The sequence below is a fragment of the Primulina eburnea genome, chromosome 1 (assembly GCF_022965805.1).
Source record: "Primulina eburnea isolate SZY01 chromosome 1, ASM2296580v1, whole genome shotgun sequence".
Taxonomy (NCBI): domain Eukaryota; kingdom Viridiplantae; phylum Streptophyta; class Magnoliopsida; order Lamiales; family Gesneriaceae; genus Primulina; species Primulina eburnea.
In genome coordinates, this window is record NC_133101.1 from 10,063,691 (window position 1) to 10,135,779 (window position 72,089).

General features: G+C 34.6%; 4 protein-coding genes and 1 pseudogene across 6 annotated transcripts in view; 1 reads left to right on the forward strand and 4 right to left on the reverse strand.

Moving 5' to 3' along the window:
* Window positions 1–4,465: 4,465 nt before the first annotated feature.
* LOC140827261 (uncharacterized) lies at window positions 4,466–40,369 on the reverse strand. The gene is given in 5 exon segments (XM_073189902.1): window positions 4,466–5,539; window positions 5,654–6,674; window positions 6,677–6,859; window positions 21,537–21,643; window positions 40,226–40,369. Coding segments are annotated over 4 exon segments (2,304 nt in total). The 5' UTR covers window positions 21,621–21,643; window positions 40,226–40,369; the 3' UTR covers window positions 4,466–4,523.
* Window positions 34,808–37,755, reverse strand: LOC140803743 (receptor-like protein 47; annotated as a pseudogene).
* On the reverse strand, window positions 38,442–40,254 carry LOC140827291 (heavy metal-associated isoprenylated plant protein 26-like). Its single transcript, XM_073189945.1, has 2 exons — window positions 40,113–40,254; window positions 38,442–39,133 (listed from the first exon to the last, which is right to left on the reverse strand). Exons 1-2 carry the CDS (start codon window positions 40,194–40,196, stop codon window positions 38,750–38,752), a joined length of 468 nt encoding a protein of 155 aa, XP_073046046.1. The 5' UTR covers window positions 40,197–40,254; the 3' UTR covers window positions 38,442–38,749.
* Window positions 40,370–48,213: 7,844 nt separating the features above from the next.
* Window positions 48,214–66,660, reverse strand: LOC140827305 (uncharacterized). Of its 3 annotated transcripts, none has more exons than XM_073189956.1 (5): window positions 66,381–66,660; window positions 59,756–59,914; window positions 49,821–50,034; window positions 49,523–49,648; window positions 48,214–48,472 (listed from the first exon to the last, which is right to left on the reverse strand). In XM_073189956.1, exons 3-5 carry the CDS (start codon window positions 49,984–49,986, stop codon window positions 48,378–48,380), a joined length of 387 nt encoding a protein of 128 aa, XP_073046057.1. In that variant the 5' UTR covers window positions 49,987–50,034; window positions 59,756–59,914; window positions 66,381–66,660; the 3' UTR covers window positions 48,214–48,377. The 3 variants fall into 3 exon arrangements, 1 of the variants encoding a protein (XP_073046057.1); XR_012116946.1 differs by lacking the exon at window positions 48,214–48,472 and adding an exon at window positions 48,594–48,726; XR_012116949.1 differs by lacking the exons at window positions 48,214–48,472; window positions 49,523–49,648; window positions 49,821–50,034 and adding an exon at window positions 50,988–51,300 and having other exon boundaries at window positions 66,381–66,657.
* Window positions 66,661–70,191: 3,531 nt separating this feature from the next.
* LOC140803751 (uncharacterized) overlaps window positions 70,192–72,089 on the forward strand; it is a 4,537-nt gene continuing 2,639 nt past the window's right edge. The window contains exons 1-2 of the mRNA XM_073159636.1: window positions 70,192–70,913; window positions 71,023–71,521. Coding sequence (XP_073015737.1) covers window positions 70,192–70,913; window positions 71,023–71,521 — 1,221 coding nt within the window. The remainder of the gene's footprint in view (window positions 70,914–71,022; window positions 71,522–72,089) is intronic.

Sequence of the window (72,089 nt, forward strand, 5' to 3'; positions counted from 1 at the left end):
TTCTTCACCCCTTAAAACAGATTTCGTCATCGAAATTTCTGTTTACACACGTACTTCTTACACACTATACGGATACAACAAGCCAATACTAAAAATCAAACAAATATGGATAAGATGCTCTCATATTCTCCTATGTCTCATATGTTGATTCTTCTACCCCATTCCTTGACCACTATACTCAAACAAGTGGTATAACTTTATTATGAAGAACCTTATCTCTGCGGTCTAAAATGCAAATCGGATACCTAGTATACGATAGAGAGGGATAAAGTTCAACCTCGTTAGGCTGAATTACATGAGACAGATCGGACTCATACTTACGCAACATAGACACATGAAACACATCGTGCATGCTAGACAATGACTGTGGCAACTCTAACCGATAAGCGCAAGTCCCAATAAGCTCAACAATCTCATAAGGGCCAACATATCTAGGTGACAATTTATCTCTCATACCAAAACGAATAATACCCCTAAACGGTGAGATTTTTAGAAACATAAAATCTCCAACTTGAAATTCTAGAGGTCAGCGACGTTTATTTCATAACTTGCCTGACGATCTTGAGTAGCTTTTATTCCCCGACGAATTAATTAAACTTTGTCATGTGTTTCTCGAACAATCTCAGGTCCAGTCAAATACTTTTCACCAAACTCATTCCAACAAAGAGGCGATCGACATCGTCTGCCATACAAAGTTTCAAAAGGAGTCAAACCAATAATCACTTGAAAACTGTTATTATAAAAAAAATTCACTAATGACATCGAAGTGACGAGATGTACAAGACAAGTGAGTGACAAAATCCATAGCCATGTGTTCCTAGTTCCACCGAGGAAGTTCAAGAGTGTGTAACAATCCTCCTGGTCTCATAGGTTCTGCCTAGACTTGTTGACAGACTATATAACGAGATACAAACTCAGTGATAAGTGCATTTCATGCACTTAAATTATTCCTATATTTCATATAGATTGTTAGTCTTTTTTTGGCCGGAATTATGCGCTTTTGTTGTTTTTGGTGTAATTGCAGGAATCTAGGTGCGGATACAACACGTGCTGAAAATGAGCTAAAATGGCGCCTAGGAGAAGAAGTGTGAGCAATACCCCGAAGGGTGGAATGCACTAAGCCTCGCGCACATGCGCGACGTATTCCCGCGCACATGCGCGCAGCTGGCAGTAAGAATGGCGCATATGCGCCCCCAAAGCCGCGCACATGCGCGGGCCATACAGTGAGACTCGCGCATATGCGCGAGTAAGAGCGCGCATATGCGCGAGAAATGCCGCAAGAAAGAAACACCGAGAGCAGCGCATATGCGCCGCTCATAGCGCGCATATGCGCGCGACGCGAGTTCCAGATTTAAAATAGGTCGCGGCGTGATTTTAAAGGGGGTCGGAAATATTCTTACGACGGCGTCATACCACTAGAGAGAAAGGAGAAAAGGTGAGAGCGCACGGAGCACGGGACGCGAAGAACAGAGATAGAAGACGCTGAATCCGGACACGGAGACGCACTTCCATCTCTCACAAACACGTTCTTAATTCGGTTTCTTACTTTTACGTTTTTAATGATTACAAACAGGTTTTGTATTGATTTAATTACGAGTATGAACTAATTCTATTTTCTAGAGATTGATGTAGTCTTGGTTGAACCTATGTTATTGACTTTTTAACTTTTCATCTGATTAATTCGTCGTGTTTATTTGTGATTTCTTGTGATTAATGCTTTTGGATTACTGGCCATAATTCGATTGATTGAATAATTAAAATCTAACACTCGAAAGAGGGGATTGAAATTAGGACAGGAGAAATCACATCGTTAGATATTTATAACGTGAAAAAGACGTATAACTCTGACGAATCCATAAGAGAACCTTGTTTACATTTATTACGTGTTACGTGATTTTGAATAGACATATTAAAATCAGTAATAGGTAGTACATTTCTATTTATCACTCGACAAAGGGAATAGAAATTATTGTGAGTTCTTGGTTAATACACATGGTGCAATTTAATTAAATGTTAGTCAATGCTAATTTAGCATAGGGGAAACTCGACGAAATCATATCTCTAGACTTATTTTCTCAGTGAATTTTCTGTTGTGTGCTAGAATTACAGGAATTATTATTTTATTTGAATTGAATTTTAAACCAACTATTCGAATTGTTTAAATAAAGTTGAGCTATGTCAATTATGGTAATTAATATACAACTTTGAATAATTACTTCTCGTGGGATCGATATCTGTACTCATACAGTACTAAAACTTGACACCGTATACTTGCGGTAGTGAAAACACGCAACACTCAGCCACATCATTTTTCATGTTTTTCCACCAAAACGAGGTCTTAGAATATGATACATTTTCCTACCTCCAGAGTGGATAGTATAACGAGTGCAATGAGCTTCTATAAGGATAGTTGTACGCAATTTAGAACTATCATAAACAACCAATCTTCCATTTATATGAAGAAAATCATCTGAATGAATTGTGAATGCAGATTGATGTCCTTGAGACATTAACTCATAACATTTCTAAACCCGATCACCCGATTTCTGAGCTGACTTAACAATCTAAATCAACTCTGGTTCAATAAAAATCTAAGACACACAAATGACATTTACTTGAATCTGAAAATTCAAACCAGAAGTGAAAACTATCCTCACGCAACTGAGAAACGTGAATAGAGGATAAATTAACATAAAAAATTTACGACTCAAAGCATCAACAATGACGTTCACTTTTCTTGGCTGCTATTGGATATCACAATCATAATATTTCAAAAGATACATCCAAAGCCTCTGTCTCCTATTCAGATTTGATTGAGAGAAAATGTACTTCAAATTTTTATGATCTGGATAAATTATAAATTACTCGCCAAAAAGATAATGCCACCAAATCTTGAATGCAAAGACAATAGCATCCAATTCCAAGTCATGTACATTATATCTAGATTCATGCGGTTTCGATTGACGAGAACCATAGGCTACAACTCGGTCATGTTGCATTAGAACACAACCTAGACCTCGACTTGATGCATCGATGAAAACAACAAATCCTCGAACTACTTGGAATAATGAGAACTGGGGCAGAAGCCAATATTTCATTCAATTAAACAAAACTTGACTCACATTAATCAGACTAAGTGAATATATGATTTTTATAAGTCAACTGAGTGATGTTTAGTAATTTTTGAAAAAAAAATCGGTAATAACCAGTTAAACTCATGAAACTTCGAATCTTTGGCACACTGGTCGGTCTTTCCTAGTTCAAAAATGCTTCCACTTTACTTGGGTAAATATAAATACCATGTTGAGAAGACAAAAACAGTGTTTCATGACTCAAATCGAAGCTATGGATGTGGGGAACAAAACCTTCAAGAAATTTTGAGTTTTGACATCGAACGAAAAAGTTATGACGATTATTCTATTGTTACCACAATAGTGACGAGAAAAGGGGTTGGGGATGAGTTTTCTTCTTTATTCTTTTATTGGAACTGGAGATGGGTGTATGTATATGTGTGTATTATGTTTATTTACTAATAAAAGTAATGTGTGTCAATTTATCCCATTTTGCATTTATTTTGTTCTTGTGTGTTATTTGAACTCTTGATGTATTTGATATCGCATTAAATCGAATATTCTAAAATACATATTTTTAACAAATTTTAAATTTATTTGACGTAATTAATTATTTTAATTAATCAAGTAAATAAATATTCTAATTATACCAAATTACCGAATAATTAATTACAAAGTCTTACATTTCAAAAGTACTCCAGTCACTTCACAAACACTGCAATTTATTTGTACAATCAATTGCCGCCTTATTTGTTCCATTTTATGCATATAATATTCCTGATCACGTAATTATTTAAAAATCTAAATGTAGTAGTTCATGCTCTTGCTAGAGTTGCTCCTTTTTATGCTAGTGCTTCGGTTTATTTTGAGACTTTGCCTTGTTTGATTGAACGTCCTTTTGATGCTTATTGTAATTCTTTGCATGATTAATGAAATTTCTTTTTTTTAAAAAATACCTTTTACTTACTCCTTTAATAGAAAATGTATGTGACGATAAAATCTTTTAAGTAACTTTACGTGACTTGAGGTTAAATGCATTGAATAATCACGAGCCTAAATGATCTTATAATTGTTTATTTTGTCAAAAAAATATATCGTTTTTAAAAGAGAGAAAACAATGTCAACAAATTAGGCATATAATAGTAAAGCATTGTTTTGTTAGAGAGAAAACAATGTCAATAAATTAGGCATATAGTAGTAAAGCATTGTTTTGTTTATATATGAATTCCCAGCCTTACTCGTTTCAAGTGCCTAAAAGTAATAAAAAGAAGTTGGCATTTATAGACATAAGCATCAATATTTTTTCTTCAAATATGTATATTGTGAGATGGTCTCACGGATCTTTAAATGCCAACTTCTTTTTTTCGAACTATGGAATAACACTGTATAGAACATATCCACAACCTCAATTTATTTAGTGCTGAATTTAGAACTCAAATCTATTAATACAGATCAAAAAACGAAACGACTTGAAATGATCCCAAAAACTACTCCAAATCCATATCCCACAAGAATAACTTGCCACGTAAATCCATCCAAAATGCTACCATCATCATCACCTTGTTGTGGCAACATCTCTTCGTCATCTGTGCATTTCTTAGTCAAAGTTAATCCACATAATCCCGAGTTTCCTATGTATGTGCTGCTGTCAAATGTAAGAAACTGACCGCCAGATTGGGGTATCGGCCCAACAAGATGATTATATGACAGATTCAACAGTTCTAGAAATGTTAACCTCGTCAACTGCTGGGGAATTTCCCCTTCCAATTGATTTGAAGATAAGTCCAAGGACTCTAGTACGCTTATATATGCTACACATTCAGGAATATGACCCGTGAGGAAGTTATGGGACAAATTCAAATACCTTAATGATCTGAGCATTCCTATTGTATCTGAAATATTTCCATGAAACATGTTGCTTGACAAATCAATGGTCGTAAGTGTTTCCAGAATTCTCTGATATTGAAGCTCCCGTCCTTTTACAGTTAATGTTACAGACTCCATGTAAGGGTAACGTAACGTTGAGTTCTTTGTTTCAGTTTTGTTTTCCTTGACATCAATCATGGCTTTGAAATTCTTGAAATATTGGTCTGGCAAAGCTCCAGTGAATTGATTGTCGGAGACGTCGAAGATTTGCAACATAGGATAGGAAATATTACTCTTTAAAGCAGGCATCGTACCATGGAACCTATTAGATCTCAGCACAAGAACTCGAAGCTCCGCGAGATTTTCCATCCAAGAGGGAAAATAATCTTGGATTTTATTGTTCCCGATGTTAAGAACCTGAAGCTGTCGGCACTTGGCCAAGGACTGAGGGACTGTTCCTTCCAAATCGTTGCTATTCAAGTCAAGAGATAACAAAGCACTTCCGTTTCCTATGCACTGTGGAACTTTTCCTTCCAATCTGTTATTCGATAGATGGAGAATCTGAAGGAAACTCATATCGCAAATGGATGATGGAATCTCTCCTGTTAAACTGCAAATTACTTAGAAACTAATGGGTAGAAAATCGAAAAATTAAATGAAAAACAACCTTTGAATGGGCGTCCGAATGTAACTTCTTGTGATAAAAGGAACTTCACCTGTTAATTTATTTGAGTCCAAGAGTAGATAATCCATCCTTCTCAAATTGGCCGTCGTACGTAGACTCGAACAATTTTTGAAACACTCCAACAATGGCCCATGTAAATCGTTTTCTCTCGCTACAAAATATTTGACTGATAATCCACAGCATAATCCTCGTGGGAGATTCCCCGAAAAGTGGTTCATAGAAAAATCAGCAACGGTCAATCCAGGAATATTTTTCCCAAAAATCTCAGGCAACTGCCCAGTCAATTGGTTATTATTCACTTCAAAATATTGGAGTGAAGTTAAATTCCCAATTGTAGGTGGAAGAGTTCCATTGAGATTGTTCGCATAAAAGCTTAGCCCTTTGAGTTCTGTGAGATTTGTGATTGTTGATGGTATTGCACTCGAGAATAGATTATTTGAAAGAATTACATAATGCAAATTTCGGAGGTTTCCAATCTCCAGCGGGATGGAGCCTGAAAATTTGTTATTTCCAAGATCCAAGAATGTTAGTTGGGTCCAATTGCTTAAAAAATGAGAGATATCACCAGAAAGATTATTATCATCTAGATCCAAGAATGTTAGTTGGGTCAGGTTTGACATGGATAGAGGCAAAGGTCCTGTAAGTGAATTGAAGGCTAAGGCCAAAAAGGTAAGGTTGCTGCATTGGCCGAGCTCAGGAGGAATTGTTGAATCGAGGTGATTAAGTTCGAGTAATAGTTGTTTAAGGTTCAAGAGTTGGCCTACAGAAGACGGAATATTTCCTTCAAATGAGTTTTCGTTCAGACCAAGATATTCGAGCTGTAACAAGTTTTTGAATACTGATTCGGGAATGGGGCCTGTGAGATTGTTAAATGACAAATCAAGAAGAGTAATACTCTTGCACCTGATTATAAAACTTGGAAACTGCAAAGTGAGTTTATTGTCATGAAGGCTGAGGTGTGTCAGAAAAGAGAGGCTCGGGATTCTAGACCAATCAGTCGTCTCCAAGTGCGCGACCACGTCGTACGGGACATATGGCCAGACCTCCACTTTAATTTCTTGCCCGTGCGATGAGCTACACGGGCGAGGACTTTTTGGGGATCGACGTAGCCGATGACGGTGAGCTTGCTCTGCTTCGGCGAAACCTCTATGGATGTCACTCCTTTCATCCCCTCCACAGATCTTCGAACCTTCCTCTCGCATCCTTCGCAATCCATTTTTATCTTTATTTCGACGGTCTGTTGAAACGAGAGAAATCGATGTTTGACAAATATGTTCAAATTATTAAATAAATGATTAAGCTGCAAAAATATGCGCCTCAGTAAATAATAATTATACATTATTCCTATAATCCTATTGCATATGTATTTATTGAATGGGAGATAAATTTTGTCGATGATCAATTATGATGTAACCTCATTTGTCAAGAACGATGATTGTCACAATTTATTAAAAATTATGAAAAAAAATATGAAAAGATAAAGACTACCTCACTCATCATCAACACATGCAGAATTTATATAGACACATAAACCCCTATCATTTTTGACACGTGTATTCTGAATTGTTATTTAAGTCTCATGGTATTCAATTTTATAAAAATATTCAAAAAATTAATATTCAAATATATATATATACAATATATATATATATATATATATATATATATATATATATATATATTAAATTAATAAAACTACATATCTTCTCATCTTATCAGATTTCATACAAGAACATAATAGTAAAAGATGCAGTTTAGATGAGTAATTTTGTCCAAGAGTTGGGCGTCATTCTTAATGGAGTTGATCCAGTCCTGATGTACTGCGACAACACTGGTGTCGTTGCGCAAGAAAAGGAACCAAGGTCTCATCAAAAATCCAAACATATACTGAAGAAGTTCCACATCATCCGGGAGATTGTGGTAAGATGAGATATATCAGTTGAAAGAGTACACTCTGCAGATAATGTTGTTGGTCCACTTACATAGCGCTTGCCAGGTCCATTGTTTGAGTAGCATCACGAAGCAATGGGATTAAAGTTTATGGGTAGTTGGCTCTAGGGCAAGTGGGAGATTGTTAGAGTAGATGTCCTGTAAGCCAACTGTTGGCTAGGGAATTTATTTACTCAAGTGAAATAAACAATCTTTATTTTAATATAATTTAACTTTTCATGGTTTCGTTATACTTTATCTGTATACTCATGCAAGTAGCAGAGATAAAATCCTTGATTATGCTTTAATACAAATGAATCGTAATTCGATGTTGAAACTCATTTGTAAATACTGCATATTCTAAATTCGTTCCTAGTCGATTCATCCGCCTAAAACATGGATAAATGTCGCTTGAGCTCGAGACTAGCATCTGTGATGTTGTGTACTGCGTTTCTTCGTAAGGGCATAGAGATGTCCAAACACGCAGATGGGTAGGGCTTTGACTCGTTTACCGGCTCCAGGAGAGTCATCAGGTGGCGAGGTTGGGTACAGTTGCGACACATATAGGAGCCAGTGCATTGTAGTCGGGGATTCACCGCTCACCTACGGGTGTGGATATCCTATGTGATCTGATGTAATAATAGTGCATGGAATCTCTGGCCAGAGTATAAGATGTACATTGGAGAAGGAGTTCTCCAATAGTACAAGCGATGCCACTATTATATGTAACACATAGTTATCGAATTAATATGCAACCCTCGATGAACCAATGGTTGCAGATTCGATCGGGATATTTGAGATGAAGGGACCGTACTGTACGTTAATCATAATCGACTGGTTCTTGCAGGCACTATCAGTGATACCTAGGGAATCATGGGGCGATGCTACTAGACGCTCTTACCATGATCCGATGAGTGCAATCAGAAATGAGTTCTGACATTCTTGATCAAGGTGTTGATGAAAAGAATGAGGCTAACTAGGGTAAGCCCGAATAAAGGATTATGTCCTGAATCACAAAGAGTTGTGAACTGATAGGACTCGTTTTTACGTGTTTTTAGTGTTGTTTTTGAGTCGCATTCATGCATCACATTAGTTTGTTTTAGTTTAATTTAGCATTTTTCTATCATTATTTAGCATATGGCTGATCTCGTGTATTTTGTGGTTGTTTTGTAGGAATTGGACCGAAAAGTGGGATTTTATTTGGCAAAGCAGCGAAGAGATCTCGCTAGGGCGGTCAAAAGTGACCGCCCCAGCGAGCATTTTAATTTGGTCGAGCAGTTGTTGCGCGAGTGTCTCGCTAGGGCGGTCAAAAGTGACCGCCCCAGCGAGAATGTTGGTCTAGCCGAGGAGTTTCTGCGTGAACCTCTCGCTAGGGCGGTCCAAAGTGACCGCCCCAGCGAGACCATGGACATAGCCGATGATTTTAATTCGAGAACCACTCGCCCCAGCGGTCAAAAGTAATCGTCCTAGCGAGCTGCGAGATTTGAAAAGATATGTTTCCTTTTTTTTTGGACTCTATTCTACACCATAGACCTAATACACGAGAGAGGCGGCGTTTTGGGCGATTTTTCATCACTTTCATCAGATTTTCTTGGAGAAAAGGCGAGGAGCAAAGGAGATTTCGAAGACCTCGAGATTTCCACGCGTGGTGGCCGTCATCCGTCGTCATCTTTAGTATTTTCATTATTCAGTTTTTATTTCTCAGATTGTTGTTGGTTTTTATTATGAATTTTAGTTGCTAAACTCTAGATTTGTTGGGATTTGAGGGGATCCTACCCCGTACTCGTTGTTCAACATTATTGCTCGACGTTTCTATGAGTGATTTGTTTATGCTTTTGTGCTTTCTTATTTCAATTGAAGTCTAGCTAACTTCCTTTGATTATTTCATGTTGTTGATGATTTCGATAGAATAATTGACAATAGGATCGAATAGTATAGACCACGGATTTACAATTTTAGTAGATATACGGAATTGGATACGTGTCGATAGTGATAATTCACCCGGATGAAAGCTAGTGGATTCCATAGAACGTAATGCAATCATGAACTGTTAAATAATTGAGGATACTTGATTACTGCATGTTTATGATTAGTATTAATATAGCTCGACAGAGTATATTAATTAGTCTATGGAATTCCGTCGAATGCACGAGTAAAAGTCGAGTATAATTATTTGAACACGAGCGGTAGGTGAACTGATTATTCCCAACAAATTCGTTTCTCATTTGATTTTAATCCAATTTAATCATTGATTTCTTGATTGCTTTTTCTTGCACTTTAATTATTTTAGTTATTAAATTCACTTTAGTTTAATCACCAACTCAATCTATCGTTGCTAAAGAAATTTACTTGGAAATAAAGATATTGTAACGCAGTCCTTGTGGAACGATACTCGTATTCACTTACGTTTATTATAACTTGACTATCGTGCACTTGCGATATTTAAATCGAGCTTTTAATTATACAACAAATTTTGGGACTATTCACTGTGCAAGTTTTGCTCGATCAAGTTTTTGGCGCCGTTGCCGGGGACTGTTGATTCACAATTTTTTATTTTTCATTTAAATTCTTTAGTATTATTTATTTCATTATTATTTGATACTCTCATTGTGTTGCAGATTTTTCTTGTGGTGCATGCCAAGATCACTTGACGTGGAGCTTGAATTTGACCTGAAATCGAAAGAACTTTCCGCAGGCGAAGACAGCAACAAAGACTCAAAGAACAGATGGAAAGACGCGAGCAAGAACGTGGAGAGGAACAGCGTGACAATAGACAAGTTGAGATACCACGTCGCATTCCAATGTTGGATTATGCACAACCGTCTCTTGATGGAGCACGTCCAAGCATCGTGAGACCTGTCATCCGAGCTAACCAGTTTGAGATCAAGCCAGCTATCATTCAGATGATTCAAAACACTGTTCAATTTGGGGGAAGTGCACTTGACGACCCTAATTCTCATATAGCTGATTTTCTTGAAATTTGCGATACTTTTAAGTTTAATGCTGTGTCTGATGATGCTGTTCGTTTGCGTTTATTTCCATTTTCACTAAGAGATAAAGCTAAGGCGTGGTTAAACTGTTTGCCTGTAGGGTCTATCACTACATGGGAGGATATGGCGAAGGCATTCCTGATCAAGTACTTTCCTCCGTCGAAGACTATGAAGCTGAGAGCCGACATTACTACTTTTGCTCAATATGAGCTAGAGTCACTTTACGAGGCATGGGAGCGCTATAAGGACTTGTTGAGGAGATGTCCCCACCACGAGCTACCTCTTGGGTTAGTTGTTCAAACTTTCTACTACGGTCTGCTTACTTCTAACCGTACTATGATAGATGCTGCTGCCTGTGGTAACTTACTGAGAAAGACGGCTGAGGAAGGATATGAGTTATTAGAGGAGATGGCTGCTAGTAGCTATCAGCCTCAGTCTGATAGGCAGAGACGAGGTGCTGGAGTTAATCAAGTTACTGATTTGTCTGCAGTGTCAGCACAGTTAGAGGCTTTGAACAGAAAGATTGATGGGATGAGTGCGAGTGGATCGGCTATGCGTCTGCAAGAGATTTTCTGTGATAAGTGTGGAGGTGAGCATGACGTGCAGGATTGCCAAGACGGAAATCCATTCTATGTGCCTGAAGGAGCAACGGTAAAACAAGTGGTATTCCAGAACCGTCCAAGAAATGACCCGTATTCAAACACATATAATCCGGGATGGAGGAATCACCCAAACTTTTCATGGGGAGGTCAAAACAACCAGAATCGCCAGCAAAGAGGTCCACCATATGGGATGCACCAAGGGTTCAAGCAAGAACCGCCTCGAGAGGAGAAATCTAATTTAGAGCAAATGATGACTAAATTCATTTCTGCGACGGAGACGAGATTTCAGAACCAGGATGCATCCATAAAGGGGTTAGAGACTCAAATTGGGCAATTGGCTAAGTTGATTGCTAACAGGGAGCAAGGAGCTTTGCCAAGCAACACGGAAACTAACCCGAAGGAACATGTGAAGGCGGTGGAATTGCGCAGTGGAAAAGCACTTGAGTCTAATGAGAAAAAAAAACAAGCAAGGTGAGGATGAGGTGGAACATCAAGGAGGTAAGTCTTCTAACTCTACATTTACACCTATTGCACCAAATAAAATTGTTATCCCCCCACCTTTTCCTGCAGCAATGAAAAAAGCTAAGATAGATGCACAATTTGGTAAATTTCTTGAGATATTCAAAAAACTGCATATTAACATTCCGTTTGCTGATGCTTTATTGAATATGCCAAGTTATGCAAAATTCTTGAAAGATATCTTGGCGAATAAGCGGAAGCTAGAAGATCATATGACTGTGAACTTGACTGAAAATTGCTCCGCTTTAGTTCAAAACAAGATGCCTCCAAAGCAAAAAGATCCAGGGAGTTTCTCTATACCTTGCATTATTGGTGATATTAATTTTCATAAAGCTCTATGTAATCTTGGTGCGAGTATTAATTTGATGCCCTATTCTGTGTTTAGGAGACTGGGATTGGGTGAACCCAAGCCAACTAGGATGTCATTGCAGCTGGCTGACAGATCTGTCAAGTATCCACGTGGGATTATCGAAGATGTCTTGGTGAAAGTGGATAAGTTTATTTTTCCTGCAGATTTTGTAGTACTTGACATGGAGGAAGATTTAGAGATGCCTTTAATCCTAGGGAGACCATTTCTGGCTACAGGGAAAGCACTGATTGATGTTGACGAGGGAAAATTGAGACTGAGAGTTGGAGAAGAAGAAATTATTTTTGATGTCTTTAATACTCTCAAGCACACAATGCACAATGATAGTTGTTTTCGTGTTGATGTCTTAGATTCTCTCGTTTGTGATTTTGTGCAGGATGGATTGCAAGAGCCATTGGAGGCCACTCTCACTACGGAAAAGCAGGAGGACGAGTTAGACGAGGAAAAGATGGAGATGGTAGCTCACTTGAATGCCATTCCACCTTGGAGAAAGCAAGTGAGGCTTCGACTAGAGGAATTGGGAGACAGAAAAGATTTAATGCCTCAAAAGTCGAGCCTAGAGGAGCCACCTACTTTGGAGCTCAAACCACTACCTCCACATCTCAAGTACGTATATCTAGGAGAAAATAATAAACTGCCTGTTATTATTTCCTCTTCTTTGACAGATGATATGGAGAGTAAGCTCTTAGGAGTCCTTAAGGAGCATAGAGGAGCATTCGCTTGGAAAGTTGCGGACATCAAGGGGATAAGTCCTTCGATCTGCATGCACAAAATTCTGATGGAGGATAAATACTCACCCCTAGCACAACCTCAAAGGAGACTCAATCCAAAAATGCAAGAGGTAGTAAAAGCTGAAACAATCAAACTTCTGGATGCAGGTATTATCTATTCTATCTCTGATAGTGCGTGGGTAAGTCCTGTACAATGTGTGCCGAAAAAGGGTGGGATTACTGTTATTACCAATGAAAAAAATGAGTTGATTCCCACTAGAACTGTTACGGGTTGGCGTGTGTGCATGGATTATAGGAAATTAAATGATGCAACCCGTAAAGATCACTTTCCCTTGCCATTTATTGATCAAATGATTGAACGATTAGCCGGTCATGAATTTTACTGTTTTTTGGATGGATATTCGGGATACAATCAAATCACAATTGCACCTGAGGACCAAGAGAAAACTACTTTCACTTGCCCTTATGGTACTTTTGTGTTTAGACGTATGCCCTTTGGTCTATGCAATGCACCTGCTACATTTCAAAGATGCATGACCGCTATCTTTCATGACATGATTGAGAATTTTCTTGAAGTTTTTATGGATGATTTCTCCATTTTTGGCTCTTCATTTAATGAATGTTTAGAGAATTTAAACTTGGTGCTTATTAGATGTGAAGAAAGCAATTTGGTGTTAAATTGGGAGAAGTGTCATTTCATGGTGCAAGAGGGGATTGTGTTAGGACACAAGGTGTCGGAGAATGGAATCGAGGTAGACAAGGCCAAGGTGGAAGTAATCAAAAATCTACCACCACCTGCATCGATAAAGGGAGTCAGAAGTTTCCTAGGCCATGCGGGTTTTTATAGGCGTTTTATTAAGGATTTTTCTAAAATTGCTAAGCCTTTATCCTCTTTGTTGATGAAAGATGTTGAGTTTAAGTTTGATTCTACTTGTCTGCAGGCATTCGAAATACTCAAGGAGAGCTTGGTGACAGCACCTGTTCTGACTGCCCCTGATTGGGAGTTACCGTTTGAGGTGATGTGCGATGCTAGTGATACAGCTGTTGGTGCGGTGCTAGGTCAAAGGAAGAACAAGGTATTTCATACCATCTACTATGCAAGTAAGACCTTAAATGATGCTCAATTGAATTACGCTACTACTGAAAAGGAATTACTTGCTATAGTATTTGCTTTTGAGAAATTTCATTCATACCTTGTTCTGTCTAAAGTGATTGTGTATACAGATTGCCCTAAAATACTTGCTTGCTAAGAAAGATGCGAAACCTAGGTTAATTAGGTGGATTTTACTATTGCAAGAATTTGATCTCGAGATTCGAGATAAAAAGGGTGTAGAAAATGTGGTTGTTGATCATCTGTCTAGGCTTGAGGATGTTAGAATTAATGGTGTTGATACTGATATAGATGACTGGTTCCCTGATGAGCAATTGTTTGAGGTGAATGCGTGCCCTTGGTATGCCAATGTTGCAAATTTTCTTGTCACTGGCACACCTCCCCCAAATTTATCGTTTCACCAAAGAAAGAAATTCTTTTCTGACGTGAAATATTATTTTTGGGAGGAACCATTTTTGTTTAAGATCTGTGCAGATGCCATGATAAGGAGATGTGTAGCGGAGGAGGAAACCAGTCAAATTCTGAACCACTGCCATGACCGTGAGGTAGGTGGTCACTTTGGACCCATACGGACGGCATCTAAGGTACTTGAATGTGGCTTCTATTGGCCAACTCTTTTTAAGGATGCTCGTTTGTATGTTCTCAATTGTGATAGATGCCAACGCACAGGTAATATTTCTAACCGTCATGAGATGCCTTTAAATAATATTATTGAGTGTGAAATATTTGATGTGTGGGGGATTGATTTTATGGGTCCTTTTCCTGCTTCTTTTGCAAAGAAATTTATTTTGGTGGCAGTGGAGTATGTGTCGAAATGGGTGGAGGCAGAGGCTTGTGCCACGAATGATGCACAAGTGGTGTTAAAATTTTTGAAGAAACACATTTTTAATCGATTTGGTACACCACGTGCAATCATAAGTGATGGTGGCACCCACTTTTGCAATAAAATTTTTGATAAACTATTGGGCAAATATGGTGTCACCCACAAAGTTTCCACTCCATACCATCCCCAAACTAGTGGACAAGTTGAAGTGTCCAATCGAGAGATTAAGAGGATTCTAGAGAAGAAAGTGAATGTGAATAGAAAAGACTGGTCCATTCGGTTAGATGATGCTTTGTGGGCTTATCGTACTGCTTTTAAAACACCTATAGGCACTACACCATATAGGTTACTTTTTGGTAAAGCATGTCATCTACCCGTAGAATTAGAGCATAGAGCATACTGGGCGACCAAGGCACTAAACTTTGATTTTGCTCTTGCAGGTGAAAAACGGTTGCTGCAGTTGAATCAGTTAGACGAGTTTCGAGGAAAAGCGTATGATCTTGCACTATCTTACAAGGAACGCACCAAACGAGCCCATGATAAACACATTGTAAGAAGGGAGTTCAAAGTGGGTGAGGCGGTGCTGTTATACAATTCTCGCTTGCGACTTTTTCCGGGCAAGCTGAAGTCCAGATGGTCAGGACCATTCATCATAGCCGAGGTGTTCCCATCAGGTGCAGTGGTGTTGCATGATGGCAAGGAAGGGACGTTTACTGTGAACGCCCAAAGATTAAAGCACTATATTGGTGGCACAATTGAGCCACAAATTGGAGTCACTCGGCTCCATGACAGTCGTTGAGGACACGGGTGAAAAGTCGAGCTCTAGACTATAAATTGAGAACTGCTTCTTCTCCTTTTTAGTCTTTTTCCTTTATTCCTTCATCGTATCATTTGCATTTAGGTAGTTGCATGGCATGGCATTCATTGTTTTTATTTATTTTTCGAGAGTATCTCGCTAGGGCGGTCAAAACCGACCGCCCCAGCGAGACGTCGTTTTTTTTTCAAAAACATAGCCACCGAGAAAGCCTCGCTCGGGCGGTCACTTTTGACCGCCCCAGCGAGTGAATTTTTTTAAAAATTGGTTTTCCTGGCGAACACTTCTCGCTAGGGCGGTCACTTTTGACCGCCCCAGCGAGTGAATTTTTTAAAAATTGGTTTTCCTGGCGAACACTCCTCGCTAGGGCGGTCACTTTTGACCGCCCCAGCGAGTGAATTTTTTAAAAATTGGTTTTCCTGGCGAACACTCCTCGCTAGGGCGGTCACTTTTGACCGCCCCAGCGCGCCCTCATATTTTTCAAACAGTCTGTCACCGAAAACCACTCGCTAGGGCGGACACTTTTGACCGCCCTAGCGAGTCTCGCATATTTAAAAAGCTGCGTCGCGTTTTTTTTTCTTTCCCACTCGCAAACCCTCGCCTCCCTTCTCGATTTTCGGCGCCTCCTCCATCTTTGAAGCTCAAATCTTCTTGTTTTGTGATATTTTCAGGAAAAGACTCGATCTTGGTTGCTACACTCCACTGGGACGCGTTTACACTACAATTTCTTCTACTCCGGTCATCTTCCAAGGATTCCGGCGAGCTTCTCCGGCGAACTTCAAAAATTTTCCGGCAACTTCAGACTCTTTGCACTCCCATCTCGACATGGCACCTAAACGGTCTAAGGTAACTCACGGTGCCTCTAGTTCTCGTTCGACTCCGTCTAATTTTGTTAATGAGAAAGCTCGAGAGCGGTTTGAGCATGCTAAACTACATAGAAAACCAATCCCTGAGCGAGGGTTTACTACATCTGCTCTTCGTTATTTTCCGGACGTCTTAGTAGAGGGACGAGGGTGGAGTAATTTTTTAGCACAACCGAATGCCGCGGTGATTCCGGTTGTGCGTGAATTCTATGCGAATGCTCCGGAGGGGAGTGAGCATAAGGCATCTGTGCGGGGGCGTCGAGTCCCATACGATTCGAGAACTATCAATGCCTTGCTGGGTTTACCGTCGGTGGATGACTCTGAGTTTCAGGCGTGGGTACTTAACCCGGATTATGATTCGATTATACACACACTCTGTTATCCGGGCACCACGTGGAAACAACCGGGGACGTATACGGTTTTTCTTGAAAAATTTTTGAGAGTGGAGGCGGCAATGTGGTATGCGTTTCTATCTAAGAGATTGATGCCGGTCGGGCATACGAGTGATGTCCAGCGTGAGCGGGCGGTTGTTCTGTATGCCATCTGAACTGGGATGGCGATTGATGTGGGCAGACTCATCTTTGGACAGCTCAACATGTGCATAAACAGCAGCAATTTGGCGTTTTATTTTCCGACGATCGTGACTGAGCTATGTGCCCGAGCGGGGGTGATATTTGCTGATGATGATGAGTGGCTACCACCGATGAGAGCCATTGATGACGCTCTCTATCGATCCAAGAGGGAGAAGAGACAGGCAGAGCTGCCCGAGGATGTATTTTTCGAGTATGGGGGAGCAGCTCAACCACCTCTGGCTTTAGGACATGCACTGCCACCTCCGCAGCCACGCCGCCGTGCCATGCGAGATCGCATCAACGAATTGGGCGCTTGGGCCACTTATCAGACTGAGTATCAGGCCGTGAATCAAGCTCATATTCAGAACGTCGAGTACTTGGTACAGGGGATCTCCACGCATCTGGGCATCGACACATCCGGCCGGCCACCTGTACCCGCATACCCGCCACCCTTCCAGTTTCAGTATCATTATCCTATACCCCCAGCTGCTGACGAGGGAGTTGCACCGCCTGAGCATGAAGAGGAGGAGGATTTCTGATGAGGGGAGTTTATTGTTTCCCCTTTCTTTTTATTTATTCTGTCGTTGCATTTGCATTCATGAGTTTTTTTTTTTTTTTTTTTTTTAGTTTTTAGTGTGTGTTTCGTTTTGTGCATTGAGGACATTGCACAACTCTAGTATGAGGGGGTGGGTAGATTGTTTTGGTTGTTTAGTCAATTGGTTATTGTTTTGATTGTTTAGTTAATTGGTTTAGTTTCGTTGCATTTCTTTTGTTGGGTGTCGTTTATGGTGAGAAGACATCGTTTATGAGCCAATGATGATTTGAATTGATAGTTTACAAAAGTGTTGATTGGATCACGTCGTGAATGATACTCTTGATTGTTAAAGCATGAATTTTGGTACAACATTTGAACCTTTTGAGCACACATGTGTGGGGACTAGAACGTTGTAGGAATAATGGTGAAATTTGAAAGTTTTGTGTGGCTAACTTGAAAGGCACCATTTATGAGTTGATTTGGCATGTAAACCCGTGAAAATAAGTCGCTAGTTGGGACCTTGAATGAAAAAATTTGATTTGCCTTGAACTTTACATTTACCTCTTTTCCATTGCACTGAATTACAATGTCATACTCCTAACCAGCTGTGATCCAAAGTATTATATTCTTAGCTTAGGGAGTACATGTGTGAAAATTGTGCAATTAAAAAAAAACAGAAAAAGAAAGAAAAAAAGAAGGAGATGTAAAGTGAGGGGGAGCCGAAATAAAAGGAATGAAATTCTATTCCTAGGCTAAAAGTTGGAGATGTAAGGAGACGAGGAAAGTCAGACGAAAAGTCTTGACGATTGCACAATGAAAATGATCGGTGTACTCCCAACTTTTAGCCACTTGAGCTTATTTTCCTTCTTTTTGACACCCTTATCTATGCTTAAAAGCTGAATAAAGTTCAATTTGTGGCTAGTGATGAATAGACACGGGGATGCATGCTAGTGAGACTTGTATTGAAGTGTTAATTGAGTGACTCGCATGATTTGATAATTGATCTATTTGAAGTACGAATGACTAGACCCATCATGACACACACACACGTTCAAATTAGTGTCGAAATTTATGTATAGATGAGAATGAGTATTCGGTTGCGATTTGACTTGATTGGTAGTGGGAAAGTAAACTGAGGCATGAACATAAACATTGTTAACTCACCATTGACATTTACTCGTGTTAGTTATTTCTTGTTTGAGTAATGTTGTGGTTGTTGAGTTTGTTTAGTATCTCGTGCTTTAACCTATTTTACTCGAGGGCGAGCAAAAGGTTAGTATGAGGGGGTTGATAGGACTCGTTTTTACGTGTTTTTAGTGTTGTTTTCGAGTCGCATTCATGCATCACATTAGTTTGTTTTAGTTTAATTTAGCATTTTTCTATCATTATTTAGCATATGGCTGATCTCGTGTATTTTGTGGTTGTTTTGTAGGAATTGGACCGAAAAGTGGGATTTTATTTGGCAAAGCAGCGAAAAGATCTCGCTAGGGCGGTCAAAAGTGACCGCCCCAGCGAGCATTTTAATTTGGTCGAGCAGTTGTTGCGCGAGTGTCTCGCTAGGGCGGTCAAAAGTGACCGCCCCAGCGAGAATGTTGGTCTAGCCGAGGAGTTTCTGCGTGAACCTCTCGCTAGGGCGGTCCAAAGTGACCGCCCCAGCGAGACCATGGACATAGCCGATGATTTTAATTCGAGAACCACTCGCCCCAGCGGTCAAAAGTAATCGCCCTAGCGAGCTGCGAGATTTGAAAAGATATGTTTCCTTTTTTTTGGACTCTATTCTACACCATAGACCTAATACACGAGAGAGGCGGCGTTTTGGGCGATTTTTCATCACTTTCATCAGATTTTCTTGGAGAAAAGGCGAGGAGCAAAGGAGATTTCGAAGACCTCGAGATTTCCACGCGTGGTGGCCGTCATCCGTCGTCATCTTTAGTATTTTCATTATTCAGTTTTTATTTCTCAGATTGTTGTTGGTTTTTATTATGAATTTTAGTGGCTAAACTCTAGATTTGTTGGGATTTGAGGGGATCCTACCCCGTACTCGTTGTTCAACATTATTGCTCGACGTTTCTATGAGTGATTTGTTTATGCTTTTGTGCTTTCTTATTTCAATTGAAGTCTAGCTAACTTCCTTTGATTATTTCATGTTGTTGATGATTTCGATAGAATAATTGACAATAGGATCGAATAGTATAGACCACGGATTTACAATTTTAGTAGATATACGGAATTGGATACGTGTCGATAGTGATAATTCACCCGGATGAAAGCTAGTGGATTCCATAGAACGTAATGCAATCGTGAACTGTTAAATAATTGAGGATACTTGATTACTGCATGTTTATGATTAGTATTAATATAGCTCGACAGAGTATATTAATTAGTCTATGGAATTCCGTCGAATGCACGAGTAAAAGTCGAGTATAATTATTTGAACACGAGCGGTAGGTGAACTGATTATTCCCAACAAATTCGTTTCTCATTTGATTTTAATCCAATTTAATCATTGATTTCTTGATTGCTTTTTCTTGCACTTTAATTATTTTAGTTATTAAATTCACTTTAGTTTAATCACCAACTCAATCTATCGTTGCTAAAGAAATTTACTTGGAAATAAAGATATTGTAACGCAGTCCTTGTGGAACGATACTCGTATTCACTTACGTTTATTATAACTTGACTATCGTGCACTTGCGATATTTAAATCGAGCTTTTAATTATACAACAAATTTTGGGACTATTCACTGTGCAAGTTTTGCTCGATCATGAACCCACGTCTAGCTGTATCCCTGAACCATTGAGGGTCACACAAGCACTGGATCGTTTGTTCCCGTTGAGAAAATAAAATTCAAGGTGTTTAATTTATATTATTATAGTAAATTCAAGGAGTTGAATTTATGATAATTAAATTTTGAGAGAATAAATTCAAGGAGTTGAATTTATAAAATCTTGAGAATTTAATTTATTAAACTCAAAAGTTGAGTTTATTAAATATTAAATTTTGGAGGTGATAAAATTCAAGGAGTTGAATGTATAATAAATTCAAACGTTGAATTTATAATAGATTTAATTTATTAAGCTCAAAAGTTGAGTTTATTAAATATTAAATTAAAATTGGTGGGAAGTATGTTTAAGGCTTGTAGGAGTACAAGTCTAATATACTAAATAAATGGTCTTTGATTAATTAATTAAACTAGTTGGACTAGGCCAATTAATTAATCAAGTCCATTAATGTTAATTATGATTATTAGGTTATGACTTAATTATAAAAAGAAATAATCAAGCCATAACCTTATCCACCACAAGACACCAATTTTTGAGAGTTGAGAATAGGAATTCAAAAGACTTTCGGCTATGAGATAGCATGCAATTTTAGAATCTTTTATTGACTTAATTAATTAGATTAATTAAGTTAAGAAATGCTTAGAAAATAATAATGATGATTTTGATTTTTAATTTGGAGATAATCATCCGAAAGTTTTTTTTCTTCCAACAAACATAATCCTCCAAATATATTTAGTTTACTTAATTAATTAGATTAATTAAGTAAAGGATAATTAAAGAAATATCTAGATTTCTTTATTCTCAATTTTTGCATAAGATTCATTGGAGAGTTTCAAGTTTTTGCAAGACTTCTTTTCGGCTCTTCCAATTTGAAAAAAATAATTTTGTGCTCTCAAAAAGTTTTGAACAAAAAGTGTGTTCTATCTCTTCGCAAAAATCTTCTATACTTTCTAGTGTAAGGTAGAAGAGGAACAAGCAATCCGGTCGTGGACCTGATTCGAAGTAGATCGAAGAACGTTCGTATAGATTTACAACAAGAGCTACGTCCGCTAATACCGGAGTAGTTGTTGCCAAGTGAAATTATTCACCAAAGGTATTTTCTAAACGTCCTATGAATGTTTGATTATGAAAACCATACGAGCGTCCAAACAAATATATTTTGATTGTCAAAATAAAATAAAAATTTTAAAACTTCCGTTGTCTTTGGGCGCGTAAAAAACCGGGATCCAACAAATATATATAGTTAAAAAATACATAAAAAATGTGAGCCAAACCTGAAGTTGTTTGTGTTTCTTGTTTTGCCTGGAATGACCGCCGGTGCAATCGAACATGTCCGAAAGATGATCTAAGGCACCCATTTCTTCTTCTCTCCTTTCTTTCACTAACAAACCACCCAGTGTTTATAGGTATAAAGCACCAAGTTACTTAGGCCATCTCCAACCCAAAACTCTATTTTAAAGCAACTCTACTCTGAAATAGTGTAGTTTCTGCACCAAATACAATATTCATCTCCAACCCATCTACTTCAAATCTTACTCTAAAAAAGAATATTCTCGGAATATTCTTTTTTATTTTATTTATTTCATTTTTTATAAGTTATTAAATATATATTTTTAAAATTTAGTGATATAATTATAATTACGTGAGCAGAACGTCATCAACATGATAGCAGCACATTTGGAAAATATTTTGGTGATTTTGGAAGATCTGGATCTGGACCCGGATCCGATTTTCCAAATTATTGATGATTTAGTTTGTTTATCCTTTATTGTATTTGCATTTAAATTATCTGAATTCGAACTCGTATTTTTATTTTAACTATGTACTTGAATGTTTAAATATTATTCAATAAATTTGTGTGTTAGATGTTTAATTATAAAATTATTGTTATATATATTTGTAAATTTACAAAATTAAATATTTTAATTTTTTAATTTTATATTTAATAGATATTATCTAGTTATTAAATTAATATAATAATATCATATTATAATATAAAAATATTTATAATTTTTAATATAAATATTTATCATTAAAAAAACAAAAAAAATAAGAAAACACTCTGCGCCATATTTGGCGCAGAGCTTCCCTCTGCGCCATTTGGCACAGAGAAGAAAGGAGCTGCACTATTTCCATTGGAGAAGCCCAAGCAGCAAAATAGCGTGAAAGATATATGCCCTTAGATTAGATTATATATATATATATATATATATATATATATATATATATATATATATATATATAGACACACACACAGGCCATCTCCAACTCAAAACTCTATTTTAAAGCAATTTTATTTTAAAATAATTCAGTTTCTGCACCAAATATAATATTAATCTCCAACCCATCTACTTCAAATCTTACTCTAAAACAGAATATTCTCGGAATATTCTTTTTTATTTTATTTAATTATTTTTTTATATTAGTTATTAAATGTATATTTTTAAATTTAGTGATATAATTATAATATTTTAATATTTATATAATTAAATATTTTAATTTTTATGATTAAATGTCTGATTATTAAATAATATAATAAATAATATCTAATTATTTAAATATATATAATTATTAAATTAATATAATAATATAATATTATTATATTAATAATATTTATAATTCATTAATATAATAATATCATATTATTATATTAATAATATTTATAATTCTTAATATAAATATTTATAATTAGAAAAAAACAAAAAAAATTAAAAAAAGAAAACTTCTCTGCGCCAAATTGGCGCATAGCTGTGACGCAAAGGAAAATGGAAGCGAAATGTTATTTTGATGCTTAAGTTGGAGATGCCCTTGCTTTGTTTTGGGACACTGGGGGTTCTCTGTTCGTATAAGCGAGAGCTTAACGTTGAAGCAAGATTGACGCGTGGAGGCAAGATATTGGGCAATGATTAGGATACGTCTGCACCGACCCGGAGACAAAAGATAAGGGAAGGTTCACGGTTCTTGGAAGTCGGATCCGGGTTGGGACCCACTCGTTTGAGTCGGTCTATCTAGTTTTCTTTGATTATCTGTCAATGTGTGAGCCATTTGAGTGTGAACGGCGCCAAAGACATTTGACTAAAATTTTTATTATATCTTCCCAAATTTAATAGCCTTTATTTAATTCATGTTTCCGGTAAGTAAATAGGCAAAAATTTGTGTGAAACGGTCTCATGGGTCGTATTTGTGAGACGGATCTCTTATTTGGGTCACCCATGAAAAAATATTACTTTTTATGCTAAGAGTATTACTTTTTATTGTGAATATGGATAGGGTTGACCCGTCTCACGGATTATAACCCGTGAGACGGTCTCACATGAGACTCATTCCAGTAAATAAATGGTGGGTCAACAGTTGGGACCTGAATTATGACCCGTTTAAACACGTACAGCTTCCATGAATAATCCATTCTCTCTTTGGATCTCAATAATTTAAATTAATTTGGACCATAAGAACTCAACTCATTTAATTAATTAATTGATGATGATTTCAATCTTAGAACCCTTATACCTATATTTCCAAGACATTGTAACGATGAAAACTTTGACACATTTGTGGTTAATGTGAAATTTGTTATCATTTTCATTCGTCTCAAATATATAGTTCAGTTTTTATCTTGAGATGCATTTTTCTTTATTTTCCAGCTAATATAAATCTTGGAAAACATGCAAAAAAATTTGGATGAATTAAATAAAAACAAAATAGAAAATTTGTTTGTAAACTCAGTGAATATTCATAGAAGCTTGTGACAAAGAATAAGCTCTATGTTTTGTGTGAAATAATTATTTAAGCATAAACGAATAGGCAAGGAAAGAAAAGAGAACGATCGAATAAAGAATGTGTTCGGATTGCACATCATTTGACTTATGAGTATGGAGTATATGGTAGCATTTGATTTGATAAAGTATAATAATAAATTTGATAGTTTGAAAATATTATTTATTTAATTTAAGAGATATAATATATACATATACGCCCTTTGTTTTTTTTAATGTTATATGTCCTTATTGAATCAATTGTTTACTCGTAGTCGCTATCTTTTGATGAGAACTGAGTAAATCTTCTGACTAATTTAGTATATTATAAATCGCGCTAGCGAGTTAAACTGTACTCGACAAATTATGTACGATAGGACCGCCATAAAAAGTTTTGGGAAGGAGAATCGAATGTATGTGAACTTTCCGGGGAAAAAGGGAAGAAAGAAAAGTTTGTGAACCGAAGCCCAAACCTTAAAATCTTAAAAAACAATCAAACATGGGCTCCAATAAGAACGACAAACTTCGATACATGAGGCCCAAAAAGCTACAGCCCAGATTGTCAAGGCAAAATTAAATTTATTTAGATAATACAAAATTTAAGAACTATGAAGTCCCCCTAGCTTCATTCTGGAAAAAAGAAGAAGATATCTTACAAGTTATGATATAAATTGTTCAAGGGGCTGGAAAATTAATGGTTTTGCAATGATATAGTTTAATGAGAAAACATCAGAGACAAACTAAAAATATATTGGATAAACAATAATTTAAATTATCGAATTTGTTTTATTACCAAATACACATACATTCGATGAAATCGAATACAAATTCAAATTCATCAATTCAACTAGGCTCATATAAACCGAATTAGAAATTATTATCATCATTCATGCCTTTTTTTGTGAAAATAAAATATTGCCATAAACTAAGATAATAAGTCTTCATGTGCTAAGATGTTAGAAAACCAAATAGGACAACTATTAGGCCATCTCCAACCCATATCCTCTATTTTTCATCCTCTATCCTCTAAAATAGAGATCCGTGATCTCTATTTTTAAAAACCTTCTCCAACCCATATCCTCTAAATATATTACAAAATACTCTAACTTTTTTTCATTTTCAAAAACACACCCATATAATTATATAATTACATAATGTATTATATAACCGAACTTAATTAATTCGATAAACATAATACAATAAAACATGATTATTATTTTAAAAAAACACACATATAATTATATAATTACATAATGTATTATATAACCGAACTTAATTAATTCGATAAACATAATACAATAAAACATGATTATAATCTAATAAATTATGTTATTAATTTTTGTAATCATTATCTTGTTTATTATTTCCATTTCATGATTATTATAAACAATAAACTTATAATTAATTCATGAAAATAATAAAACAAGTAAAATAAATTAACTAAGTATAAAAATTATTTAACATTAAAATTAATAAATTAAATAATTTGAAATATAATAATATAAAATAGAGCAAAACAAATACATAAAAATACAAAAAGACTATTTTGCAATTGTTACGATGTCATTTCAGTAATTATTTCACACTCCTTTTCAATCCTCTATATGAACAGTGATACTCCATAAATAGAGGATCACTATTGCATACTCTAAAATGGAGGAAACAAATAGAGTACGGTTGGAGAAGATTTCGTCCTCCATAATGGAGGAATCCTCCATTATGGAGGACGGTTGGAGATGCCCTTACAATTCCATTCAATAATCGAATATATATATATATATATATATATATATATATATATATATATATATATATATATATATATATATATGACATTCATTGAATTTCGTTACTTCAAAGTTTTCATCAATATACATAATACCAATATAGGTGCATCAACCCAACTCGAGGACATACTTGTGTAACAGAGTAGTTCCAGAAAAATAGGCATAACTATCTCGATTCTTAATGGAATTAAACGATTTTGGTTTCATTTTGAAGATACTCATAGATCTACAACTTTTATTTGAACCAAAATTCTAAAATCCTAGTGCACACAGCTCATATTCCCGAAATAAAATAGGTTTGCATCCCAACTCAAATACAAACTAACTGATTGAAATTTGATTATTTCAGTGATCAAAGAAAACCGACACAGAGCACTGCAAGTATACTTAGATCATAACTACAAATTCTCAATGAATAAATCGCAGCAACCTGAAAACAAATACATTATACCACAAATCTCAACCTTGAACCAAAATGAATCGAAGTGCTTAAAATTTGAATCCTAAAAATTGGTATACCTTCAAAAAACTCCTGGGCTACAAAATAAAGTTGGAAATGAGATCTTCAAGCCCTAAAGTACACCAGAAAATGAGGAGAAAAGCTGGAATCCACGAGTATCTCGGTCCCTTCCACACGCAGAAAAACAACAAACTGATAAAGTTTCGTGCAGATAGAAACAAACATACAAAACAACGATTCAAGGCTTAGATCGAAGCTACAGGTGTGAGGAAAAAAACCCTTCAAGAATTTTTGAGTTTCGAAATTGGACGAAGAAATTATGACAATTCTTCTATTGCTGATACAATAGCGACAAGAAAAGGGGTTGGGGATGTGTTTTCTTCTTTAATTGGAATGAATAATGCGTGTACGTATATGTATTATTTTTATTTACAAATAATAGTAATGTGTGCCAATTTATCCCCATTTTGCATTTATTATGTTCTCGTGTGAACTCAGGTTTTCTAAAATACATATTTTTAACACACTTTCTAAATTTATTTGACATAATTAATTATTTTAATTAATCAAATCAATAATTATATTAATTATACCAAATTATCAGATAATTATTTATAAGATCTTACATTTCTCCATCCCTTGAAACAAATATTATCCTTGAAATTTCTATTTATACACATACATCTTACACACTATACGAATAGAACAAGCCAATACTAAAAATCAAACAAATATGGGTAAGATGCTCTCATCTTCTCCTCTATCTCCTAAGTTGATTCTTCTACTCCATGACTTGACCATTGTACTCGAATAAGTGGTATAACTTTATTACGAAGAACATTATCTTTGCAGTCTAAGATGCAAACCGGATACTCAGTATACGATGGAGAGGGATCAAGTTCAATCTCATCAAGTTGAATCACATGAGACGAATCGGGCTCATACTTATATAACATAGACACATGAAACACATCGTGTATGCCAAACGACTGTGGCAACTTTAACCGATAAGCGCAAGTCTCGATACGCTCAACAATCTCATAAAGGCCAACATATCTTGTTGACAACTTATTTCTCATACCAAAACGAACAATACCCCTAAACGGTGAGATATTTAGAAACAAAAAATCTCCAACTTGAAATTATAGATGTCGACGACGTTTACTTTCATAACTTTCCTGACGATCTTGGGAAGACTTTGTCATGTATTTCTTGAACAATCTAATGTATTTCTTGAACAATCTCAGGTCCAGTCAAATGCTTTTCATCAAACTCATCCCAAAAAAAATACGATCGATATCGTCTGCCATACAAGGTATCAAAAGGATTCGTACCAATAATCACTTGAAAACTGTTATCATAAGAATATTTCACTAATGAAATCGAAATGACGAGATGTACGAGACAATTGAGTGACAAAATCCATAGCCATGTGTTCCTAGTTCCACCGAGGAACTTCAAGACTGTGTAACAATCCTCCTAGTCTCATATGTTCTGTCTTGACTTGCTGACAGACTATACAACGAGATACAAACTCAGCCACATCATTTTTTATTTTTTTCACCAAAATCTAGGTCTTGGAATATGTTAGATTTTCCTACCTCCAGAGTGGATACTATAACGAGTGCAATGAGCTTCTATAAAGATAGTTATACGCAATTCAGAACTATCATGAACAACCAATCTTCCATTCAAACGAAGAAAATCATCTGGATAAATTGTGAATGCAGATTGATGTCCTTGAGACATTAATCATAACATTTCTGAACTCGGTCATTAGATTTTTAAACTGACTTAACAATCTGAATCAACTTTAGTTCAATAGAGATCTGAGACACACAAATGACATTTCCTTGAATCTGAAAATCCAAACCAGAAGTGCAAATATCCTCACGCTACTGAGAAACATGAATAAAAGATAAATTAACATAAAAAAGATTTACGAATCAAAGCATCATCAATGAGGTTCACTTTTCCTAGTTGGTATTGGATATCAAAATCATAATCTTTCAAAAGATCCATCCAACACATCGGTCTCATATTCAAATTTGATTGAGAGAAAATGTAATTCAAAATTTTATGATATGAATAAATTACAAATTACTCGCAAAAGAGATAATGCCTCCAAATCTTGAGTGCAAAGACAATATTAGCCAATTCCAAGTCATAGACATGATATCTAGATTCATGCGGTTTCAACTGAAGAGAACCATAGGATACAACTCGGCATTGTTGCATTAGAACACAACCTAGACCTCGACTTGATGCATCAATGCAGACAACAAATCCTCATGAACTATTTGGAATGATGAGAACTGATGCAGAAGTCAATTTCTCATTCAATTCAACAAAACTTGACTAACATTCACTAGAGTGAATATCTGATTTTAATGAGTCAACTGAGTGAAAAGTTTAGCAATTTTTGAAAAAATTCAATGAATCTATTCTAATAATCAGCTAAATCCATGAAACTGTGAATCTCTGGCACACTGATCAGTATTGCCTTCAAAATTGCTTCCACTTTACTTGGGTAAATAGAAATACCATGTTGAAAGAAAAAAAAAGTGTTTCATAGCTCCAATCAAAGTTACGGATGTGGGGAACAAAACCCTTCAAGAAAATTTGAGTTTCGACATCTGATGAAAAAGTTATAATTATTCTTGACAAGAAAATATGTTGGGGATGAGTTTTCTTCTTTCTTCTTTTATTGGAACTCGAGATAGGTGTATGTATATGTGTGTATTATGTTTATTTACTAATAATAGTAATGTGTGTCAATTTATCTCGTTTTGTATTTATTTTGTTATCATGTGTTATTTGAATTCCGGATGTATTTTTTATCGCATTAACTTCAATATTCTAAAATGCATATTTTTAACATGCTTTTTAAATTTATTTGTGTAACGCCCCAGATTCGATGACTATCCCTACTGTACCAAGACGACTCTTTCCAGCATGCTTATGTCCTCACTCACATGCACCCTATGAAACTCCCAGGCGGTCACCCATCCCAAAATTGTCCCAAGTCAAGCACGCTTAATTTTGGAGTTTTTATGTGATGAGCTACCGAAAAGAAGATGCACATTCTTGATATGAGTAGTACATATCAAATCTTTTAAGCCCTCTTCAATTGTACACTCCCATCCCTGAACAGTTTCGTAATCCCCTCTTTCCGGTGTAAGATCGCTTCATTCATGTTCCCTCCGCCTAGAAGCCTGCGAGGAGCCGCTCATTGTCCGTGCAACCTCATGGCACCAGCGATCAACCCTCGCCCTCTTCGGCCCCGGGCCTCACATGCCCACCAGCTTCCGCTTGGTTCGTCCCCGAACCACACCGTACTAGGATAGGTCGGCTCTGATACCAACTGTAACGCCCAAGATTCGACGACTATCCCCACTGTACCAAGACGACTCTTTCCAGCATGCCTATGTCCTCACTCACACGCACCCTAGGAAACTCCCAGGGGGTCACCCATCCCAGAATTGCCCCAAGTCAAGCACGCTTAACTTTGGAGTTTTTATGTGTGATGAGCTACCGAAAAGAAGATGCACCTTCTTGATATGAGTAGTAAATATCAAATCTTTTAAGCCCTCTTTAACTGTACAGTCTCATCCCTGAACAGTTTTGTAATCCCCCTCTTTCCGGTGTAAGATCGCTTCATTCATGTTCCCTCCGCCTAGAAGCCTGCCAGGAGCCGCTCATTGTCCGTGCAACCTCATGGCACCGGCGATCACCCCCCGCCCTCTTCGGCCCCGGGCCTCACAATTTGACATAATTAATTATTTTAATTAATCAAGTCAATAATTATCCTAATTATAACATATTATCAGATAATTAATTACAGGGTCTTACATTTCAAAAGCAGTTCGGTCATTTCATAAACACTACAATTTATTTGTACAATCCCATTTTCAGCTTATTTGTTTAATCTTATGCATATAATATTCCCGATCACGTAATTATTTAAAAATCTAAATGTAGTAGTTCATGCTCTTGCTAGAGTTGATATTTTTCATGCTAGTCCTTCGGTTTATTTTGAGACTCAGTCTTGTTTCATTGAACTTTCTTTGGATGATTATTGTAATTCTTTGCATGATTAATGAAATTTCATTTTTTTAAAAAAAAAAACCTTTTACTTACTCCTTTAATAGAAAATTTATATGGCGATAACTTTACGTGATTTGAGGTTAAATGCATTGAATCACTACAACAAAAACGCCAAACGACAACGGATAAAATCCGTTGTCATAGGCCATTTAAAACTGTTGTAACTGAGGGTGTTGTTGAAAGTGTCCTCAACGACAACGGTTTTAAACCGTTGTCTTTTCTATCAACGACAACGGTTTTGCAACAAACCGTTGTCTTTTCTATCAACGACAACGGTTTTGCAACAGTGTTAAACCGTTGTAATTTCTAGCAACGACAACAGTTTTGCAAAGGTTTTAAACCGTTGTTTTTAACCGTTGTCGTAGTTTTAAAACTGTTGTTAAAGTCAGTGTTGTTAAATGGTCCGCTCAAAGACAACGGTTTTTGACTGTTGTCGTAGCTACAATTTGCGACGGTTTTTAAAATCGTCGCAAAATAAAAGTGTCGTCGAAACTACAATTTGCGACGGTTTTGACAACCGTCGCAAAAGATATTTGCACGGTCTGTATATAAAAACCGTCGCTGATTAGCGACGGGTAACAATCCCGTCGCTAAATTTAGCAACGGTTTACTTTTTACCGTCGCAACATGTAGCGACGGTATTTATGTGCAAAACCGTCTTTATTTAGCGACGGTTTATATATGTCGTCGCTAATATTTTAGGTAAAATAAAAAAAAAATTATGAATTTAATAAATCTGTGTTTTCAATTGATACAATCGTGTAAGAGATAAAAAATTTAAAAGTCGTGAAGTGATAAAATCGTGTAAGAGATAAAAATTTTAATCGTTTTGAAGTGGTAAAAAAATCGTGTAAGAGATAAAAAATTTAAGTGTTGTGAATTTGTAAAATCGTGAAGAGTCAAAAATTTAAGTGTTGTGAAGTTGTAAAATCGTGTAAGTGAGAAAAAATTTAATTGTTGTGAAGTGAAGTGGAAGAAATTGAAGCAAATTTGCATGTATTTATAGAGAGTGGTGAAAGAAAATGGGGGGAAGTTTAGGGGGGAAGGAATTTTTTTGAAAATGACAACAGTTTTAGTTAAACCGTCGCGAAATTATAAATCGGCGACGGTTAAATCTAAACTGTCGCTAAATGTTGCGACGGTTTTTATTTAACGGTCGCCAACTTTAGCGACGGGTGTTGCAAATTCGTCGCTATGTTTAAACATGCGACAGGTTTTTTTAACTGTCGCTAAATTTAGCGACGGTGTAGATTAAACCGTCGCAAAATGTAAATCGGCGACAGTTTAAGTAAAACCGTCGCTACTTTTAGTGACGGTTAAAAAAAACTGTCGCTAAATAGTTGTCGAATGTCTCAAAAACACGCTGATACAAATGTCGTTTACCATTTTTTTTGTAGTGAGAATCCAAAACTGTTGTCTTTAATAATTTTTTTCATTAAGTAAAATTTTTGTATTAAATTTCTTTTAATTTATAATATATAATAATAATTAAACCAAAAATAACAATCGAAAACAAAATATTTACCACGTTAAATCCGTGACTATGTTATGTTCAAAATCCATTTTCCAAAATATGCCAACGATAAACAAAAATTTTACAAATTTGAATTTAGTATTGCAATTGACCTTGATACATGTTCGTCATCAATGTGGCAGTGTGGCAGTAGAGTCCCACAATATCAACATTTTCCAAACAAAAAATACGTATATACTGCAATCTTTTGTCATCATCGGCCTCGATCTCCTCAAACTCATCAACATTTATGCATCAAAACCTTCCCCTGCCATTTCATCCCTGGCATATAATCCACACATAGAAAGCCTATTAAAAACCCATTTTCGTACTTACAGAGTTGGATTCCAAAATGACGATTTCTTATCCAGCAACATTCATGGTTACTCGTACCTTGTGTTTACTATTTTCCGGTTCAACTTTTTACCTTATGTTTTAACCAAGAACCCTTATATTACATTAAATTCCCAAATTCAAATAAATTTATTATTATCTCATTTGTTCTCCAAGCTACAAATAAATATAGATCATGTCATAGTAAGGTTATGATTTAACACGAGTAGTTTAGCCCGTCATTCAGGCTATTCTCTTGAAATATAAAAATAAAACAGTAAATAAAAACAAAATAAATAAAAAAAAAAATTACAAAGTTGTATTCAAAACTTGAAGCTTTTATTTAATTCGTAAGAAGGGTTGTTTACAGAGAGGAAATAGAGGGGAGCAAATTTGACCATATTCTTCTAATAACACAATACAGCCTATAAATAGATGGAAGAGCCGGACATCAAACCCAGGATTCCAACTAAAAATATAAACAATACAATGCTTTATAAAAGAAAATAGTAACATGGTTACAAAAGTCAAAAAGTCTATAGTGATATTCCACCAACTTTATTAAAGATTAATATCCTAATCATCTTTAATATTTTCTTTTAATGAATTTATATAATTTTCAAAAATATCACTAATATGAGAAGGAATATCTTCCTTTGGGTCTTGAGCATTTTGCATCTGCATTAGATGGATAAATTGGTTTTCACTTGATTCGGATACCATAGATTTATCTGATTTGGAGTCAGAACATGCAATGTTCTTATAAAGATCTTTCTTCAGTTTTTCAATGTAGACTTCAATCATCTTTTCTTTAGAATAAATATCAGAATATTTCGGAGTAAGAAGCTTGAAAGGACTCATCGAATCCTGCTCCTTTTCTTGTTGTTTATTAAAATCTTTCTGTTATAAAGAAATTTTTTCTTCCATATGTTGAAGAATTTCGGAGCCATAGAGCTTTCCTGTATCAGGGTCTTCTCTTAATAATTTGTCCCAAAAATTTGTGAACTAACCCTCCATAAGCAAGGAAATTCTGGTTGTAACCTCCATATCCATGGAATTCCGAATTCCATAAAGAACAGACATAAAATCTTACCATCGATTCAATGTTCTGAAAATAATTTTTTAATACTTGAGGAAATTTTTAACCAAGTATTCATTGGTTTTATGAAAAATCCACTACAAGAAAAATGCTAAACGAAAACGGATAAAATCCGTTGTCGTAGACACTCAACAACTATTAAAAAAAGTTAAAAACAGAACAATGACCAAATTTTAATTTAGCGACGAATTATAAAACCGTCGCTACGTTTAAATCGGCGACGGTTTACAAAACCGTCGCTAGTTTTGAATCGGCGAGGGTTTTCAAAAAGCTGTCGCTATTTTAAATCGACGACGGAATTTTCTAAAACCGTCGTCGATTTAAAATGAGCGACAATTTATAATTCGTCGCTACATTAAACTTTGTGACGGTTTTAGTAAACCCGTCGCTAATAGCGACAGTTTTTTGTTTAAACTGTCGCTATTTTTAACAACGGCTCTCTAAAAGCGTTGTAATTTCTCCGAAAAAAACGCTAATCCACAATAGTTCACGAAAACCGTTGTCTTTTCCCTAAAAAAAACGCTAATAGACAACGGTTCACGAAAACCGTTGTCGTTTCCCAAAAAAAACGCTAATCCACAACTGTTCACGAAAACCGTTGTCGTTTCCCAAAAAAAAGACGCTAATCCACAACGGTTCACGAAAACCGTTGTCATTTCCCAAAAAAAAAACGCTAATCCACAACAGTTCACGAAAAGCGTTGTCTTTTGTCCTCAAAAACACGCTTATAGACAACAGTTTTATAAACCCTTTGTCGTTTTTTTGAGGGTCAACGACAACGGTTTTACAAACCCTTTGTCGTTTGCTGCTTTTTAACAACGGTTTTCACTAAAACCGTTGTTAAAAAAAAACCGTTGTTAAAAAGCAAAAGACAACGGTTTTTTAAAAACCGTTGTCTTTTGAGTGTGGTTGAATGCATATTTTGTTGCAGTGAATAATCACGAGCCTAAATGTTCTTATAATTGTTTATTTTTGTCAAAAAATATTTTGTTTTTAAAAGAGAGAAAACAATGTCAATAAATTAGGCATATAGTAGTGGGTTTGTGGGGGTGGTAAAGCATTGTTCTGTTTATATATGCATTCCCAACTTCCCCGTTTCAAATGACGTTGATGTTTATAGACATAAGCATCAATATTTTTTCTTGGAATATGTATATTGTGAGATGGTCTCACATATCTTTATTCGTGAAACGAATTGATTATGCTCATATTTAGAATAAAAATTAATACTTTTGACAAAAAATTAATATTTTTCATAGGTTACTCAAATAGAATATATGTCTCACAAATTGACCTGTGAAATTGTTTCGGATGAGATATTTGTGTGTTTTTGTTCAATGTAGTCAAAACTATGGAATACATATCCGCAACCTCAATTTATTTAGTGCTGAATTTAGAACAAGGGTGGTTCAATTTTTTTAAAAAAAATTATATGTAAATTTAATATAATTTTAGAATAATATGATATTAGCCCATGTAGATCAATTTAAAATATTAAAAGATTCTAAAGTTTAATATTCTAGTCCGGGCGAAGCCATATTTCTGGCTCCGCCACTGTTTAGAACTCAAATCTATTAATACAGATAAAAAAACGAAACGACTTGAAATGATCCCAAAAACTGCTCCAAATCCATATCCCATAAGAATAACTTGCCACGTAAATCCATCCAAAATGCTACCTTCATCATCACCTTGTTGTGGCAACATCTCTTCGTCATTTGTGCATTTCTTAGTCAAAGGAAATCCACATAATCCCGAGTTTCCTATGTATGAGCTGCTGTCAAATGTAAGAAAATGACCGCTAGATTGGGGTATCGACCCAACAAGATGATTATATGACAGATTCAACCGTTCTAGAAATGTTAACCTCGTCAACTGCTAGGGAATTTCCCCTACCAATTGATTTGAAGATAAGTCCAAGGACTCTAGTACGCTTATATATGCTACACATTCAGGAATATGACCCGTGAGGATGTTATGGGACAAATTCAAATACCTTAATGATTTGAGCATTCCTATTGTATCTGAAATATTTCCATGAAACATGTTGCTTGACAAATCAATGGTCGTAAGTGTTTCCAAAATTATCTGATATCGAAGCTCCAGTGCTTTTACATTTAATGTTACAGACTCCATGTAAGGGAAACTTAACGTTGAATTATTTGTTTCATTTTTGTTTTCCTTGACATCAATCATGGCTTTGAAATTCTCGAAATATTGGTCTGGCAAAGCTCCAGTGAATTGATTGTCGGAGACGTCGAAGATTTGCAACATAGGGTAGGAAATATTACTCTTTAAAGCAGGCATCGTACCATGGAACCTATTAGATCTCAGCACAAGAACTCGAAGCTCCACGAGATTTTCCATCCAATAAGGAAAATAATCATGGATTTTATTGTTCCCGGCGTTAAGAACCTGAAGCTGTCGGCACTTGGCCAATGACTGAGGGACCGTTCCTTCCAAATCGTTGCTATTCAAGTCAAGAGATATCAGTGCACTTTCGTTTCCTGTGCACTGTGGAACTTTTCCTTCCAATCTGTTAGTCGATAGATGGAGAATCTGAAGGGCACTCATATCGCAAATGGATGATGGAATCTCTCCTGTTAAACTGCAAATTACTTAGAAACTAATGGATAGAAAATCGAAAAATTAAATGAAAAACAACCTTTGAATGGGCGTCCGAATATAACTTCCTTGTGATAAAAAGGAACTTCACCTGTTAATTTATTTGAGTCCAAGATTAGATCATTCAGCCCTCTCAAATTGCCTGTCGTACGTAGACTCGAACAATTTTCGAAACACTCCAGCAATGGCCCTTGTAAATCGTTTTCTTTCGCTGCAAAATAGCTGACAGATAATCCACAGCATAATCCTCGTGGGAGATTCCCCGAGAAGTGGTTTTTAGAAAAATTAGCATAAATCAATTCAGAAATATTTTTCCCGAAATTCTCAGGCAACTGCCCAGTCAATTGGTTATTATTCACTTCAAAAAATAAGAGTGAAGTTAAATTCCCAATTGTAGGTGGAAGAGTTCCACTGAGATTGTTCGCATAAAGGTTCGGTATAAAGAGTTTTGTCAGATTTGTTATTGTTGGTGGTATTGCACTCGAGAATAGATTATTTGAAAGTTCTACAGAACGCAAATTTCGGAGGTTCCCAATCTCCAGCGGGATGGAGCCTGAAAATTGTTATTTTGCAGGTCGAGTAAAGATAAATTGGTCAGTAAGCCTATTTCAGATGAAACCACCCCCGTGAAGAGATTGTTTCCAAGATCCAAGAATCTTAGTTGGGTCCAATTGCTTAAAAAATGAGAGATATCACCAGAAAGATTATTATAAGCTAGCACCGAGTATGTTAGTTGGGTCAGGTTTGACAAGGATAGAGGCAAAGGTCCTGTAAGTGAATTGAAGGCTAAGGCCAAAAAGGTAAGGTTGCTGCATTGGCCGAGCTCAGGAGGAATTGTTGAATCGAGGTGATTAAGTTCGAGTAACAGTTGTTTAAGGTTCAAGAGTTGGCCTACAGAAGACGGAATATTTCCTTCAAATGAGTTTTCGTTCAGACCAAGATATTCGAGCTGTAACAAGTTTTTGAATACTGATTCGGGAATGGGGCCTGTGAGATTGTTAAATGACAAATCAAGAAGAGTAATACTCTTGCACCTGGTTATAAAACTTGGAAACTGCAAAGTGAGTTTATTGTCACGAAGGCTGAGGTGTGTCAGAAAAGGGAGGCTCGGGATTCTAGACCAATCAGTCGTCTCCAAGTGATTTAATCCAAAATTCAAGCGTGTCACCTTTTGAAGGTTGCCAATTTGACGTGGAACTTCACCACTGAGATTGTTGTCACGGAAACTAATGTACCGAATCTCGGTTAAATTCCACTCAGTGAATGATGCTTAAGATATTGTCGCTGAGGTCTAAGAAAATGATTGTAGATAGATTTCCAATACTAGACTGGTATCAATCCACTGAAGTTGTTTCCGCTGATATTGAAACTGGTGAGATAATGAGATTGGGAACGAACCGAAATCGAGCCTGTCAATTCTGCCGTAAAGATTTGCATGGGATAAGTTTATATCAGAAACGGAGCCCCCTTCATTGCAAGGCAATCCCCGTCCAATTACAAAGGTTACTGAGATTATCAAGGGACCATGGAATGGTAAAAGGAGACGGTGACATGGTTCTCTTCCACTGAACGAGAGCTTCAGCTTCTGTTTTTGCTGAAAAGCTAGTGTTCAACAAAAGCAAAGAGAGAAGAAGAAGCAATAAGATGGAGGATATTTGGGATGTTCTCATGGCTCATTTCCTGCAGTTATACTCCAATATTTGCTCTATTTTATAGTACTCAAGAACAAGAACGGATGCTACAGATTGATTCATCAAGTCAAGAAAGACTTGGAAGTCCACTAGCTCGTCAATCAATAAAATCCAAACAGCTTCCATCTCTATTATTACCAATCTTGATGATTGGTAATATACGATCAATACATAGACTATAAGCTTAAGTAACACATACGGACTTCACGTGATTTTTCTTCATGAATATTATATTGTTTAATTTTTTTGTACTTATCAAATACCCTTATTTACTTTAATTAATTTTAAAATTCAAATTTTATTTGTTTTACACATTTAGTGTATTTAAAATTTTATAAATTGGATTAGTTGTTTAAATAAACTTATTAAAATTCATAGAAATTACAATTTGTTTTTTTAATTTAATTCTATTTTTTAAAAAAGTAGTTGTACAAAAAAACGACTATACACCATGTTCTTTGTTTTGAAGTAGATATCTATCTAACCATCCAGAGACGTAAATGAATATATTAATCAACAGGATTGATCAATTAAAGAATTTAAATAAAAATATCTTTGGGATGTCCTATTTTACGATGTATTTAAGAAATAATGTTTTGGCCAAAACTTGGCGAGTAAAAACATTTTATTGTTGATTTCATGTCTGGTTCGAATTTGATTGGATTATTAAATTTTTTTATGGTTGATTTTTCAAAATTTAGAAATACCATTCCTTCGGTTTGATTATAGCTTAATAGTTGATGCATACATGCAAACTAAAAAAATTATTGATATCATGCATGCCACATTCTCCACGTATTGGCTCGATTACAAACGTAATAAAATCTTTTACTTGAGATGAGAATTATTAGTTTCCACAAGTTATTTTTACCACTTTCCCAACAAAAACTTGTTCCACCTTCCACTCATTTTGCTCTTGTAAAGAAATGATGACTAATACATAAGCACCAAACCAAAATGGACGCATCCCAACGACCCTTTAACAAGATAATCAAAACAAGCTTGACTTTATGGAAACACCGCACACCACACTCGGGCCACATGCAAAGCAACCCTACATTTAATTCTTAACAAAAGATTCCAAACTTCCATCATATCATACACGACGATGCTCCCAATCTCACATGACAACACATGCAGCCGGGTTTTCGTCGCTAAAAGCCGTGGTGTACCGCACCTCGGTCGAGCTCGCACGTGCGAGATTCGACATTTGAGGGTCGTCAACGTTGCGAACATACCCGGCGGGGGCCTTCTTGTCGTAGACACCGGGTGCATAAGGGTGCGCGACCACATCGTACGGGACGTATGGCCAGATCTCCACTTTCTTGCCCGTGCGATGAGCTACACGGGCGAGGACTTTTTGGGGATCGACGTAGCCGATGACGGTGAGCTTGCTCTGCTTCGGCGAAACCTCTATGGATGTCACTCCTTTCATCCCCTCCACAGATCTTCGAACCTTCCTCTCGCATCCTTCGCAATCCATTTTTATCTTTATTTCGACGGTCTGTTGAAACCAAGAGAAATCGATGTTTAACAAATATGTTCAAATTAAATAAATGATTAAGCTGCAAAAATATGCGTCTTAGTACAATAATAATTATACATTATTCCTATAATCCTATGGCACATGTACATAATTAATGGGAGATAAATATTGTCGATGATCAATTAATGACGTAACCTCATTTGTCAAGAACGATGATTGTCACAGTTTATTAAAAATAATGAAAACAAAATATGAAGAGATAAAGACTACCTCACTCATCAACAACACAGAATTTATATCGACACATAAACCCCCTATAATTTTTGACACGTGTATTCTGAATTGTTATTCAAGTCTCATGGTATTCAATTTTATAAGAATATTCAAACAATAAATAATAATAGTAAATACTAACGAATATCCCAATATTTAACAAGTATTAATATGATATTTGATTCACAAACTACAAAATTTATTTAATTTTATTACCAAAGTAGCATTGATTATCCTCTAAATAGTACGGAGTAGCATGGTGTGAGATAAGATAATAATAATAAGAATAATAATAATAATAATAACATGACAGCGTAGCATGGTGTGAGATATGATGAGGTTCCCAACCAAGCATTAAATAACGTTAGAATTTAGAGTAAAACAAGTGTCAGAAATTAATGCAAAACAAATGATTTTCTTTCCTACAGATCTGAACCCCCCACATCTCTTCTCTACGAAGAGTCAAGAAGAAAGAAATGAGAAAATTAGAGAACTCTCCAGCGATGAGCGATCTGCATATCATGACGAAGAGGGAGCAGAGTCGGCCATGTTTACGGAAAATACAGTTAAAACCCACGAAATCTATACGCAATGCAGTAGACGAGTCTGACTATGTAATATCATATTTTAGAAACGATCTGAACTAACAGTTTTCGTACTCAGAGGCCAAGTACTATTGCAAATATATATATAGTTAAAAAATACATAAAAAATGTGAGCCAACCTGAAGCTGTTTGCGTTTCTTGTGGTGCCTGGAATGGCCGCCGGTGCAATCGAACATGTCTGAAAGATGATCTAAGGCACCCATTTCTTCTTCTTCTTCTTCCTTTCTCTCACAAACAAACCACCCAGTATTTATATGTATAAAGCACCGAGTTACTTAGTATAGATTTTATATGTATATATGTGTGTGTGTGAGTGTGTGTACAGCTGGTGGACACAGAGCTATACTTTGCAGTGATTACTTCTTGGACACTCGGGGTTCTCTGTTTATATAAGCGAGAGCTGGGAGCTTAACGTTGAAGGAAGATTAACGCGTGGAGGCATGTTATTGGGTAATAATTTGGATACGTCTGCACCGACCCGGAGAGAGAAGATAAGGGAAGGTTCAAGGTTCTTGGAATTCGGATCCGGGTCGGGACCCACTCGTTTGAGTCGGCGATTATCTGTGAGCAATTTGAGTGTGAACGGCGCCCAGAGACATTTGACTAAAATTTGTTATTTTTATTATATCTTCCCAAATTTAACAGCCTTTATTTAATTCGTGCTTCCTGTCACTCTGTAAATGGCGGGTCAACAGTTGGGACCGAAATTATGAGCCGTTTAATACCTCAATTCCCCGGACACGTACAACTTCCATTAATAATGCTCCTTTTTTTTCTTTGGATCGCAATCATTTTTCATTCATCTCAAATATATAATTCCGTTTCTAACTTTAATTACATTTTCCCTTGTTTTCCGTTTAATATAAATCTTGGAAAACATGCAAAAAAATTTGGATGAAAAGGACAAAATAGAATTTGTTTTGTAAAATCAGTGAATATTCTATTGGGTGAATTTAGAAGCTTGTGACAGAGAACAAGCTCTATGTTTTGTGTAAAAGAATTATTTAAGCATAAACGAATAGGCAAGGAACGTACACAACTTCTCCCAAGATCCAATTTGTACATTCATAGGCATATATATAAAAGATTTAAATATATTAAACATTCATAATATTATTACACTAAAACATTTTGAGCTTGAATCATGAATGGTAATGGATTCCAAAGTTTAAATAAATCTGTCAAACTCAATTTGTTACCTTACATGATAAATGTTTTGATGATAAAATATAATATTCTTTTGCATCCGTAATATCATCTCATAGGAAATAATAATAAATTTAGATGTAAAAGAAAGAAACAAATAGTCAAAAGAATGTCTAAAAAATATCAGAATACCATCAAATGTGCCATAACAGTAAAGATGCAAACGTGCAAGAAAAAAGTTAAGATTTTGAGATCGGAACTCTGCTAGATCTTGAAACGTGTGAGTTTAAAATCTTCCAACCAAAATGTAAACTTGTCTGTAAAGATTATAATAAAACAATGTCTAAAAAGCTCTAATATAAGGATTTAGTGACTCAATTGAGAATATGTGAGAGATTATATCGTAAGACCTTGAAGCTCGTAATAAATACATTATAACCTGCAAGATCAAAACGAACAAACGAATTAGATATTATCACTAGAATAAAGCAACATAATGAATCATGGACCATAAACTTATTCATGGTTAAAAACAAAACCAAATGAAGATGGGGGCGAGTATATCTGATCTATTGAATTGAGTATATAATTTATACAAATAATTTGTTTGCAACCAATGTCCTTCAGCTTTTAAGAAAAAAAACAAAAGAAATTTATAACCAGCAAAAAAATTCAACTTAAACCAACAAACGAAAAATCATAAATAATATGTTTATTCATTAGAATCTAATCAAGTACTGTTTAAAGTTGATTCAATAAATATAGAAAGTGTAATACCCATGCCAAAATTATTATTCGGGAAACGTTATTAGATGAAGGATGAGAAATAGAGAAACATGAGCAGAGATAAAAACATGGACAGAATATAGGGTGCCACATATAGCTGACTGTGGTTGAACACAGATAATTGAATTTATTAGCATCCCCCAAATTCTAACGTTGAAACATGTAGCATGTATTTAACGATTATTGTAACTATTTGTACAAAACGTATTTTCTAAAATTTACAATAAATGGAGTTGACTCACTTACACTTTTATCAGTCTCTTTAGGTAGCAATACATCTTTGAAAACTACGTTTCTTGTGAATACACCAAATTGACGCTCTAAATTTTCGTCTTTTACCAAAATTTTGTAGAATTTTATGAGACTCCTCTTGAAAGTGCCACATATAGCTGACCATGGCTGAACACATGGTTACACAAAATATGTCAATATTTGGGATTGTTTGACCTTTTGTTTTGTTTATTGTCAAAACAAAACTAAGCCTTATGGGAAACTGTCGACGTGTCAACCCAAAATGGTAATCCAGAATTATCTTAACTTTTCAATGGCATTCTATGTAGAAAGAATCTGGTACCCTTTTGAGAACCTATTATGATCTCAGTATTGCTACTACTTAAATTATAATTCACTCAAGTGTAGGTTTGTCGTAAGTACGAGATCGATCCACAGTGAGGTTTTTTAAGTTTAAAATTATTAATTTATAAATTACCAAATGCAAAAATGAAGTTTACAAATTATAAATTTTGTCAAGGCTCAAGGATTTATTCTTGGTTTATGTAATATTGTTTAAATAAAAGTAAAACAAAAGAAATCACCATAATTAATGGTTCCAACAAAAAAAATTAAATATTTAAACACATACATATATAATATAGTTCCCATAATAAAATACTGAATTAACCGATATTTTATATATAGTACCTATGATTATATATATAACTGTATAAGTATTAAAATTGCGTAAAATAAATGTTAAATTGAATAATTATATTTCATTTAGAACAACCGGCAGAGCCACGCTATTGCCTAAATGAAATATATGATTTAATAAGTTAGTTGCGGTAAAGTAAAAGTTAGATGCGGGAAAGTAAATTAGTTGCTGGAAATTAAATGTTAGTTGCAATAAAGTAAATGTTAGATTGTTAGATGTTAATAAATCATAATATTTCATTTAGAACTACCGACAGAGCCACGTTATCGTCTAAATGAAATATATGATATAATTATATATAATATATATATATATATATATATATAATAACAATAATATAATTGATGAAATATTTATTATCAAAATTAAACAACAAATCAAGATTATCATTTCAATAGTATCAAGCATTTGATGTAAATTGATAACAACAAATAATTCATTTTTATACCTACAATAAAAAGAAGTTGGCTAAATGAAAAGAAATATAAAAAGAATATACAAAATATAAACAATCTTACTTCACCAAGAATTCATCATCTTCGCCTTGACATATTATATTTAACTTGCCATGAGCTTACTTTTGATCCACACTAAATTCCTCACTCATAGTTGGGAAAGAAAATATATTAAACTTAGAACTTTTATACACACAAACTATATTTTACAATGAGATATGATACTCCTCAAGCTATCACAATGCCTCTATTTATAGGCCAAATGAGAGGAAATGTCAAAAATTTCATTATTGACATGTTGTTGGAATAGTAGTTTTGTCTCCTCCAACTTCAACTACATAGCATTATTCTTTGAATGCTATTCCGCGACTTTAATATCTGAATTTGACTTTGCTCTAAACAGCAAACATGTGGGGAATTGTCTGTAGATGAATTTGGCATTTTGGTTCACCTCATTTGGTAAAATATTGAAATAATTATGATTTTTTTACTATATGCAGATCATAGTTAAAGTAAATATGTCATCCTTTTGATATTTGCATAATTTGATCATCTTAATGAATTTTTTAGGCATTCATGTCTTCTGAAAAGTTGTAGATAATTCTTCAAGGATTCCAAACATTTTGAATCACCTCAATTTGAATTTTGTAGCTTGAGTTTTCATTATTTTACCATCGTGTAAAAAACATGAAAATAAAATATATTTAGTAAGATAATTAAATATAAACAAATAATACTAAAATAACATAATTTAATACTTTTAATAAAACTTAAATTTTAAAATACAGGTTTTAACATATAATAAATTATTAATTTTAAGTTTATTCAAGTATCTATAAAATTTCTACCAAGACTGTGGCATATTAATCTTGTTCCATTGCATAGACCAAGTTCGGGCGCAACCATTCTCAAGAGCATGATAGGACTTCCTACTTTCAATATGATTTTATGTGGTGGCAAACCACTTGAACAAAGAGAATTCAAAAATTCTTCTTGAAAAAGGTTGTGATTGTCGTCTTCTACATTATCCCAAGAGGTATACTCGTTTTCTTCTCCAGGAAACTTGACAATGGGTATTTGATTAATATTGCCTACATCAACATTTTTTGGTGTGATGATGGCTCTATCAACCATATAGTTCTCGTCCTTAACATGATTTAGCATATTAGGAAACATAGAATCAATCAACATCTGAATTGATTGTTCACCTTCCCATGGTATGATAATCGATCTGGTAATTTTATGAAATCATGATTCACAGCGTGTTGCAATCCATCACCTATGCGCAAGAGAAATTGCGAGAACTCGTTATCTTGAGCAGACTCATATTTTGTTGAAAGGTGTATTATCTTTACGCAATGCCAAAATGTTGACCTTGAAATACTTGCAGCAATTTGTTCTGCATTTGACCCTCGTTTAACACCCGGTAACACTTATCTAAAAATCGTCGACCAAAAACCATTGTCTTCCCTCCAAATGCTATTTGATTTTCATAATATCTTGGAAACTCTTACTAACAGATTCAAAAGCATAACGATTTGCCATTGGAACCTCGTCCCATAATATAGCTGATGCACGCCTTATTAGATCTAGAAGTTCTGTTTGTTTTTAAATTTTGCAAAGTGTTGATGCGGTCGGTCTAAGTGGAATTTGAAAACGTGAATGTGCAATTCTCCACCTGGCAACAATGTCGCAGCTATTCCAGATGTTGCTACCGCAATTATAATTTTACTCATTTTTCTTAAATGTGCAAACATTGAGCGATATAAAAATGTCTTTTCCATTACCTACAGGACCATCAATGAAGAATAATTTGGATTGGTTGTTGCATAATACTTTCTATGATGTGTCAAACTGCAATCATCTGTTGAGCATTCAAACGTTCAATAGATTTCAAATCCTAATCAGAAATCTGATAAGAAAGCTTATCCTCAATTATTCTTGGCATTAGTGTGTCTTCTAAAAACTCAACACTTATTGATGGCAAATTAAAAATCATCAAGTTTTTTGTTGTACTGATTCAACAATTTTCATATCTCAAGCAATAAATTATTGATGATGAAGTTACTTGATGAAATTTCTCTTCCATAATCTTCACACATGCAAGGATGAAACTCATCACAGAGTTCTCGAACTATTTTTGGCTGACAAAACACCAACATGGATACAAATAACCTTCTCAATGAAGATGGGCATTCTAACGGAACGTGCTTCTTGCAGACATTGTTTTACATAATCATCATGTTGGAGAAGTCCTCTCATTTGAGCAGACTTCTTAAATATTGGATATGTTACCCCATTCACAGTCATCAGATTTTCAAAAGATATTGGGCCCATAACATGATTTAAAAGGATACGAATATAAAACCTCTCACCTTCAGATGATGCCACAACATATTCTCTCCCAACCACTTTATTGTTGTTTCTTGGATGAATCCATTTTTTTCAAGATTTTATCCATGTGTAATATTGTGGAAATTCTCGATATAAATAATTTCTAGTCAAGTCAGGATCACAATTTATTTTGAAACATTCTATTAGCATTGTCTTCGAGTTGTCATCATCTACAAGTAGATCACTTACGTGTTGTTGGGGGTCAAAATAAATCAAATGTTGGTTTGGTGTATGTAGTTGTAACCTACTTACTGAAGGATACATCCTATTGAACTCAAATGAGAAAATCCACCAATTGAACTCAAATGAGAAAATCCACCACAATGCTTCAGGCGCACAAATCAACCTTCCATCCACGTACTGTTGGATTTCATCACAATTTTGCTCATTTCGTAACCCTAGTGCAACCCGATCAAGATTTTTGTGGATGTACTTGTATATGTACTTGACACATTTAATCCCTCCACATACTTCAACATTAAGGGGGCGTTTGGTTTGAGGGATAAGGGGGGATAATTTTTTTTATCCTACTTAGTCAGCTGTTTGGTACGCGTGATTATTTAACCTACTCAATCCCTCCTATGAATGATTAGGTTATATTAGGTAGGTTAAAATAATACCTCCTCACCCCCTAGGATTATTTATCCAACTCTTAATACCTCCTATTTTTCTAATTTTACCCTTCTCTTATATTCAAACTCACCACCACTTCCCGCCACCGACCGCCGCCGCCGCCATTACCGCCGCCGTTCGACCACCGGCCGACCGCCGACCACCGGCAGGCCGCCGCTGACGCCGCCGGCCGTTTTCTCCGTCCGGCTGTTTGTCGCCGTCACCGTCGTCGCCGACACTGTCGCCATCGCCGCCGCCGCCGTTGAGAAGGGCAATTTTGTCTTTTCATCAAAAAATTCATAATTATCCTACACTTAAAAATCTTACCAAACACAATATTATTTTACACCATATATTACAATCAAACCACAATCATTTTCTTTATCATTTACATACTAATCATTAGTTTATCATATCCTTCAAACCAAACGCTATGGCAATCATATTTTAATAAAAGCCTCGGATTGTACGGGACAACCCAATCATTATGAATGAAAACATCGTCATTGTTGGGAATTGATACTTGGCCACCTTCATGTCTTCAATACAAAGGATATGAATCATTTCCTCGAGATGTGTATTCCACAAATGGCTTTGGAAAGTTCTTCTTATATTTACAATTTACCATGCATGGACAATTAGGATTGATTGATCCACATGGCCCATGTATCATATGGTGGAAACTGCTTTGTGTAGATTGGGTTTTTCTGTTAGTAAAGGTATTTCAGCACGCACAATTGAGTCAAAGTTATCGGGAGTACACAACTTGTCATTATTTTCAAATATGACCAACATATGAACATGAGGAAGCCCTCTTTTCTGATACTCAATGGCGTACGAATAAGAGCGGACCTTGCCTAAAATCCCTCTATCCACAATGTCTTTCTTAAACTCCTCAAATTTTGATCAAAATATACTTGTAATCAAATCTGGATGGTCTTGAGGTGATTGTCTAGGAAATATTTGATATTTATCTCATTCCAATTCGGAATGCATGTCATTGTATGCATTATATCTGGTTTTCCATATGTTTGTACCAAAGTCATGGTATCTTGATGTCGTTGGTACATATCACGTGGGCTTCCACCAAAGATGATGGCAAAAAGATTCTGGTACCAACATTTCATGTATAATGTATTTGATAAATATGTATAAGACGTGAGTTGTAACACATGTTGCGAAAAATAATATTCAAAGCATTAAGTTATCGTACCCGCATTATTTTCACCTCCATGTAAACAATCTTGCAATCCTTGCTAAAGTTCTGAACGCTTATCACGTTGATTTGAACGTATCCGTCGTAGTCTTTGTGTTTCAATCTTTACATAATTGTCAACTACATATTGTTGAAGAAGACGACTTCCTCTAAGTAACAAAGGCGGCGAATTTTCTCGTATTTGATTAAGAATATAATTTACACTGTATGAGTATAGGTGTAAATTTAAGTTTAAAATTTTTTTAATTAAAAAGATAAAGCATAAAGTACAATGTTTTTTTCACTGACCTATAGCCTATAGGCATAGTAATTTAAGCATGTTAATCGGGTACCATTGATATTTCAACTATTTATGTCGCAACCATATGTACCATATGGCAGAAAGAGAGGATATTGCAAAATATCATAACCATCTACATCTTGAATGTTGATAAGATTTCCACCGATTCATTGTATAATAATATCTCGACTACTCAAAGTTTCTTGACAATTGTTGTCAATAATGATGGCTGCAAATTGAGATTTTTTTGTTAAACTATATTGATGTTCATTAGGTTTTTGTTTCCTGATGATGAGCCTACAGTTAGATATGTCTTGACATTTGCCAATTGTCGAAACACGTGCACAAATGGATTGTGTTGATCAAGAATATTTTGTATATTAAGCAGCAATTCTTGTCCTTAGTTCTGGATTTTCATGAAGTCTAATGTCTATATCATGATGTGTGTCGACAATCCACATTGCATGTACCTTGGCCTACAATTCTCAGTTGGTAGAAGACTTCCAATCGAGTGATACATTGATCTCTGGTCACGAAATGTGTAGATTCCATGTGTACCGTTTGCTAAGACTCGTCTATGTTGACTCTCATTGATGTAAAAGAGAAAACATGATTGTTTGCCCTTATGAACTGCCGAAAATGTCCGCCTTCCTCTTTATCTGCAGCATACAACTCTTGCAATTCAATTGGAGAAGGGATATGATCCAAATTTGTATTTCCATTTCTACACAGAATTGTGATGTTTCACCATGAAATAGTAGAGCTTGGCAATGTATATAAATTCTTGGGTCACACAATTGCCATCGATAATTTATATCATTTTCACCGAAATGTCTTGTTATGTTACGATATGGACGTGGACGTGGATATCGTTGTATGTTAGTAATGACATTGTTTTCATTGAAGTTAATTCCTGTAAAATTTTAAAAATTAATCTTCAGATTAAACAATTTAAAAAAATTTATTGCTGGAAGAGTGAACAAATACATTATATAGTGGAATTTTATTATTCTAACCTATTTGTAAACTTTGTTTTTAAAAATAACCTATTTTCAAAATATTTGACGATATATATTGTATATTGCAAAAATTTCAAATACATTTTTTCTCTCCTATATCTTAATTGAAATTGTGAAATGCATATAATCGCTAATGAAAAAGTCATATATTTCATATTTTACGGTAAAAAAAATATACCATAATTTAAAATAATATTTTTCTTATTTATATGACTTTTTGAAAATGAGAATAATTATTTTAAATAAATTAAATTTTTTGTACGAAACTATGAAAATAAGACATTAAAAAATATACAATTAGTTCAAATTATATTTTCCATGTTTAAAATATATTTCATTTAGGATGATTCTTAGTTAATTTTAAATCAACTTCTGAAACTTTTAAATAATTAAATATTTGTGCATAAAACTTTGAAAATTAAAACAAAAAATAAAAATCAATCACCTGATTGTCAGTTAATATTAAATGTAAACTTGAACGGGAAATTGATGGCAGAAGCAATGAAAAGTTTTTTTAACAAAAAAAATACACGTGTGTGTCACAAATAGAAAAATTGTTTGCCAATTAATACTAATTAATCCAACATATTTTGATACAATTATTTATTTTTATTTAAACCCATTGATAATGTATAAAGGTGCGAAACATATATATTGGCAGCAACTATTTATTTGGATATAGTAGAATACCTTGATGAACAGAATTTGGCAATGGTAGATGTGTGCTAGTACTTCCACGCTCGAAATTTAATGTCAAAGTATGTAAAGATATTAGCTCTGAGCGACATGTTTGTCGCACTGTAGTCACATCAACAACTGTCATACACAATAGATATGGAGGTTTTTTTAACTTAGTAGTAGTATTTGAGAATGAGAACTATTTAGGATATTTTGTACGATACATCAAATTAAATATATGATTGTTTTTCCAAGTAATGTTTAACATTACATCGTGGATATAATTCTAAATATTATAGAAGATACTTACGATTTTCACCGATTTTATGAGTTGATTCTTGAATCATTGTAGTTGGTCCAACAAAATCACTATTACCAGGATTAGACTCATCTGGAATTGATGATCTCTCATCTTGTCTCCTTCGATAATTTGCACGACGGCGAACCAATTCCATGTTCCTAGCATCCTCGTTCATTTATCGTCGTCTGGTACTGCAGGGCCAACCTCTAATTTATTTGTTGATCTGTTGAACAATATATGCATATTGTAAGTGTGTGTGCATCTAGCACACAATAAAAGTATGACTTATAGAACATATGAATATTTTTTGAACTACGTATTATACAATGCTGGTTTGAAGTAGAAATGGAAGAAGTAAAATTCATTCTTCTAATTTGGTAATTTAATCGACGTCGAGCAAGGTAAGATTGTCGTTATTGTTGGGTCATAGAATGTATTCTTTGACGTTCGTTATAGGGTTTGCATTTGTGGCCTTTCGATGATGTAAGAGCTGGAGTTAGAATTTGTCATGTCCTACATAGAATTATAGACCAATAGTTAATGTAATTATGAAAATGAGAAAACAATAGTGGAATACATTTCAGAAAAACTGAAATGACTATATTTGCATGTACGTACATGATATTGTCGTCAACTATTTGAGGCTATCATTTTTTTTATCTAAATATGAAAGATATAAAAAATTATATATATTAATGCAATTGTATTATTATGTTGATTGATTATGAATGAAACTGATTCTTAAAATAGAAATATTTATATAATTTTTTTTTATAATATTCCACGGTACAATACTAAAATGTTTACTTCAAATATGAAATGAAAAAAAATAGCATACCTACGGATAGGGATGACAACTTTCTCCACGGGTTTGGGGCCCCGCGAGGAAAATACGAAACGGGGATGGCGATCCCCGATTTTTTCAAATCTCTGATGTAATTTGGGACGGGTATGAGATTACTATCCCCATCCCCGAAATCCCCGAACACACCCCAAAAATAATATCAATAATAAAATAATAGTATTATTAATATTAATAATATAATAATCATATTATTTTTAAAATATTAATAAACTTATTATTATTAATATTGATATTAATTTTAATATTAATATTGTCTCTAATAATAATATATAATAATAACTTTTGGTTTGAGAAAATCTCTGAATTCGTTATCGTCTTGCCATATTAATATTTTTGAAACGAGGATGGGGACGGGGATGGGAAGTTCATCCCCAAAGTTTCGGGTTTGGTGATTCCCCGAACCCGAAAAAGCGGGGATCGGGCGGGTATGGGGGTGGGGATGTAATTCGGGGATGGGGATGGTAATAGCAAACCCGCCCCCGCCCCGGCCCATTGCCATCCCTTCCTGCGGAGACCTTTGTTGTTGATTTGAAACGTCATTCTGTATAGAAAACATATTATTGACTTTGTTGTCTGGTCTACTTTTTCCGAACTCATGGCTTCCATATTTCAATATTTAGATATCTGCAAGAGAAATATATTCTCATTCCATCAAACTCGTCCTAGAACATAACCTAACATACTGAAATAAAGACTGTAAAACACATATGCAACGCAAAATAATGAAAAATGGTCCAAAATTCGAGTCCAAATATTAGAAAATAGTCTCGAGTTTTGGTTAAACGGAAAGAGGTAGATAGTTAAAATACATCATAAATTGCTTAGAAATTGAACTTTTTGTTCATCGAAGCTTGGTGAAAATATTATATTTTGAAGTTTCTAATCAATTCTTATGGAAGATAGAAGAGATGATGCATGTCTAGGAAGTGGAAAAAATATTTTGCGAGCAAAATCAAAGTTTCTTGTTAAAAATATACTTGAATAAAATAATGGGTAAAATGTGAAAAAAATACCCAAACCAACTAACTTTAAATTTATTACACACACTAAAAACCTTTGGTTCCAATACCTAAAAAGAGTTTAAAAAGACAAAAATACCCTTATTCATATTTATATGTGAAAAATTCAAATGGTTGATTTTCTGGGCCACAAATGGTATCAGAGCCGAGGTAAAATTATTTCAAACATAAAATTTATTATTATAGAGTAATTAAATATTTGGGGAGGAGAATTTTCTCAATTAACATGAATCCGAACACAGGTTCGAGATTAATTATTTACAGGATTTATTCCAGAAATCTGTAATATTTGAAACATGAAGATCTAACCAAATTTAGATATCAAGAAAGAACATATCAGAGTTCTAAAGTAAACTTATGATTCAAAATAACATGTTCTTAGAAATAAGTACCGGATTCCTCTAAACTCTCAGGAGATCTTAGAGAGATTCAAAAAACGGTACAAAACTATGACAATATGCTATATTATGTACCACAAAATGTGGAGAAAATCCTTGAAAACCAGGAAGAAATTCTCGGAATACTGAGGATATTTGAACAAAAATTCAAATTCTAGAATAACAACTGAAGTTCTAGTAAGAGAACTTTAGAAGGAAGGTTACTACCATTTTATGGAACCGAAAACCCTTGTTACATCAACAAGGGAAGGCCAAAGTAGTGTCAAAACTTTTGACTGAAGAAGAAAAAATGATCAATCTAAATAAATCTGTCTCAGAAAAGAAATTAATCTGATGACAAATTTAGAGAGGATTAGTCTAGAGGGTCTAAAAGAGCTTGCAGAATCTTTCGCAAATCTCAAATTGGTAGATCTAAAGATGAACGCAACAGGAGGTGAACCACCCTCCATAACCTGGTCATCTTCTCAGGAACCACCAAATGAAAGTGTGGGATCTTGGAATATAAATATGAGAGAATCTCAACCCGATTCCCATACTGGTGGAGAATCACACCCAGCGAGAACAAGAACAAGGAGAAATCAAATTCTCTTGTACCAAACACCCTATGGGAAAACTGTTTTAGAACCTATACATCCTTATGGGGTTAGGCTTAACCTAGATGTACTAGATTTCAAAAACAGATAAGACCTCATAGATGAGTGGACATCTGCTATGAGAATTGTTGTAGGAACACTTGATCTCAACAGATAAGGATTCATTAAACTTTTAGAAATGAGTCTTATGAGATCAGTCAAAATTACTTGGGACATGACTTCATTAAAACTAAAGAGTCAGTTTTAGCTGGAGAATCTCTTAGTGAGATAGCTTGAAAAATGGCTAACCTATTTAAAGCACAGTTTATATGGGTAAACTATTTTAACAGTCAAGATACAGAGAAGATGAAGAAATATACTCAAGCTCTGTATAACCTTACATGACATATATTTAGTGGATGAATATATTAAATTATTTCCTAAATATAGATGGAATTTAGGGGTCGAAGAAAATATAGCTACGCAGCTTTTCTTCGCCAAAAGCCGAGTCCTTGGAGAGAAATGCTTATAAGAAAATATGTCACTGGCAATCCAGATACGTTGGCACGAAAAGCCTCTTTTCTCAAAGGAAAATAGACAAAATGGTGTCATATGGCAACATTACAGAAGAATTACAAACGCTTAAGAAGTATCAATAAAAGAACTCCTTGTGTTGTAAGGAAAGTGATCTTCAACCATTATATTGAAGTAAACCACTGAAGCATAAGGGGAAGAGTTTTAGGACTCATCCTTATGCTGAAGGTGGAAGAAGTTCTTGGAAACCAAGAACTGTATAGTCTAGACAGAAAGCCATATCTTACAAATTTGGACAAAGAAGTGGACCATCAAGAAAGAAAATATCATCCCAAGCATCGAGTACATCTCGAAGCACAGAAAGAACACCTACAAAGACAAAAATACCCTTAGTTGTATTTATATGTGAAAATTCAAATGGTTGATTTTCTGGGACACAAATGGTATCAGAGCCGAGGTAAAATTATTTCAAACATATAAATTTATTATTATAGAGTAATTAAATATTTGGGGAGGAGAATTTTCTCAATTAACATGAATCCAAACACAGGTTCGAGATTAATTATTTACAATATTTATTCCAGAACTCTGGAATATTTGAAACAGGAAGATCTAACCAAGTTTAGATATCAAGAAAGAACTTATCATAGTCCTAAGGTAAATTGATGATTCAAAATAACAGGTTCCTAGAAATAGTACCGGATTCTTCTAAGCTCTCAGGCGATCTTAGAGAGATTCAAAAAACAGTACAGAACTATGACAATATGCTATATTATGTATCAAAAAATATGGAGAAAATTCTTGAAAATCAGGAAGAAATTTCGGAGTATTAAAGGATATTCGAACAAGAATTCAAATTCTAGAACAACAACCAAGTTCTAGTAAGAGAACTTCAGAAGGAAGGTTACTTCCATCTTTTGGAACTGAACCCTTGTTACATCAACAAAGGAAGGCCAAAGTAGTGTCAAAACCTTTGACTGGAGAAGAAAAAATGATCAATCTAATTAAATCTATCTCAGAAAAGAAATTAATTTGATGACAATCTTAGAGAGGATTGGTCTAGAGGATCTAAAAGAGCTTGCAGAATCTTTCGCAAATCTCAAAGTGGTGGATCTAAAGATGAACACAACAGGAGGTGAACCACCCTCCATAACCTGGTCATCTTCTCATGAACCACCAAGGGAAAGTGTGGGATCTCAGAATATAAATATGAGAGAATCTCAACCCGATTTCCATACTGGAGGAGAATCACACCCATCGGGAACAAGGACAAGGAGAAATCAAATTCCCTTGCACCAAACACCCTACTGAGAAAACTATTTTAGAACATATACATCTTTTTGGGTTATGCTTAACCTTGATGTACTAGATTTCAAAAACAGAGAATATCTCATAGATGACTGGACATCTTCTATGAGAATCGTTGTAGGAACACTTGATCTCAACAGAGAAGGATTCATTAAACTTCTAGAAGTGAGTTTTATGGGAACAGTCCTAACTGGAGAATCTCTTAGCGAGATAGCTAGAAAAATGGTTATCCTATTTAAAAGCACAATTTATAGGGTAGACTATTTTAACAGTCAAGATAGAAGATGGAGAAATATACTTGAGCTCTGTATAGCCTTGAATTACATGACATATGTTTAGTTGATGAATATATTATGTTATTCACTAAATATAGATGGAATTCAAGGGTCGAAGAAAATATAGCGATGCAGCTTTTTTTCGCCAAAATGCCAAGTCCCTGGAGACAAATGCTAATAAGGGAATATATCACTGGCAATCCAGATACATTTTCGAGTCTCTTTTCTAAAGGAAAATTGACAAAATTGTGTCATTTGGCAGCATTACAAAAGAATTACAAACGTTTAATGAGTGTTAACAAACGTACTCCTTTGTGTTGTAAGGAAAATGATCTTCCAACAATAATAGGAAGTAAATCACTGAAGCATAAGAGGAAAATTTTTAGAACTCATCCTTATGCGAGAAGTGAAAGAAGTTCTTGGAAACCAAAAACAGTTTGGTATAGACAAAAAGCCAGATCTTATAAATCTGGGCAAAGAAGTGGACCATCGAGAAGTAGGATATCATCCCAAGCATCAAGTACATCTCGAAGCTCAGGAAGAACACCTACGAAGAAAAATTTCAGAAGAGCTCATACTCGAGCTAATGAAAGTTTCAAGGATTGCAATTGCTAGACATGTGGAGCAAGATGTCATATCTCAACCAACTGTATAGAAAATGAAAAAAGAGGTCTTAAACGCTTCGATCCAACCCCGAATATTGAAGAAACATCTTATTACAAAGATCTGATTCAGGTATACTGATTTGAGGATATGCCTCAGAAGAAAGTAAATATAAGAAGAAGAAGTCTTAAGTCAGGAAGAATCTGATAAAAATGAATCAGAATCTGACTGAGGACGAGGTGTTTCGACTCAAAACACATGAAGATTTCTCTAGGTTGTTTTAGCCAGACAACAATATCTCATAACATGGTCTAAAGGATCATGAGAGAAAATCCTAGTCTTCAGATATATCAAGGATTCTCTGCAGGACATGTAGAAAAGTTTTTAGGAAGTCTTGGCCAAAGAAACAAAAAGTATCATCTAATCTATAAAGTTTCTAGAAGGGAAATGGTAATTCCAATGGAACTTACATGACCTTCTGAAAAAATTAAGGAGGAATTACAAAAACTCAATATAGAAGTAGCAAGGACTATGTCCTGGATTTATATCGGAGCAATCCAGATCATTATAAAAGCTACCTTCAAAGAAGGAATAGATTCACCCATTTATATTGCTATATGCGATAAAAGAATGGGAAACCTTCAAGATTCAGTACTGAGAACTATCTCAGGAAATCTCTGGGCAGGAAAGATTGTAGAAGTAATCTATCCATGAATTGCCTACAACTTGGAAGATCAAGATTTTAGCCGAGCCTTGACATTGCAGCATAATTTCAAGGAAAAAATGCTAGTGAAGGAAGGTAATAAACTATATTCTATCACCTATCAAATTTCATATGCTCTATCTAATACACATCATTCAGAATTCTTTATTAGAAATGAGTTTATTGAAATGCCTAAGATATTTGAGAAATTTGTTCAGGTAATTTATCCAGAAAGAGTTCAGTTTCTTTTAATAAAAGAAACATATATCCAAATACAAGACAAACCATTATACAAAAAATCAAAGTCTTAGATTAGAATCGAGAAGACTATCTTTTCAAGGAGATATAATTATAAGTTACAGGTGGGGAAAAGCACATGTCCAAGAAACCCAACATGAGCTAAAAAGCTTTTCTACAATAGGAAAGCTTAGATGCCAAGAGGGGTGGAAGGAAGTAGAAATAGTATTTGATATTACGAAACAAATGAATAAATTCCCTTGTAATACCATATACTAATTAGAACAACCTACGATAGGAACTTACCAAGGAATGATCAATATTGTAGAATTGGAAACTCATATCAAAGGAATTCCAGGGAAAGAACCAGATCAATTGGTTCTTGGACTAGAGTTTCTCGAAGAACATAAACTTTAAAAACGTCTAGAGTATGGAATGGAGTTTATGGCATATGATAGGATGTGGAAAATCCAATGACAACAAGCCCATTCTCGATATATATTCCAGTAGGAATGTTATACGAACAATATAAGACAGAAAAAGGAGTTTTTCCAATTAATTGATTCAAGTGCTGGAATCTGCACAACAAAAAGAGGAGTTTTTCCAAATAATTTGGAAGAAGAACTACCAAAGATTGCTGGAAGAGATTTCTCCAGAAGAATCTTAATCTTATGCAAAGGGATTAAGATGACTGAAATTGTGATCGGAGGTGCCGGAAAAACACCTTGTATAAGGTAAAAACATCACCGGATTATTTTTATGATACATGTGGTGACATTTGGCTATGAAACAATTTTCTACAAATTTTCAAGTCCTATACGCAAGAAAATGAGACTAGACGATTAGTGTTCACAACGTCCTGTGATCATAAAATTATATTCCAACGATTACGAGAGGCATTTTACAGAAAATTGTCAATCCAGTTTCGCAGTAAGCTTGGTGATGAAGGAAAACTTATGAATACAAAAATGAAGGATTTTAGACTGTTTGGAGAAACAATGCTCCAACTAAGAGCAGACAAAGAGCTCCAACCAGAGGAAATAAAATGCCTTAAGATAGCTCTACATAAGAATGCAGTAGAGTTTGAATCTAAGGTATCATTGGAAGAAGTCGAGAAAATGATCAAAGAAAATTACAATGAAGATCCCTTGGCATGGTGGGACAAAAATCAACTTAAAGCTTGCCTCAAAATTAAAGAAGACAAAGAGTATAAATTTGTCTGATGTATACCTATCTCAATGAACAAAGGGATATCAGATTATAATCAAGGAACATTTGGACCTTGGTTTGATCAAAGCAGGAATTTCACCATACATTTGGAAAGCTCTATGTAAAAATTATATTTTTGATATTGTTATTATAAAATCTCATGAGAATATTCTTGTAGATTTTTTATCAAGGATCTTCTGTCAGAAGAAACACCCCTTGTTGCTTCAATTACTGAAGAAGATATTTCTACCAGAAGAGCATAGTGTTTATGGGTATGTCTAACTGAGATGGACAAATTCAAGTTTCCGTTTAAGTTTTATCATAATTCGGTAACGGATCAATCATGTTAAATACTATGACAGGAAAAACCACAAGTTTTGCAGAAGATCTATTCGAAAAGAAAAGAAATCTTTTGTGGAATAACAAGCTGTCAGGGAGTAAAGAAACTCGTCAGAAATTCTACAATATGCCTCATGTGGGAATATGGTCATAATAGATCTGTCCAGAGTGCCCGAATCAAAAAGAGCCAGAATTCGGCAATGGCTTCAGACCTCGGTCATACATGAAGTATCTCGCAGAAACAGGACCAAGTGGTGAAGGACCACAATCACGTTTTCCTCGGGGACATAAAAAATGTAATATTCCTCGACAAAAATAAGTGGACATGTGAACCTAACCACTTTTCCTTAAAGATAACAAAAGCTAAAGATTCCCTGACAAAAGATAGTGGTCATATGAACCACCACTAAATGAACAAGGAAAATTGAACCCAATTACGACTATAAATAGGGAGTAAATGGGAACACTAAAAATACATCAGACCTAAACCGAAGTTGGGAACAAAATGTATTTCAACTCTCTCAAAGTTTCCAGGAGAAGGATTAGGGTAACAAGAAAAAAAACTGATGAATTTCAAAGCTTATCATAAAAGGCTAAAGGAATTAGGAAACGAAATCTCAGCTGATATAATACAAACACATATAGACTGGTTATGCCAGTAGATAAGATCACAAGAGCGAGCTGTTTCTATAGTAATAATCTAGAAAAAGATAATTCAAGAAAAGAAGATGGACCACTCAACCACTCCCTCAAACTCACTCAAAAGGATAATGGCAACCACAGCTGGAAGGCATTAAAGAAAAGTTAGTGCAAGAGTTTGAAGTCCGGAAAACAAATCTGTCAGGGACTTCTATAAATAATCAGGCAGAAGGAAGATGAAAGCATCACTCAACCTCTTCGTTTTTCTTCAAAACAATTTGTAATATTTTCTTTCAAGTTTATGTGTGTTGTGAGTTCAACTACTAATAAAGTTTCTCCTCCTCTACATGAGGTTACTATGTAATAATAGTTTGTATGTTTGAATAAAAGAACCAAGGCTTTTGCCCCTCTCGTGTATTATTTTCAAAATTGAGCTTTTACTATACACCTTGAGGTAGGAAACGAAACAGGGTTGTGCTAAGTGCTGCTGAAGGAATCTGTGTAAAAAACCATCGGTTGCGATTGTGTGGTTGGACTGTGAGGATCAGTCTGTAAAACTCGGCGGATATAACCCGACGGCACTCTAGTCAAAAAGGTAAACTATTCAATTTATTATACGGAAGCATGATGCGCCTTTTATAAAAAAAATCGATCATTTGAGCATGATATATAGGCTGAAAACTTTGCGTAGCCATATGTCTTGAGGCTATATACCTTTAAGAACAGGCTCGATAGGAACAACAATGTCACATATCATATTTATAGAAAAAGGGTATTAATGGAATTTTCAAAAATTTGGGTAGTTAAAACTAAGTTTTGAAGGGTTGTGTAGTAAAAAGGAAGTTGAAAAGGGAGTTGGGTATTTTTAAATAAGTTGCCCTAAAAGAATTGTGGGTGTACTTTTTTATATTTTTTAAAATATTAGGCGCTTTTAATTTAATTGTTTTTTAATCTTATTGAATTCTACAAGATGAAAATCAAGAGGCGGAAATGTAGCAACTGAGAAAGAGTCTTATTTTTGAAGCTACGCTGATGCGAAGTTCTACAAAGAATCAGTGCAAAGCTAAACTGAATAAAGTAATAGCTACCTTTAGTACAAACATTTTCCACTTATTGTGTTTTATCATCAAAGGTGTGTTTTCACAATTGGTAGTTAGATATACTTAAACAATAAATAAAGAAAATTGGAAAACAATCATAATGGGAAAAAAATCATAACAAAACAGAGAAAGAGAAACAAAACCTTATAAATTTTGATGGGTTTGAGGTGTGGTTGAAGATCGGTTCAAGTTGTGAGCGTCATGAAATGCAGCTAATTAGATGAGAGTAAATTGACAGAGCTCGCCACAAAGTAAACCACCCCGGAAGATCCCAAGATTCCAGTAGTCAAAAGGGCTCCAAACTGTAACAAACATATCAGGTATTAAAATTTGATCATCAAAGAGTTGTATGACACATCAGAGACATGAACTATAAAAATCCTATTGTTGTCCATCTTTAATGACAACAATTTACTACTTCATGCAACCCAGAATACATAGGGCGCCAATTTGAGTAAACAATAATCAAACAAAATAACTAACGATCAATATATGAGTTGTGACCAAACCTTATTATCTCATATAACCATGTGTAACATAGTTGTAAATTGAAAGGCAGGAGAACATTAATGACATAACAATGAACAATGAACTGTAAAAGGTAAATCAGCTCAAAACAACAAAAAAGTTACTCAAAAAGTAGCTCGAGAATTAGTGAACTGCCTTCAAAACATGTAAATAAAGGACCTTCATGTAAGAAAAATATGACACATATCAGAAAGGAAGAAGAACAGACGTGTAGGAAATGGCGACGGTCATTGCCTACAACTTTTGACGAAAACTTTTGACAAACGTGCTCAACTTCAGAAATTGAGATACGCACACGTTTCTTTTTCTAATATTCAGACTCCCTATTTTTCTCGTTGATGGTATGAGATGCCTATGAATAGAGACGATTGAGGTCCCTAAGCACACACACCTCATAAGAAATATACACCATCTAAAGAGATTGTGCAGTGCTTAGAAGGCTTCAACCGAGAAGAAAATCAGAGAAATCAAAACTTTCAATGGCCGGAAGTAATACTCGATTTAAGCTTCCGCATATAGTTTTTCATGTATACGAAACATGATTTTAAGAAAAATCTTACATTTGGTATCAGAGCATGAAGCCTCTGCCTTGAAAATAAATGTTCTTCATGAACTCTTCAGAAAATTTCTTCTGAAAAAATTTCTTCACATTCCACTACGAAGTTCTGTATGAAGTTCTGAAATTTTTTCTTCACATTGCACTACGAAGTTCTGTATGAAGTTCTGAAATTTTTGAAAGCAAAAGATGAAGTATGCAACTGGTTTATAATATTCAGAGAGGAGAAGATAGATCTGGTTTCAAAGTAACGTTCATGTGTGTGGAAGAATGAAAGTTTCTTTGATTACATGCATTCTATCTCTACAAAAACATGAGAACCCACACATTTAAAGTAACGTGCATATGGAAGAAAGCTTGCACTCATTACATGCAACAAAACATGAGAACCCACACATTTAAATCAAATAAATACATGTCTTGATTTTTTTCTTTCATGGAGGTAAATGTCTCAATTATTATTATAATAATAATAATAATTAATTTAATGGGACCCACATCAAATTGAGACATTCTCGATTCATGGAGTTTTGTTTTGTTGTGTTTAATTATTATTATTAAAATAATAATAATAATTATTAAATCATTAATTAATTAATGTGTAATTAAGTTATATGTATAATTTAGTGTACATATAGCATTTGGTTAAATAATATGTACACATTAAAAATATTTCAAATTCAGTGCAATTTTCAATACATGTTAGAAATTATTTTTGCATGTTAGATATAATGTCAATGTGTTTGATGTGTACATACAAATTTAATATTATTTTTGCATTTATTTTTAAGTTTTTTTTTAAATGCAAATTGTATTGAAAAATATTTTGGAAAAACGATATTCACATTGTGTTCATATCAAATTATATTAAGTTGTTTATAATTTGAAATGAACATATCAAGTAAAATGTGAATATAAAATTTTAAAATATTTCAGATGTTCACAAATGAACAAATAATTCTCACTTTATCAATACTCTGATAAAAGAGAAAAACTAATGAGGAGCCCACATTTTCACGTAAAAGTGATCCTCACTTTATCACTACTCTGATTGAAGAGAAAAACTGATGGGAAATATATTTGTTCATATTAAGTAAAAATGTGAATATAACGTTTTTTAATGAAAAATTTTGGCTTATAAAAATTCACATAAATGTGGATAATTAAGTTGAATAATTATTATAAGGTGTCGTAAGAAAACATGATCCGAGGGAGTTCTTCATAGATCGGTTTAAACTGCCTTGACTAGCCACTGGTCTCCCTGATGAACATTGCTCTGTCTAGGAGTTGGGTATTTAAAGGGCCTTAGCACTACCTATCTTTCCTGGGAGCACTCTTGGAAAGTGTTGATTGCGAAATAATTATTATATAAAGCATTAAGTGAAGCCAAAATTTTGTCCAGTGAACCGTATAATTTTAAATAATTGAGGAAAAGCCACAGCATCCTTAATTATGAAAAAATTATGCATTAAATGGGTTTGGATCACATAATGGACATCAATTGTAATTAATTATATAAAAATAATAAAATTTACCCCACAGGGATTTTTATTATATTTATATAACTAATTAGGTTAAAATATCAAATTATATTTTTCTTAATTTACCCACAGGAGTTAAGGAAAATATATTTTGATAGTTTTATTATATAGTTACAGAAAAATCTTATTGAATTAAAATTTTAGCCCACAGGAAAATTTTATGTCACTAGATTTTTTAAAACATGAATTACATTGGTAAAACATGATATTGTCTCAAAATTTTAAGCATATGATATTTTGTGCAGTTATGCAACCTGCGACTTTTTCTGATATGAAATGTGACATTCCCGATCTAAAAGGCGATAATTATAAAATTTGGAAAGAAAGAATTCTTCTTCAATTAGGGTGGATGGATATTGATTATGCTATACGGAAAGACGAACCATCTGCTATTACTGAAAACAGCATTCCGGATGATGTTGATCTTTATGAAAAATGGGAGCGATCTAATCGACTCTGTGTAATGTTCATAAAGACCAAAATCTCTGCTGGTATGCGTGGTTCTGTCGATCAGCATAATAATGTCAAAGAATTACTGAAGGCTATTGATGAACAGTTTCAGTCTTCAGATAAGGCTCTTGCAAGCACCCTAATTATGAAATTCTCTTCATTAAGGCTCACCAGTGTGAGAGGTGTGCGAGAGCACATAATGAAGATGCGGGGCATAGCGGCTCGGCTAAAGACACTTGAAGTGGAAATGTCTGAAACTTTTCTTGTGCACTACATTTTATGCACTCTTCCACAACAATATGGACCCTTCAAAATTTCCTACAACACACATAAGGATAAATGGTCGATTAATGAATTAATGACCATGTGTGTTCAAGAGGAAGGAAGGCTGTTGATGGAAACAAGTGATAATGTTTTTATGACCACACAAGGAAAGTATAAAAAGCAAGCCAAAGTCAAGGGAAAAGGGAAAGGAATAATTCCACCCCAACCTGACATCAAGAAAGAATCCAAGTGTTTCTTCTGTAAAAAGACGGGACACATTAAGAAGGATTGCAATAAATTTAAGGACTGGCTTGAAAAGAAATGTATTCCTACTTCATTTGTCTGTTATGAATCTAATATGGTTGATATGATTTATAACACATGGTGGATTGATTCTGGTTCTACAATTCATGTTACAAATACCTTGCAGGGTATGCAAAACCTAAGGAAACCAATAGAAAATGAGCGGAGCATCTATTCAGGAAACAAGATGTCTTCGTATGTGGAGGCTATTGGGACTTGCTGCCTAGCGTTGAATAGTGGTTATATTTTAAAATTGGAAAAGACCTTTTATGTTCCTAGTTTTTCTAGGAATTTAATTTCAGTATCAAAACTTGTACCTTTTGGTTATTCCTTTCAGTTTTTGGATAAATCAATAAATTTGTTTTATAAATCAAATCTTATTGGAAATGGTACATTGATTGATGGCCTTTTCTCTATTTCTTTACAAAATAATAACACCACTATGCATGTTCAAGGAGGTATTAAAAGATGCGTTATAAATGAAAATTCTTCTATATTGTGGCACAGGAGATTGGGACACATCTCCATAGAGAGAATTAAAAGATTAGTAAATGATGGAGTACTCAGTACTTTAGATTTTACTGATTTTGAGACTTGTGTGGACTGCATTAAGGGAAAGCAGACCAATAAGTCTAAAAAAGGTGCCAAGAGGAGTACAGAAATATTAGAAATCATACATTCAGATATTTGTTGTCCAGATATGGACATGCAAAGTCCGAAATACTTCATCTCTTTCATTGATGATTATTCACGATACATGTATATCTACATGCTTCATAATAAAAACGAAGCACTAGAAGCCTTTAAGGTTTTTAAGGCTGAAGTGGAGAACCAATGTGGAAAACATATTAAGATCGTGAGAAATGATAGAGGTTTAAGAATATATTGTGACAATTCAGCTGCTGTTTTTATGGCTAAAAATAACAAAAGTGGTAGTCGAAGCAAGCACATCGACATTAAGTATTTAGCCATAAGAGAACGTGTTAAAGATAAGAAGTTATTTATCGAGCACATTAGCACTGAATAGATGATTGCGGATCCTTTGACTAAAGGCATGCCACCATTGGAATTAAGGATCATACAGAAAGAATGGGACTTGGTTCCTTTACGTAATATTTGTTGTAAGAACGAATTAATGAAACTATGATGTGATATTTTCTCATATATGTTGTGCACACATTCAGTGATTCGAGAAATATCAATAAAGTTGGACCTCGAATAAACATTGGGTTTATTCATTAAGTTAATACAGTTTGAGAGACATAATGCATTGTAATACATGGAAGATAATATTCGTTTTAAGATGACATATCGCCATGATTCATGTATTTTGTTTTCTCCTATGGTAAATGAGATATATGTGTCAAGTGGGAGAATGTAAGAAAAATATGACACAAATCAGAAAGGAAGAAGAACAATAGATTTCATTTTGATTGAGTTAAATACTCGGTTCAATGAGTCATCGGTGAAACTTCTTTCTCTTAGTATAGCTTTAGATCCTAAAAATTCATTTGACTCATTTAACAGTGATGATATTTGCAAGCTTGCGAAGAAGTTTTATCCTGGAGATTTCACAGATCAAGAAATTGTTATTTTGAAGTATGCATTGATACATTTATAAACTCGATGTGATGCAGAATTTAAAGGTTTCTACACTTGTTGAGTTGTGTCAGCAATTGACCGAGAGTGGACGGTCAAGTGTTTATGTTATGTTGACTAGATTGATTCATCTTGTTTTGACATTATCTGTGTTTGCAATAAAATGGAGGATGACTTTCTTGCCGATTGTTTGACACTCTATATTGAACGAGATTTAGCTAAACATATTGGTGTAAATTCTATTATTGATGAATTTTATGTTTTAAAATCCCGTAAGGCACAACTTCGTTGAACGATATAATGTACTTTTTTTTAATAATATATAATTTATCATATTGAGTTCAAGCCCACCCCAACTCTTATTCCTGGATCCGTCCCTGCCTATAAATAGAGACGATTGAGGTCCCTAAGCACACACACCTCATAAGAAATATACACCATCTAAAGAGATTGTGCAGTGCTTAGAAGGCTTCAACCGAGAAGAAAATCAGAGAAATCAAAACTTTCAATGACCGGAGGTAATACTCGATTTAAGCTTCCGCATATAGTTTTTCATGTATACGAAACATGATTTTAAGAAAAATCTTACACTTCAGACATATAAGTACTCACCAAAAAGGACATGAAACCACCAAAAAAATCAACACGTCGTCCTTGTGACGACCCCAACTTTGCCATGAAAGGCTCAAGAAGAAACTAAATGACCAAATCAATAAGAAGTTTTGATTATATATATTTTTCAAGCACACGAAACAGTAATTACGTGGTTTCACTATTAAGTTAATTAAAGTTTGGGTGCGTAATGTATTTTTTTAATTATTTTTTTATAATAAAATGAGACCTTAAAGAATATTTTGAAATAAATAATAATGCTATGAAAGGCTCAAGATGAAACAAAATGACCAAATCAATAAAAAGTCTTGATTATATATTATTTTCAAGCACACGAAACAGTAATTACGTGGTTTCACCGTTAAAGTAATTGAAATTTGGTGCGTAATGTTTTTTTTTTTTGGAATAATAAAATGAGATTTTAAAAAATATTTTAAAAATAAATAGTAATTCCACAATGATTTATTAATTTAACAAAATGTGGTTGGTTGAAGTGGGTGGTGGAGTTTGGAAAAAAAAAATAAGAATTGCAAGACACATTTGATTCCAATTGTATATTTAACACTTAGGGTAGTTTTCATTTCATAAACTTTAAACAAAAAAAATAGCATAAAACCTAATCAACAATGATGAAGTAATGCTCCTGGTATTTTTAATTACAGAATTCAGAAGTGTAAAACCTGAACACTGAGAGAAGAAGAAGTGACGACAAAAAAATTTTAAGGAAAGGGTCAGAATTTGGAGCGGTCTTCGGTAAGAATATAATTTATGACAACTATTCTCCACAATTCACAGGAAAATCAACGCATCACATCAAAACACTTACATAAAAGAAAATCAAAGACAAAAAATTATGCGCCGTTATAGCAGTAATCAAAGTAAAATAAATTTAAAGAAGAAAAAAAGTGAAATCACCGTAGGATGTTGCAGTGGCTGTTGGAGGCAGATGAAGTGGTTTTGGAAGGGAAGAGGCGGAGGCGGAGGCGGAGGCGGAGGTGAGTTGACCAACAATTTGAGATGATTTTGTGAAGAAAGAGATTTAACGTAGATCTGAAAAAGGAAGAAATTAGAATGAAGTTTTAGTCTCTCGTTTGGGACTTGGTAGGGAAGAAAATAATCTGATTGGAACTTGAAAAAACGTGGAAAGGTGGACTGATTGTATTCTAAGTAATTTCAAAAACAGTCTAAGACACCATTTATTTATTCTAAGATGCCGTAATTTAATTAATGGTAAAACAAATCTTATAAAATGCCAATGCAAGGGATGTATTTCATTCTAATACACCAATACCTTATGAAAAGACAATGCATGGCCAATATTTCATCGTACCACCAATACTTTATTCAAGGAAATTCGACCGGTGTTATTAAAACGCGCATCCAAAAGCTCCTCAAATCTTCAACATAATCCCTTGACATTCCACCTAAAAGTAATCTACAGACAAATAAATAAACATAATATTTAAGTATATGAAATTCCTGATGAGTACGGGGAAATTTTTCCATTCCTTTTAATTTATTTCCAATCCTAACACAACCATTCCTCCAAATTTGGTGGAGATACAAACACCGATAAAATGAATATCAATCCAATGAAAATAGTCTTTGTGCTTTGATTCACTGTCAAGTATCAACCATAAACACCATTCTATTGGGTCGTTATATAAATATTTTTAGACTTCAATATACAAACACATTTTAGAAATGTATATTCTCTGAATTTGTGTTTATGTGACAAACAGAAATTTCCATTTTTCTAGAATTTGAATATGGGAATGGAACTAATTGGAACCCTAAGAACGTGGAGTGAGTGAAGGGTAACAGAGGTAGTTCATAAAACAGACCAAGACACCGTTCAGTTAGTATTAAATGTTTAACTTTAATAAAAATAGTAAAAGATAAAGGTGTAAAAAGCTATAATTAATCAATTTGATTGATGATGGATTTAACACAAATTTTCTTTTGTCACCAAAAATATATAAATAAAAAATATGATAAGAATAAAGAAAGAAAGAGAACCATCGAGTAAAGAATGTGTTCAGATTTTACACATCATTTGACTTATGGGCATGGAGTATATGGTAGCATTTGATTTGATGAATATATATATATATATATATATATATATATATATATATATATATATATATATATATATGCAATTTGTTTTTTTTTTATGTTATATGTCCTTATTGAATCAATTGTTTTTTATGTGACGATAGTACTCGTAGTCATTATCTTTTGATGAGCATTGAGTAAATCTTTTGGCTAATTTAATATATGGTAAATCGCGCTAGCGAGTTAAACTATAGTTGACAAATTATGTACGATAGGACCGTCAGAAAAAGTTTTTGTAAGAAAAATCAAAATCGAAATCGTAATCAGTATTAATCATTCACTTACACTATTTACTCGAACAGATAACTAAGCATAGAATGAATTGTTATTTTGTCCTTCAAAATCAGAATGTTTGTGAACTTTCCGGGGAAAAAAGGGAAGAAAGAAAAGTGTGTGAACCAAAGCCCAAACCTTAAAATCTTAAAAAACAATCAAACATGGGCTCAAATAAGAACGACAAACTTCGTTACATGAGGTCGAAAAAGCTACAGCCCAGATTGTCGATGCAAAATAATTTATTTAGATAATACAAAATTTAAGAAATATGAAGTCCCCCTAGCTTCATTCAGGAAAAAAGAAGAAGATATCTTACAAGTTATAATATGAATTGTTTAGGGCTACATTCAAGGGGCTTGAAAATTATTAGTTTTGCAATGACATAGTTTAATGAGAAAACATCAAAGATAAACTAAAAATATATTGGATATAAACAATAATTTTAAATTATCGAATTTGTTTTATTACCAAATACACATACATTCGATAAAATCGAATACAAATTCAATTCCATCAATTCAATCAACTATTCTCGTATAAACCGAATTATAAATTATTATCATCATGCATGCATTTTTTTTAAAAAAAATAAAGATAGATAGAGAAATTGACGTTCATTGAATTTCGTTACTTCAAAGTTTTCATTGAGAAATTGAGATCCACAAGACAATATACATGATATCAATGCCGGTGCATCATAAACTATATTTTTTAAATATGATTCAATTGATCAGAAGATCTCTAATTTCAAGATGGCTTATTACATTTATGAATGCTTAGAATACATCGACTCCCATGAGATATCCGTTGATATGCAAGATGTTTGTGTCATCGTTTTCTCGCATCCTAGACCGTACAACACCAGTTTGGCATTGTTCTTATCGGATTGATGAACACATAATAGCCTACCAGTTTGGTTGATATGAGATATGACGATCTAATTTTATTTTGTTAGGGTCGTTGAGCCCTCGAGGAGATGGTGTCTTCCTCATGCGGTCGATAAATATTCTGGATGAATCAAATAGATGAAATATATATATATATATTTGGTTGTGTATCAAAAGTGTGAGAAATAAAAAAGAATAATATATAGTATAGTATACGACAAAATAAATGCCGTTTGTAATAAACCATTGGCATGCACGTACCATCATTTCCTTAGCTTGGAATGACATTTAATTTTTTTTATATAGATGAATTGTCCAGCGGAAATTTCGGCCCGAGTTGGTACTATGTCATCACTATTTTTTTTTTTTTTTGAAATAAGTCGCATATGTCCATTAAATCATTTCCAAAGAGTCTGCCAATACAATATTCATAAAAATTGATGAAAACATACAATTAAACAATTCCCCAATAACATCATTCTTAATAGCTTCCTATGCTAGATGATGAGCTGCTTTGTTTGACGATCTTCTCGCATGTCGAAGTGATATAAACTCTGAAGAGTCCAAACAAGATCTGATTTCTGTAATGATCCACCCATCTGAGCCACGATCTTCACCAGGTTTAGTTACTGCCTGAACCGTCTGGATTGAATTTGAAAAAATGCAAACATTCCTGAAACTATTACGTCGACAAAAGTCTATTCCTTCTCGAATAGCCATCAATTCCGCCCCCTTCACTGAACTCGAAGGTCTAATAAGGCAAGCTTTTGCTCAGAGACGGATTGATATAAGGGCAGTACCATTTTCAAAAATTTAGCGACGGTTTTTCAAACCGTCGCTAATATTTGCGACGGTTTGTACAACCGTCGCCGATGGGGATCGGCGACTGTTTTAATTATACCGTCGCTACTAGCGACGGTTTATTCAAATGTGAATAAAAACAGTCGCTATTAGCGACGGTTTTTCAAAAAACAGTCGCTAATGGCGACGGTTGTTTCAAAAACCGTCGGACATCCGTCCAATCAAGTCCGCACCATTTATAAGGATGAGACCAAATACATTTTATTCTTGTTTAAGATTATAACTTGAACTATTTGAAAATGGAACATCAATCACATTTTATTCTTGTTTAAGATTATAACTTGAACTATTTGAAAATGGAACATCAATCTGCTGCAAAGAAAAGAAAAACATTGATATCTTCTTTCTTTAAGAAGAGAGATCGTCAAGCTAGTGAAGATACTTCAATTCCTACGGTCCTTACAATGCAACATCAATCCAGTGAAAGTCTTCTATTTCCCAATATCCAAATTCCTTCATGTTCCTCTCCTAGAGACGATCATCAGTCTTCGTCTACTTTTATTGAACGAGATCCGGGAAAAAGAAAACAGATATGTGAATATCATGTTAATGTACGAGATGAGATAAGACGTTCATATCTAAATATGGGGCCTTATCAACCAGATATGTTGGAGTATCCAGGTACGAAATTTGGAAGCCAGAATCGTCGTTTTCAGAAAAAATGGTTTCAGAAATTTTATTGGTTGGAGTATTCGCCTTCAACAAATAAGGCATATTGTTTCTATTGCTTTCTTTTCCTGAATGATGTTAATTCATCTAATATCTCGGCATTGGTCAATGAAGGATTTGACAATTGGAAAAGGGTAAACCAAGGAAAAACATGTGCTTTTCTTTCCCATATTGGTTCTGCAGCTTCTTCACCTCATACTATGTGTGAGAGAAGGGCTGAAAATTTGATGAGGCCCTCACAACATATTGATAAAGTGATGCATGCACAATCTAAAGAGGAAAAAGAGAAAAATCGTCTGCGTTTGAGCACCTCAATTGTAGCTGTTCGTTGGCTAGCACTTCAAGGTTGTGCTTTTAGAGGTAACGATGAATCTCTATCTTCATCTAATCGTGGAAATTTTCTTGAATTGGTGAAGGCTTTTGCAAAAATGAATATAGAAATTGATGAAGTTGTGCTTGAGAATGCTCCAAAAAATGCCCAATATATCGCTCCAGAAATTCAGAAAGAGATTTTACATATTATGGCCAATAGAGTACGAAAGATGGTTCGTGAAGAAGTTGGAGATAAATACTTTTGTATTCTTGTTGATGAAGCCCGAGATATATCTAAACGAGAGCAAATGGCCATTATATTGAGGTTTGTGAACAATCATGGGATTTTGACAGAAAGATTTTTTGCCATCAAAAGTGTTAGTGACACTACCTCAATGAATTTGAAAAATGAGATATCAAATGTTCTTGTTCAGCATGATCTCCATGTTAAGAAAATCAGAGGCCAAGGGATATGATGGTGCTAGCAATATGCGTGGAGCCTGGAATGGACTTCAAGCATTATTTCTCAAAGATTGTCCCTATGCATACTATGTCCACTGTTTTGCACATCGTTTACAACTGACATTGGTTTCTGCAGCTAAGGATGTTAGTGTTATTTGGGAATTCTTTTCTCATTTGGACAATATTGTTAATATTGTCACTTCTTCTACTAAGCGCATTGCTGAATTACATACTGCACAAAGAAATGAAATTGAGTATATGTTGTCAATTGGAGAACGTGATTCTGGAAGTGGTGCAAACCAGATTGGTAATTTGCAACGAGCAGGAGCTACTCGTTGGAGTTCTCACTATAATTCGGTAAAAAGCTTGATAGGTATGTACACTGCAACTTGCAAAGTTTTTGAAGTTCTCAGTGATCATTCTCCAAATGGAAGAGCTAAGGCTGAAGTTCGGGGGATTTACAGAAACATGGCAAGCTTTGAATTTGTGTTTATTTTGCACTTAATGCATAAAATTATGAGAACAACAGATACTCTTTGTCAAATTCTTCAAAAAAAATCTCAAGACATTTTGACTGCTATCACATTTGTCACTACTACCAAAACTTGCCTTCAAGAATTTAGAGAATGTGGGTGGAATGAATTTCTTCAGGAAGTTAAAGTTTTTTGCTCAAGAAATGAAATTGATGTGCCTGATCTTGATTGTCTATATAAGATTGGACGTTCCTGTCGGCAAACTACAATAGAACATCATTACCACTTTGATGTTTTTAATGCAGCAATAGATTTCATTTTGATGGAGTTAAATACTCGGTTCAATGAGTCATCGGTGGAACTTCTTTCTCTTAGTACAACTTTAGATCCTAAAAATTCATTTGACTCATTTAACAGTGATGATATTTGCAAGCTTGCGAAGAAGTTTTATCCTGGAGATTTCACAAATCAAGAAATTGTTACTTTGGAGTATGAATTGATACATTATAAACTTGATGTGATGCAGAATTTAAAGGTTTCTACACTTGTTGAGTTGTGTCAGCAAT

Coding starts and splice junctions, on each gene's coding strand:
- LOC140827291 (XM_073189945.1), bottom strand. CDS start 40,196: ATGGGTGCCTTAGATCATCTTTCAGACATGTTCGATTGCACCGGCGGC. Junction 39,134..40,112: donor AGAAACGCAAACAGCTTCAG/GTTGGCTCACAT, acceptor TGGTTTCAACAG/ACCGTCGAAATAAAGATAAA.
- LOC140827305 (XM_073189956.1), bottom strand. CDS start 49,986: ATGAACGAGGATGCTAGGAACATGGAATTGGTTCGCCGTCGTGCAAAT. Junction 49,649..49,820: donor TCATAAAATCGGTGAAAATC/GTAAGTATCTTC, acceptor TGTGTATGACAG/TTGTTGATGTGACTACAGTG. Junction 48,473..49,522: donor GCCAAATTCTGTTCATCAAG/GTATTCTACTAT, acceptor TGTATGCTGCAG/ATAAAGAGGAAGGCGGACAT.